At 46.3% G+C, this 71,158-nt stretch overlaps 3 protein-coding genes across 5 annotated transcripts in view; all 3 read left to right on the plus strand.

The window, feature by feature from the left end:
* Positions 1–3,683: 3,683 nt before the first annotated feature.
* On the plus strand, positions 3,684–14,161 carry LOC122449326 (2-acylglycerol O-acyltransferase 2-like). The gene is made up of 5 exons (XM_043480847.1): positions 3,684–3,950; positions 8,769–8,944; positions 11,841–11,938; positions 12,474–12,673; positions 13,934–14,161. The coding sequence occupies exons 1-5, from the start codon at positions 3,716–3,718 to the stop codon at positions 14,086–14,088; spliced, it is 864 nt and encodes a 287-aa protein (XP_043336782.1). The 5' UTR covers positions 3,684–3,715; the 3' UTR covers positions 14,089–14,161.
* A 7,913-nt stretch (positions 14,162–22,074) lies between these two features.
* LOC122449554 (2-acylglycerol O-acyltransferase 2-like) lies at positions 22,075–35,000 on the plus strand. 3 transcript variants are annotated; one of them, XM_043481266.1, is made up of 7 exons: positions 22,075–22,232; positions 26,661–26,839; positions 30,986–31,190; positions 31,506–31,680; positions 32,682–32,881; positions 34,135–34,302; positions 34,673–35,000. In XM_043481266.1, the coding sequence occupies exons 1-6, from the start codon at positions 22,142–22,144 to the stop codon at positions 34,287–34,289; spliced, it is 1,005 nt and encodes a 334-aa protein (XP_043337201.1). In that variant the 5' UTR covers positions 22,075–22,141; the 3' UTR covers positions 34,290–34,302; positions 34,673–35,000. The 3 variants fall into 3 exon arrangements, with proteins under 3 accessions (XP_043337201.1, XP_043337200.1, XP_043337202.1); XM_043481265.1 differs by having other exon boundaries at positions 34,135–35,000; XM_043481267.1 differs by having other exon boundaries at positions 30,986–31,088; positions 34,135–35,000.
* A 31,463-nt stretch (positions 35,001–66,463) lies between these two features.
* The window catches only part of LOC122449327 (2-acylglycerol O-acyltransferase 2-like), a 16,650-nt gene continuing 11,955 nt past the window's right edge, over positions 66,464–71,158 (plus strand). Inside the window, exon 1 of the mRNA XM_043480848.1 lies at positions 66,464–66,554. Coding sequence (XP_043336783.1) covers positions 66,464–66,554 — 91 coding nt within the window. The remainder of the gene's footprint in view (positions 66,555–71,158) is intronic.

Genomic DNA, 71,158 nt, shown 5'->3' on the forward strand with positions numbered 1-71,158 from the left:
AATTTTTGGTAGAATTCAGCTGTGAAGCCATCTGGTCCTGGGCTTTTGTTTGCTGGAAGATTTCTGATTACAGTTTCAATTTCCTTGCTTGTGATGGGTCTGTTAAGATCTTCTATTTCTTCCTGGTTCAGTTTTGGAAAGTTATACTTTTCTAAGAATTTTTCCATTTCTTCTAAGTTGTCTATTTTATTGGCATAGAGCTGCTGGTAGTAGTCTCTTATGATCCTTTGTATTTCAGTGTTGTCTGTTGTGATCTCTCCATTTTCATTTCTAATTTTGTTGATTTGGTTCTTCTCCCTTTGTTCTTGATGAGTCTGGCTAGCAGTTTGTCAATTTTATTTATCGTTTCAAAAAACCAGCTTTTAGCTTTGTTGATTTTTGCTATGGTCTCTTTTGTTTCTTTTGCATTTAATTCTGCTCTAATTTTTAAGACTTCTTTCCTTCTACTAACCCTGGGGTTCTTCATTTCTTCCTTCTCTAGTTGCTTTAGGTATAGAGTTAGGTTATTTATTTGACTTTTTTCTTGTTTCTTGAGGTTAGCCTGTATTGCTATGAACCTTCCCCTTAGCACTGCTTTTACAGTGTCCCATAGGTATTGGACTGTTGTGTTTTCATTTTCATTCATTTCTATACATATTTTGATTTTTTCTATGATTTGTTGGTTATTCAGAAGCATGGTATTTAGCCTCCATATGTTGGAATTTTTAATAGTTTTTTTTCCCTGTAATTGAGATCTAATCTCACTGCATTGTGGTCAGAAAAGATGACTGGAATGATTTCAATTTTTTTGAATTTACCAAGGCTGATTTATGGCCCAGGATGTGATCTATTCTGGAGAAGGTCCCGTGTGCACTTGAGAAAAAGGTGAAATTGATTGTTTTGGGGTGAAATGTCCTATAGATATCAATTGGGTCTAGCTGGTCCATTGTGTCATTCAAAGTTTGTGTTTCCTTGTTAATTTTCTGTTTAGTTGATCTATCCATAGGTGTGAGTGGGGTATTAAAGTCTCCCACTATTATTGTGTTATTGTTAATTTCCCCTTTCATACTTGTTAGCATTTGCCTTATATATTGTGGTGCTCCTTTGTTGGGTGCATGTATATTTATAATTGTTATATCTTCTTCTTGGATTGATCCTTTGATCATTATGTAGTGTCCTTCTTTGTCTCTTTTCACAGCCTTTATTTTAAAGCCTATTTTATCTGATATGAGTATTGTGACTCCTGCTTTCTTTTGGTCTCCATTTGCATGAAATATTTTTTCCCAGACCTTCACTTTCAGTCTGTATGTGACTGTTGTTTCGAGGTGGGTCTCTCATAGACAGCATATTATAGGGGTCTTGCTTTTATATCCATTCAGCCAGTCTTTGTCTTTTGGTTGGGGCATTCAACCCATTTACATTTAAGTTAATTATTGATAACTATGGTCCTGTCGCCATCATTTCACTTTCATTAAGAGGCTCCTTAGTTCTTCTTCACTTTCAGCCATAAGGGTGGTGTCATCTACATATTTGAGGTTATTGATATTTCTCTCGGCAATCTCGATTCCAGCTTGTGCTTCATCTAGCCCGGGAATTCTCATGATGTACCCTGCATATAAGTTAATTGAGCAAGATGACAATATATAGCCTTGCTGTACTCCTGTCCTGATTTGGAACCAGTCTGTTGTTCCATGTCCAATTCTAACTGTTGCTTTTTGACATGCATACAGATTTCTCAGAAGGCAGGTCAGGTGGTCAGTATTCCCATCTCATTAAGAAATTTCCACAATTTGTTGTGATCCACATGGTCTAAGGCTTTGGCATAATCAATAAAGCAGAAGTAGATGTTTTTTTGGAATTGACTTTCTTTTTTGATGATCCAATGGATGTTGGGAATTTGATCTCTTGTTTCCTCTGCTCTTTCTAAATCTAGCTTAAACATCTGGAAGTTCACAGTGCACAGTTCAGGTACTGTTGAAGCCTAATTGGAGAATTTTGAGTATTACTTTGAAAGTGTGTTAAATGCGTGCAATTTGTGGTTGTTTGAACATTCTTTGGCATTGCCTTTCTGTGGGATTGGAATGAAAACTGACTTTCCCAGTCCTGTGGCCACTGCTTTGATTGTAGTGATGCTTCCTAAGGCCCACTTGACTTTTTATTCCAGGATGTTGGCTCTAGGTGAGTGATCATACCACTGTGGTTATGTGGGTCATGAAGATCTTTTTTGGATAGTTCTTCCGTGTTTTCTTGCCACTTCTTCTTAATATTTTCTGCTTCTGTTAGGTCTATACCCCAGCAAATAAAATGTCTGACTACACAGAGAACCAGAGAAGATATGTATCTGGACACGGCATTTATTCTGGTCTAAGTCTACAGTTTTGTGCAAAGGCCTGGCACTACTGCTCCTTAGCTTGTACAATCACATACCCAGCAGTCCCTCTGGCTTATGAGTCTGTGGGAGGAATAAGGGCACAGGGACAGGGACCAGTGAGAACTTTGTCATCACAGTCCGTCGAAGTGGCTGGCTGTGGTGGTGGAAAGCAGCTTTCCATCACAAGAGACATTTAAATCAATAAAGAGTAGAGCATGAACTTGATGAAATGATATTGAATGACTTGTAAACATTTTCAAGTGTACTCACTACCATTAGGAAAGCACTGTAACCACAGTGAAATTTCCAAGGCACCTGGGCCATCAGCCATGAAAGGCAGCGTCATAAGCACTGGATGACCAGAATATCCCTGTGTGACCACTTTGGAAAGCTCTGTGGCTATGTGGAGACTGTATCAAGGGCAGGTGAGGGGAAGTCAAGTTCAGTTTTAGACAGGCTGTGATGGAGGTGTCTAGCCGACTAACAGAGAGGATGTCAAGTACCCACCTACGTAGTCAAATCTGGAGTTTGTGGGGAAGTCAGGGCTAGGGATACATTTTAGAAGTGTTCTTCCTGTAGACAGACTCCATGACCATGAGCCTGGAGGAGGTCTCTGCGGGAGGTGGGTGGGGGGAGCGTGGAGAGAAGAAGGAAGGTCCAAGGACTGAGGGGACAGAAGGGCCCTGAAACACTTAGCCTGGTGAAGAATAAGAGCCACCACGGAGACCCAGAGGTAGATGGAGGGGCAGGAGGGAAACCAGGAGAGTGTCGTGTCCAGAGATCAAATGGTTTCAAGGAGGAGAGAAGAAACAGTTGTGTCTGAGGCTGCTGAGAGGTCAAAATGAGAGCTGAGAATTGGTCACTGTATTCAGCAGTGTGGAGGACAGTGGTGAACTTGTCAAGGGCAGTTCCATAGAACAGTGGCATCTGAAGTCTGGAAAGGGGAGGACAGAATGGAGGAGAAGGCATGGAAATCAGACTGCTCTTCCCTGAGTTTTGCTGTCCAGGCAAACTGAGGAAAAGGCAGCCAGATAGAGGAGATAGATAGTGGGGTCTAGAGATATTTATATGGGAGCTCGAACTTCTTATTTGTAAAGGGGAACCATGGTCCTGGCAGGTGAATGGAGACAATTACTGCAGCCAAATAGTTGAGTAAGTGTAAAGAGGGCAGGATTGCCCTATACTCGCTGCTTTATTTGCCAAGTAATGGGCAAGATTTGAGCAAAGGTGATCTGGCAGATAATGTATTGTCTGAAGTGGCCACTGCACTTGTCTTCCTCTGTAGTAAGTTTAGTCCAGGCAAGTTGATTTTAAATATTTCACCTAGGATACTGTTCCCTGCCAGGGTAGATGCAATGAGGCTCTATGGCTGGCTGGACACCAATCACCCTCCCACCCCCCCACCCCACCCACAAATACTTAACAAGCTCTGGCAGCAACAAAACCAAGCAGGTGTCTCAGACCACACTGGAGCTCAGAGAAGCCTCCAGAGGAAGCAGAGGAATCAGCATGGTGGAGTTTGCACCTTTGTTTTTGCCACTGGAACGCAGGCTGCAGGTCTTCGCAGTCCTGCAGTTGATCTTCTCTTACTTGGCCCTGGGTAAGGAAAGCTGAGATGGATTTGGGAGGCCATGGGCACCTGCCACTTCAGGTGCACATGGTGCATTGAAGGGGGAAAGGTACAGGTCCTAAGGTGGATGCTGAACCTAGTTTCTGGGGATAATCTGGGCTGAGGGACATCTTGCTCACGTGGCCTTGGGGGAGCTTTTCCAGCATGAGTGTGTGTCTGACTGTCAATGCCCCAGCAACCCATCCTGGGACCTCAAGTGTCCAGAGGCGGACAAAGAGGCAAGTAACCTTGGGCCTGGAGATAGAAGGAGAGCAGCTGAGAAAGGGCATCCAGCCGCTCTGATGCAAGGAACAGTAGCTTTTACCTTGTCCCTTATCTCAAAGACAAAGGGGATCCCCAGGAGGGTTTTAGGTAAAGGAGTGACAAGTCCAATCTGTGGGTGACAAACTATAATTTACGGGTCTTCTGTGTTGGTGTGTTGGGGAAGAAAGATGATGGGGAGCAGTTGTTAGCAAATCAGATTTGGGTCTGCCTCTGGGAACACAGTAAAGCTCCTATACTGACATTGGGTTGTGGTGAAAGATAGTGCAGGCTTTATTGCAGGGGCCAAGGAAGGAGTCCAGGGAACTTAGGCTCAAAATGACTGGGATCTCTTAGATTACCAGGGAACAGTGTCTAGAGACTGGGTGAGGTAGAGATGCTGGGTGCATGACCAGCCCCTAGAGAATCATCTGATTGCTTGGTGGTCAGGTAACTTGGAGTCACCATCATCAACTTTCTGGTATCCTCTGGTCTGAGTCTATGGGCTGGTGAGCAACTTCTTCCACCTATTGGGAGTTTAGTGTCTGCAAAACTGCTCTGTGATGAGTCTCAATATTATCTATAGTTCTTGGGAACAAACTAAAATTGTTTAAATTTATGGAATGATTAAAGTGTTATTTATTTTCTTGCTTGACTGTTTTCTTTCTATGTTTATGTTTCTGTTAATAATTTTATTTTTGAAATTTGGTGAAGGCTTAGGCAGCTGAAGATTTACTACAAATAAGGGGCAGGCAGAGGACATGAGGGATCTTCCCCAGGAAGGCTATATAGATCTGGATAAATTACAAGGTCTCAGTCTATAACAGGGGTCACCATGTAGACCCATGAGTGAAAACCAGCCCCCTGATTGTTTTTGTGTTTGTACAGCCCATGAGTGAAGTATGGTTTTTTCATTTTAAATGTTTGCATTTTAAATGATTCTCTGCCTATGCAATATCCTCCAAGTTGCCTCTTGAAACAGTGGCCTCAGTGTCTGAAATACTTAAAATTTGGCTTGAAAAAGATTACTTACTCTTGACTAGGGAGGCTGGCAGTGGGTGGAGAGAAGGGGCTCTTTTCCTAAGATATTAAGAGATGAATCTACAAAACAGAATGTACAGGCCTTCAGGAAAGTAAGTTTTCCCAGGAGGCCAGTAAACATTGCACATATACTGAACAGATGGTACATGATGGCCTAGTGCAGTTGTTTGAGGATGAGCGAAGATGTGGCCTGAAAGGTCAACAAGGACGTGTTACTGAGGACTCAGGCTCCAGCAACAAATACTTCCCAGTGGGTTACTTGTTTAATGTGTTTCTTTCCTCGTCTCTGTAATTGACACACTCACGCAGGAAGGTAGTTCTGTTCAGTCACTCAGTCGTGTCCTACTATTTGTGACTCCATGGACTTCAGCAGGCCAGGCCTTCCTGTCCATCACCAACTCCCGAAGTTTACTCAAACTCTTGTCCATTGAGTCGGTGATGCCATCCAACTATCTCATCCTCTATTGCCCCCTTCTCCTCCCTCCTTCAATCTTTCCCATCATCAGGGTCTTTTCCAGTGAGTCAGTTCTTCGCATCATGTGGCCAAAGTATTGGAGTTTCAGCTTCAACACCAGTCCTTCCAATGAATATTGAGGACTGATTTCCTTTAGGATGGACTGGTTGGATCTCCTTGCAGTCTAAGGGACTCTTAAAAGTCTTCTCCAACACCGCAGTTTAAAGGCATCAATTCTTTGGGGCTCAGATTTCTTTATAATCCAACTCTCACATCCATATATGACTACTGGAAAAACTATAGCCTATACTAGATGAACCTTTGTTGGCAAAGTAATGTCTCTGCTTTTAACTTGCTGTCTAGCTTGATCTTAACTTTCCTTACAAGAAATAAGCATCTTTTAATTTGATGGCTGCAGTTACCATCTACAGTGATTTTAGAGCCCCCCAAACTAAAGCCATCCACTGTTTCCCCATCTATTTGCCATGAAATGATGGGACCAGATGCTATGACCTTAGTTTTCTGAATGTTGAGCTTTAAGTCAACTTTTTCACTCTCCTCTTTCACTTTCATCAAGAAGCTCTTTAGTTCTTCACTTTCTGCCTTCAGGGTGGTGTTATCTGCATATCTGAGGTTAAAGAGGGAGTGATGGAGATAAGAGAGTGAGGGAGATGTTTAGATGGGGAAGTCTCTGATCAAGTAGAAATGCCCACAGTTTTACATTCTTTTTTCAGACTGAAAAACAAATGCATGCTATTTTAACACATGGAAACAAAATGTGTGTTCTAAAAGTCGTAGACTTTCCCCAAATCCTACCCTACAACGAACCCCTATTAACAAATGGTTTTATTCTCTCAACCTGGAAGGAAGATGGAGCAGGACGGTAAGCTCCTTTCAAATAGCTGGTGTTGTTCTCATCTGCATCTCCATCTCCTAGAAGAGTTAGTGTTGATAAATGCTTGTTGAATGAATGAATGTTGGGAGCTTGATATGGACATAATGGTAGAATTGAAAGCACCTCTCATGCTACTAGCTTTCTGTATGAGGTTAGCTAACCTGAATACCCTCTCTGGGTCTCGGTAAAGTGGGATCTTACATCCTTCCTTCTTGGTGTTATGAGGGGAAAGCCGGCGTTTCCTTTCTTAGGGACTGCAAATATACCCAAGTTTGGATTTTGCCTGCTGACAGTCGTTAAAGGAGACGCCAGAGTGAGGGAGGTGTTTAGATGGGGGAGTTCTTTCAGATCAAGTAGAAATGCCCACATATTAAAATTCTTTTTTCTGACTGAAAAACAAATACATGCTATTTAACACATCGAAACAAAATGTGTTCTGAAAGTCAAAGATTTCCTCCAAATCCTACCCCACAATGAACCACTATTAAAAACTGGTTTTATTCTCTCCACCTGGATGGAAGTTCTAGTTTCATGGGTACAGAGGTTCAGTTTATGAAGATGCAAAGAGTTCTGAGATGAAGGCTGGTATTGTTTCCACAACAATGTGAATTAATTTAATGCTGCCAAATTGACAGTCAAAAATCATTTTGAGTATATGTCCAGGAGGAGGATTACTGGGTCCTATTGTATTCTAATAGTTTTATAAGAAATCTCCATACTGTTCTCCATAAGGCCTCTGTCATGAGCTCATAGTTTGAAAAGATACAGTCTCCCGAATGTTCATAACAGCACATTTACAATAGCTAGGACATGGAAGCCACCTAAATATCCATTAGAGTAAAGCATAAAGAAGATTCAGTAATACAGGCAATGGAATATTACTCAGTCATAAAAAGGAACATATAAAAACGCCATTTACAATAACATGTGTGGACCTAGCCATTGTCAAACTGAGTGAAGATAGCCAAAGAAAGAAAAAATATTACGTGATATCACTTATATGCAGAATCAAAAAAGAGGTACAGATGTACTTATTTACAAAACAAAAGTAGGAAAAACCTATGGTTACCAGGGGATAAGGGGGAAGGATTAAATGGGAAATTTGGATTGACAAATAACACTACTGTGTATATAATAGATAACGATAAGAACCTGCTATATAGCACAGGGATCTCTACTCAATGCTCTGTGATGATCTGTATAGGAAAGGAATTAAGAAAAAAAAAACAGAGTCGATATGTGTATGAGTTTAACAGGTCTACTTTCCTACACAACTGAAACTCATACAACATGTATAAGAACTATACTGTAATGAAAACTTAAAAAAAACAAAACCAAGGTGTCATTTCGATGACTCGTGTGTGTTAAACATATTTTACTATCGTTAAAATTGAAAAGACAAAAGTGCTCCAAACACAACTCTGAAGCCAGCACCAGGAGGGCAGGAATTCCTGTCCGTTGTCCACGGCTGCAGTTGCACAACACCAGCGCCTGACACGCTGTAGGTGCTCTGCAGGAAGCGAGCCTCTGGGAGCCCCAGCCTACTTGGATTTATGCATTTTGCTTCTGTTCAGACTGGGCTTCCCCTGTGCCTCAGCACTAAAGAAACTGCCTGCAATGCAGGAGCCACAGGAGATGTGGGTTTGATCCCTGGGTCTGGAAGATTCCCTAGAGGAGAGCATGGAAACTGACTCCAGGATTTTTGCTTGGAGAATCCCATGAACAGTGGAGCCCGGAGGGCTACAGTCCACAGGGCAAAGAGTCCTGTGGAAGTGGGCCAGGTAGAAGGAATACCTTTTCTCTGGGGTTCTAAAGAATGGATACCAGAAAGAGTTCATCCTGTCACATCTCCATCAGGCATTTATCGAGCATCTGGTGAATACAGACAGAAAAGAAAGTGGAGGGGGAAGACCCAAATGAGTAAGCAATTTGGTGCAATGGGAAACTGCAAACTGAAATTTGAAATTAGGCCAACTGGTTTCAAATCCAGGCTTTCACTGTGACATTAGTGGTGTTGACTGCATTCTCTCCTCCTTGATGCCTTGGGAAGCTGGTCTCTTCCTTCTAGGGTGAGGGCTGGACTAGACAGTGCTGCTAGAGCTGGGTATATGGGGAGAGCTCGTTCCTTCATACCTCTAAAAACTGCTTTGCTTCTCAGATTTGATCTGCTGCATAGTCTTCATTGACCTCCTTTTCGCAAAATGGAAGATCAGTATCCTGTATGTGATCTGGTGGTACCTGGATCGAGACACACCATGGCAAGGGGGCAGGCAGAGTGCTTTCCTAAGGCGCAGGACCATATGGAAGTACATGAAGGACTATTTCCCCATCTCGGTGAGTATGGGGCTGACTAGGGAATGGTCAGGATAATAGTCCCCACGTGTCCATGGGGATGTCTGACCCTGTGTGCAGTGAGCAGAATACTGGGCCAGGAGCAGAAGACAGGATTCTACCACTATTAGGGGAAGAATCAGCTTCTGTCTGACTATGGTTGTCCAACTTCAGTGAGGTGAGACCACTGTGACAAGTGATGTATGAACAGGATTTGAGGAACCCATCAGGCTATGTAGTGCAGCGCACTTATGTATCTTACAGGTGTAAATCCCTCAACCGTCTAAGTTTGGGTGAAGGAATCTGTAATGAAAACAAGATTTTCGAGCTGTGGTTGACACTTTATCAGATGATGATACTGATACCCTGAGAAGTAGGAAGATGTGAGCAAGGATATAGAGCAGGTTCTTTTACTGCTTTAAAGTGTGTGCATTAGCTTGAGGTTAGAAACAAAGCAGAGAGCCCTCAGGATGTTTCCTGCCCATGTGTGTTTGATATGTTGTGTGTCCTTGGACAGAGATTTGCTCATTCTGAATCTCAGTTTCCCCAGGGATCCACTAAACAGTCTAATTCCTCCTGTTCTGCCTATCTCTTAATCTCTGATCCCTGGCTCATGGTATCTCATGTCCATTTTGTACACTGGATCCTGGACCCAAGGATCACTTCTTAGGGATTCAGGCCCCTGAATTTCAGTGAACTGACTTTTGCTCCATTCTGAATCCCAGACAGGCTAAACCCTTGGATGTAAGCAGTTGTGATGGTTGATTATCTAGTGGGGTTAGGAAGAGGAAGGCAATGAGGACATAGAGAGAAGCCAGACAGGGACAGGTGGCCCTCTCTGGACACAGGATACAAAAGTGTATATGGTGTCACTTCTGGGAGTGGACATCATAGGTTCTAATACGGGTCTGCAACGTGCCAGTGGTATGACCTTAGGTGAGTTACACATGCTATATGAGCTTCACTTTCTTCATGTGTAAAGTGGAGATGCTGCCACATACATCACTGGGTTGTGCGGATTCCATGAGATATCAGGTGATCCTGGGGCTTCTGAGGACAGCATCTGTCTCGCCTGTCACCCCTGGAACTGCTGTCGTTTGTACATCCGGCAGAAAAACTCTGCCGAGAGTCCCTGGGCCTGTCTTATCTATGTCTGTTCTGTCTCTCCTGTAGCCAGGTATCTCCTCCAGAGGATTTCCCAAATAAGACACTGTTGACTTTGTGGGAAAGTGAACCTGATTTGCCGAGACTTCATGAGCAGAGTGTTCAGGACTGTAGGCCCCTGCAGGGCTTGGCAACAACAGCTGCAGATGGTGGGCAGTACCACTGAACAGCCAGCAGAGGGAGGGATGACTTGCACTTTCACCACCCGGTCCTGGACTATCCCTCTGTCCTGGACTGAGGCCTGCAGGAGGCGCTGTGGCTTACAGTTTCTGGACTCTTGTCACCTCCCAGGACAACTTCCAAGTTATCCACTCAACTTAACAGAGCAGGCCCTGCAGGGATCTTTGGTTGGTAGTGGATAGGGGGTTCAGGGAGTCTCTACTGTCTACTGAAAAGATGTGCACAAGCTTAAAGATGTCAGGTGTGTTATTCTGAGGACTGTATTCAGAGATAGCCTCTCAGAAATTTCTGAGGAGCTGCTCTAAAAGGGAAGGGAGAAGTCAGTACTTATGGGGCTTTGTTGCAAAACACAAAACAAAACAAAACAACCCATGTAGCTAAACATCAAAAGATTACTGCCAGTGAAAAAGCAGATATCTCCAGTTAAGGATTTTCATGTTTTTCTACATATGGGAAGATACAAAATCTGGGCTCACTGCAATATTTCCTGTGATGTGCATGCTCACTCTCTACGACCAGTATCCTATTTTTCTCCATCCTGAATTCCTTTCAAGGCCCATTGTCAGTTGCAGCAACAGTTTCTGCTGGCTTGAAGGCAAGCAAGCAACATTCCTTGTCCTAAAAACTCTGCTCGGGCTACTCCACATCACGTCTTTATTCTGTGATTCTACCAGCTAGGGCCTAATGATAGAGTTTCTAGAGAGCTTAGGAGACTACTTCTGAGCACTGGAGCTTTCTAAATGCACCCAGTGGGCTTCCCACAGAGGTAACATTGGAGAATCAGGCAGTGTTTCCCCGAGGACAATTGAGTCCCTCTCATCCTGAAGATCAGTTCAGAAGCTGGGTTTCTGTGTAAGATTTCATTGTCCAGGAAAGCAGTGTCTACCCAGGCCAAGGCCTGAGCAGGGGTGCATTGCTGCGGGCAGGCTGTGACCTGGTATCAGGAAGTGTTGCAGACTTGACAGGACACCTCCCTGACCCCTCTCCACCCACACCTGCAGGCATCACTAGAGAATTGATGCCCCTGCTCCCAACCTCTACCTTCAGCACCCTGGGGTCTCTTACACTGAGTCACAGGGACTCAGGGATCCAGCTCTTTACCCAGGATGGAACTCCAGATGCCACAAAACTTGGTAAGAGGCTCACTCCCTCCTGTGCTGGCTCCTTCCTTCTAGACAGGCTCTGCCCGGAGGAAGGTGTCCCTTCATATAGGACATTGGCTTATCTCCAGACTTCTTCCCAGGAGTCCTACCTCTGCCTTGGGCAGGGATCTTCCTTCCCTGGCAGGGGGCATTGGCCTCATCCATTCGTGGGTCTGTTCTCTCCCTCTTCATTCCATAGTCTCCCAGAGCATCTCTTCTGCTCCATGGTTGCACTAGGGACAGGACCCTCAGACAGGCCATCTCTCATCACAGGACACTCACATGGGGTGTGATAGCACTTGGGCCCAGGAGACACATAGAGGAGGTCAGCACAGAAACACAACAGGGAGACCGGAGTGGGGGTGGGGTGTAAGTAGGTGCAGCCCCGGTTCACCAGATTGCTGTCCCTACAGCTGGTGAAGACCGCTGAGCTGGACCCCTCCCGGAACCACCTCACTGGCTTCCACCCTCATGGGGTCCTCGCCACTGGAGCTTTCACCAACTACCTAAGGAAGACAACCTGAGCTGCCCTCCTGTAGAGGACTGTAAGGAAGTGAAACTAACACACTCCTCTGCCTGAGGCTCGCCATTCTATTAGGCATTTGCAAGGATCAAAATGTCTTCTCAGTTTGTTTCCTCACCTATATCCCAATCTATGATCCATAAAGAACTTGGCAACCTGGCCCTTCAGGATGGTTATTTGGAGAAACTAGCCTGCCGTCTTCTTGGTCATCCACTCCGAATAAAGTCCTTTCCTCGTCCCAACACTTCATCTCAGACTCAGCGGCCTATCTTGTGGCAAGCAGAGAGAGCATGGACTCAGAAAAAGTCCGAGTGCCAGTCATTGGCCCTGAGAAGAGCCATGACCCACTTGAAGTTATAAAGGAAGGCCGTGGCAGGTCTGTGAGACACCCGAGGTCTTCTACTTTTGTCCCAGGGCTCTGTCCTCTGCTCCAGTTCCTGATCACTAGGTCCTTTCAGGAGGCTAGGGGACCAGCTTGTGCCTTCTTGCCCCTCCACATGCCCTCTCTCCTGTCTCCCTCTAGGGCAGCTCTGGTGCTGATCTTCTCCTTTGGGGAAAATGACACATATGACCAGGTTGAGAACTCTCGGGGTTCCTGGTTGCAGTGGTTCCAGGACCGACTTCACAAGAGCACTAGAGGCTCCATCCCTCTCTTCTATGGCCGTGGAGTCTTCCAGTACAGCTCTGGTCTTATGCCCTACCACCAACCCATCACCACTGTGGGTGAGCCTAGACCCAGGCTGGGAAGGGGAGGTGTTACAGAGTAAGAGGCCTGGGCTTGTGCTGCAAGGGGAAATGGCTCAGTACACCCTTGACATTGTGGAGGACACTTTCTGGTGTGTGAAACAGACACACAGGTAAGCAACCCGGTGAAAGGCAGTCTAGAATGAGAAGAGTAACAGGGACACAAAGGTCAGTAGCCACTACTAATTACTGAGACACTGCAGTGTGTCAGACACTGTGTTGAGTCCTCACATGCAGCAGCTTATTTTTCCCAACTTGTGAATAGGACTCTCATCCCCATTTTATTGATTGCAAACCTAGATCCACAGAGAGATCACCCAGCATTCCAAGAGGTCACCCTGCCTTTGGTAACAAGGTTGAGGTTTGATAAGAGTATTTGCCTTTTTATTATGCAAGACAACGAGGGTTTAATTCTGACCACAGGGTCCAATGACAGTAACTGGCGAAGGTGGATACAAGACCATGGCAGCTCTGTTAGATCCCTGTGTAAAGTAGCAATCAGCAGTCTCTGAAGGAGAGCTGAAGGGATTTCCTTGTAAATAATGGACTTGGGCTTTAGTCCATAGACTTAGCACTGTCTTTCGACTATTGGCTCTCTTCTTGAATTTCAACTAGGTTCTAGTGGGAGAACTAAGAGAGCTGTTCATCTCCACTCACCCAGTCATTTCTTAGTGGAATACAGGCAAGGCCCTCTACCAAACTTTGTTTGCATTATGTGGTAATATTCTAATGAATGTTCACAGTGCTGCTGCCTCAGGGACATTCCCAAGAGAAGAAGACATGTCAGCTGCTGTCTGATCCACCTCTTCCCACAGACACAGTCTCTTCCAATCATGGCCTCTGAGACTCCAGATCCAACTTTCCCTAAGGCTAAGAGCCCATCCCCAGGGCTTATACCCTGGTACTGATTTTTTCCTGGCTATGTGACCTTGAACAAGTTATTTAACCTTCCCGGGTCTCATTTCCTCAGCTGCAGAACAGGAATAATACCAGGCTATATCCTCATAGGATTGTTAGGATAACATAAGAAATAATGCATGCATACCTGCTGGCTGTGCTGTTGATATACAGACTCTTGTAGTTGAGGTAACATCTTAGAATCTATGGTGCAAAATAGAATGGAAAGGGACGGATTTAGAGTGCTTACCCGCTGAGAGGATCATTGTAGTAGAAACAACAAGGTCCCTATGCATTCAGTGGTTCCTGCTCTGAGCCAGCACGCACCTCTGTGTCTTGCAGTGGGGAAGCCCGTCGAGGTGCAGAAGACACCACTTCCCTCCCAGGAGGAGGTGGACAGGTTTCACCAGCGCTACATGAAAGAGCTGGAAAATCTCTTCGAAGCCCACAAGCTCAAGTACAATGTCCCCAGAGACCAACACTTGGAGATCTGCTGAAAGCCACCCAGAGGAGGGGCTCCTCCAAAATGCAGAGCTGGCATAAGGGGTGGATGGCGGGATGTGCTGTGATCCCAGAAGGCTTCCTGGAGGTGGAACACATCTCCAGAGCCTTCCCTGACTCCTGCAGCTCTACCCCATGTCAGGCCCCAGGTCACCGCTGGCTCCTGGGAGGGGAGACCAGACTCTGGCATCAGTGATTTCCTCTCCAGCTGTGCCTCCTCTGTAATGGGTCCTCTTCAAGTCTGCCCACCTGAGAAATGGGAGAGAGGTTGGGAGAGAATGATGTCTGTGTCTGTGTCCTTTGTGATCCTGTCACTCAATAAGCAGGACAAAGAGCAGCTCCAGTGAGCAGGTTTTTCTTCCTCTGCCTTCAGTGACAGCACAGAAGCCACCAGCAAGTCCAAGGATTTCTCCTACAAGCTCCTCCAGTAAGACCTCCAGATTCAACCAGGCATCTTTGAGTTTCTGAGTCGTCTGAGGCCCAGGCTGGCAGCCAGAGAGGCCCATGAGGTGGGGAAGGAGACTTCAGCTCTCTCACTGGCTAAATGACCATGAGCATACCTATTCACCCTTCTTCGGAGTCTCTGTTTTCCTGAGTGACTAAGGTGATCTCTGCCCTCAGCTCTGATGTCACATAAGTTGAGAGCTCCACGAGAAAGCCCCTACTCATCCTTTGTAACTTCAGCCCTGAGCTTGACACAAAAGGGAGGTTCATCAATGTCAGTTTATCAATGGAAGGATTCTGTTTCAACCTTCTTCTCTTCTTCCACCATACCTCCCAACTGGGAACACTGATCAAAGCCTCCCATTCAATCCCAGCCTGGCCCTGCAGCCCTGCGGCCACGTTTCCCCTTCCCACATGGTGGATCCAGTGGGCCACAGAAGAGCATATTGCCTCTTCCTCCCTGACCAGTCAGCTCCAAATTACCACCTCTGCCCTGTTTTGTGGGAGACAAGGGGGAGGCTATGTACAGACACAGGGCAGACCAGGAAGAGAAAGAACATGAGGAGTGAATGGTTCTGTGTTTCTGCAAGCAGAGAAGACGAGGATATGCCTCTGATGAGAGGTATTCTGGGCCGCTGGTCAGCGACACACATCATAAGGGAGGGGACAGGATGGGAGCATAGGGCCAGTACTGTGAGTCCTAACAGCTTTGTGTGAAAATAGCTTTCCTTCCAGCAGAAACTAACAACACCAATAACTATGAGTGTGGGCCATCTCAAGGAGGTGAATATGCATCCAAGCCTGACCGAAACCTTATCATGGACCACGTGCAAGTCACATCCCCTCAAAACCTCCGTTTTGTTATCAGAGGAACAAGCATCACAATGTGCACCTCAAATCTTAGGGGTGGAATAGATTTAATGAAATAATGAACCATTTGGCATCTTGTGAGGAAGGGTGGGAAAGTGAAAGTCACTCAGGCATGTCCAACTCTTTCAGACCCATGGCCTGTAGCCTGTCAGATTCCTCTATCCATGAACTTCTCCAGGCCAGAATACTGGAGTGGGTAGCTGTTCCTTCTCCAGGGGATCTTACCAACCCAGGGATTGAACTCAGATCTCCTGTATTGCAGGTGTATTCTTTACCATCTGAGCCACAAGGGAATGTTGGTAGGTTGGTGTAATTAGATATCAGGTCAAGTATATACTCCACATCTCATGATGGCCTGTTCTGACCTGATCAGGTGGGTGCTATCAGTTCCTAAGAGAAGTGGGTATCAAGAGCAACAGGTTTGAGATGGCGAGTGACAGTTTCCACGAGGGAAGACCGAGGAGGTGGCAGGTTACCATGAAAGCAAGGCAAGATTTGCCAAGGAGATAAATTCCTGCCCACTGCAATTTCCCTTTCTTGGGTAAGAAACCACTGCAGACCTTAGTGTCTGAAGGCAGCATGGAGTTATTATGCCTTCACTTTTCTGGGTAGCTGGGTGGTTCTTCTATGAATTCCTGCTCTCACCGACCGTGTTCTGCGACTTGCTGATCTTTTTCCTTGGACACCTTATCTCCTCAAATTGGCCAATGAATGTCACCTCCTTTGCCATATCACATCTACACCCCTCCTCAATTCCAATATTCTGCCCTCCCAACTCACTCTCCTGATCACAGTCAGTGAATCAATTTGTGGGCTCACTTGGGGTGACCGGCCATGAGCATTAATGGATGAGTGGTCAACTATGTACCCTGGGCATTGGGAGCAACTAAGGCTTCCCACTCAGTTCATTCATGAGGAGGCAGCCAACCTGTTCTAGTGTGGGGGAACCAGAGCCTTGATTTGGGCTGGAGGACCCACTCTCAAGCTCACTCACAAAGCTTCTGTTAGAAGATCAGTGCCCTACTTGTGGGCTTGTCAATTACCTGGTAGTTGCCACTCACCAGACTTCTCCAGAGCAAGCCAGTCATGAAGGAGAGACAGAGGGTGAGAAAGAGAGTGTTAGAGAGCAGCAGACACCTTCTACTACCTAACCTCTGAGGCATGTGGCATCAATTCTACCTTACTCTCTCAGTTGGATTCGAGTCCCTAAGTCCAATTCACACTCCATAGGACGATGTGACACCTGGAGGTGATGTCACTGGAGGCATCTTGCCAGCATTACCACAGTGATAGCCCATGAGCCCTCAGAGACTAGACTAGGCAACTCTAATGGTGTGGGTGCTGCTGGAAGCAGTCTCCTGGGAGAACAAAGGCTGAGGTGTCCACACAGCAGAGCCCTATGTGGGGCAAAGTTGTGAGCACAGGTCAGAGGTAGGAATCATGGTTGTGATCCCAGGCCTGGCTGGGACGCAGTACAAGGTGAGAATCAGACTTAGGGCTCCTGGATGGGGGGTGGGGGATGGGGAGAGACTGGCAGGGCCAGAGGGAAGGAGATTCCCTCATTCACCACAACTTTGAGCTGCACGAAAAGGAAGCAGAGAGCGTGAACTCGGAGGGTGCTGCCTAGTGAGGAACTGCAATTGTTTTATCCCCACTGGCTATTATGTGAACAAAGATGTGCTTTAATGTGTTAAGCACTGACTGTGGTATGTTTCCTATGCAGTCGGCATCCCCATGGATACAGAGAGCCAGGAGCTGCACAACAAGGGTCCAATACTACACAGCGCCTGCTACCTGACAGCCCTCTGTGTCCCCAGCCTGCCCGAAGGGACTTGCCGTCAGAGGAAGATCTCCCACCAACATGCAGGCTGACTCTGACAGTCCATGGCACACAGGAGCTGTCAGGTGGAGACTCAGAGGCCCTCAGGGTTGGCAGAGCTGGAGTCTCCTCCTGAAATCAGGCAGCTGGTGACCTGGAACAAGTTCTCAGTCATCATGACCCACAGGGGACAAAGGACCTGCTGGGGTCTAACCTGGTGACACTCGTGGATGGTAATGACATGATAGTTGACAGTGGATCTGTCAGCACAGATCCGTCTGCAATCACGTGGGCTGGTCAAGCCTCACCTTCTCCTGTGGAATGAACTTTGCTAGGGTCAGGAGATAAGAGAGGTGGGAGCGTGGGAGCTGTGAGAGAGCCAAGGCAGAGAGGAGGGAGCGGTCAGAGCACAGCTGGATGAGATTTCCTGGTAAGATTCAGGGTGAAAGTGAGGATTAGGAAACATGAGGCTAAGGTTTAGGCCTTTGGGAAGCAAACATCTATGGAGATGGGAGTGGGCAGTGTAGACAGGGTTCCTGAGAAACACTGCCTTGTGTCTGGGAGACTACGGTCCTGTCCAAGGGTTAGGAATTCATCATCAGGTAGGGAGGAGGCCTCCAAGGTACTTGAGTTGAAGCGAGTCATGGAACAGATAGGAGGACAGTGGATACCTGAGGATGGACTGAGCATCTGTCTTAGTGACCCCACAGCAGGGCAGAGTCAGCTGCCTGAGCAACTTGCTAGTGAGCACCTACTACGTGCTGGGCTCTGGGTGGATGCTCCAGGTGTAGTATCTCAATGTAACTAACAGTGACCTCCTCATAGAGGTTAGGTTCATAACAGAGGTAAGGACCTTTCGAGAATTCTGGTCCCATGATGAAACCTGTCTGCCCAGGTGTCCTGCTTTCACCTTGCCTTCTGTGTCCTCAATCTTGGCAGAATAATACTCTGAAAACACCAATGGCATCAACTGGTTATACGCCCCCACACACTTGACCCACCGGCTGGCTAAATGTCCCCTCACAACACTTATTCCCTCCCATCTTCATCTAAAAATTGTTCATCCAAAACTGAGGGTCCAATTAATGCCAGCTCTTCCTCATCTGTTCTTTTTATAAATGCTTGGAAATGGTTTTAAAAGACCTGAGAGGGTTTGTATCAATCATCAGCTAAGTATGGACTTTTTTTAGATTCCATATCTTCTTCTCACTCCCTACCAGAGAGCTGACCTGAGTGTTTCCTTCTTCTACAAGTTGAACTTGTGCCACGTCTGTCAAGTTATATCCCTAGCCAGAGCTAGATGGAAATAGATGGGCAGGAAGATTCCTTCTCTCATGAGGGGCCCTGAATATTAACAAGAACAGCATCAAGCACTGGTCTTATCAGTAAATATCAGTGCTGCAGGATTAAAAGGGCCACCTCCCTCTCAAGGTGGTAAAAATGTCAGACGTTCTTATTGTAGTTACCCTCGATTAGTGGGCCTCCTTTGTGGCTCAGCTGGTAAAGAATCCACCTGCAATGTGGGAGACCTGGGTTCAATCCCTGGGTTGGGAAGATCCCCTGGAGACAAGAAAGGCTACCCACTCCAGTATTCTGGCCTGGAGAAGTTCATAGACTGTATAGAGTCCACACTATTGAGCTACTTTCACTTCACATGAATAGTGGGAAATATTACCTCAATATGTCATGTTAAAGGTTGATATTTTTGTAATATTTCTTTTTTCTTACCTACCATGATGTTATTTATTTTTAATTGCTTTTGATGTTTTGGCAGTAAGTCTTGTCCAACTCTTTGCGATCCCATGAAGTGTAACCCATCAGGCTCCTTGTCTATGGGATTTCACAGGCAAAAATACTGATCTTAGTTGCCATTTCCTTCTCCAGGGGATCTTCCTAACCAAATGTTGATCCCTCATCTCCTGCATTAGCAGGCAGATTCTTTACCACTGAGATACCAAAGAGGACCATCCATTTGCAAAATACAATATAAATTACCAAAGATGAAGAAAACAAAAGCTCAAATCCAGTTTTTATTTGTTAGTTTCATACACATAGAAGTGTTTTGCCACATTGCTCTAAGGTTTCTGAGCAGTTACTCTCCAACCCTGTAGTTACCTTGTCAGGTACCAGTAACAGGAAGGTGTGGACAAGGCAGGTCCTCAGACCACACAGGAACCACACTACCCAGGACATAGGTTGCTCCATGGCTGCTTACTTGTAAGGGGGATGTGAGGTGAAGGGCACAGAACGCCGTAGATGGCTGAGCACTGTACATGGGTCAGTAGGGGCCCCTATCTAATCCCCTGATACCCAGTAGCATGAGGAGCTCTGGGAAGGGAAGGACTTGTCTAAAGTCACACAGTTGGGAGGTGGCCAATACAAGACTGGTCTCAGCTCTCATCCATGGCTCTTCCAACCTGTCTTGAGGGAGGACCCTGGAAAAGGACTGCTAGATGCACCTTCAAGAAGGCGGGGTGGTCCCAGCTTCAGAGTTTCCTGCACAGGAGAAACTGATCCTAAGACAGATCAGGTGGAATGTCAGCTTTGGCCACTTTAGCCCCATATAGGACTTCTTTGAGAACCTGTTTTGGTTCAATGTTTCGCTCTGCCTAATTTCACTGTCTTCTTTGATTACAAGTTTTCCAATAGGAAGAATGCAATGAATGGTCTGGTTTTCCCATCTCTTTAAGAAATTTCCACAGTTTGATGTCATCCACAGTCAAAGGTTTTGGCATAGTCAATAAAGCAGAAGTAGATGTTTTTCTGGAACTGGCTTTCTTTTTCGATGATCCAACGGATGTTGGCAATTTGATCTCTGGTTCCTCTGCCTTTTCTATTTCCAGCTTGAACGTCTGGAAGTTCACAGTTAATGTACTGCTGAAGCCTGGGTTGGAGAATTTTGAGTATTACTTTGAGAGCATTTGAGTTGAGTGAAATTGTGTGGTTGTTTGAACATTCTTTGGACTTGCCTTACTCCGGGATTGGAATGAAATCTGCCTTTTCCAGTCCTGTGGCCATGGCTGTTTCTTCCAAATTTGCTGGCAGATTGAGTGTAGCACTTTTACAGTATCATCTTGTATGATTTGAAAAAGCTCAGCTGGAATTCCATCATATTCACTAGCTTTGTTCGTAGTGATGCTTTCCAAGGCCCAGGATACTAGGTGTGTGATCACAGCATCAAGGTTATCTGGGTCATGAAGATCTTTTTTGTACAGTTCATCTTTGTTTTCTGGCCACTTCTTCTTAATGTCTTCTGCTTCTGTTAGGTCCATACCTTTTCTGTCCTTTATAGTGCCCATCTTTGATGAAATGATATCACTCTACACCCCAGCAAATAAGATGTCTGACTACACAGAGAGCCGGAGAAGATATGTGTCTGCACACGGCGTATATGCTGGTCTAAGTCTACATTGGTGCTACAGTTTTGTGCAAGGCCTGGCACTACTGCTCCTTAGCTTGTGCCATCAGATACCCAGCAGTCCCTCTGGCTTATGAGTCTGTGGAAGGAATAAGGGCACAGGGACTGGAACCAGCAAAAACATTGTCATCACAGCCTGTCAAAGTGGCTGGCTGTGGTGGTGGAAAGCAGCTTTCCATCGCAAGAGGCGTTTAAATCAACAAAAGAATAGAGCATGAACTTGATGAAATGATATTGAATGACTTGTAAACAACTTCAAGTATACTCACTACCATTAGGAAAGCACAGTAACTACAGTGACATTTCCAACCCACCTGGGCCATCAGCCATGAAAGGCAGTGTCATAAGCACTGGATGACCAGGATATTCCTTGTGTGATCACTTTGGAAAGCTCTGTGGCTATGTGTAGACTGTAGCATGGGCAGGTGAGGGGAAGTCAAGTTCAGTTTTAGACAGGCTGTGTTGTAGGTGCCAAGCAGGCTGTGAGCGAGGATGTCAAGTATCCACCTACATAGTCAAATCTGGAGCTTGTGGCGAAGTCAGGGCTAGAGATACAGTTTGGAAGTGATCGTCCTGTGGACAGGCTCCAAGGCCATGAGCCTGGAGGAGGTCTCTGAGAGCGGGAGGGTGGAGAGAAGAAGGAAGGTCCAAGGACTGAGGGGACAGAAGGGCCCTGGAACACTTAGCCTGGTGAAGAATAAGAGCCAGCACGGAGACCCAGAGGTAGACGGAGGGGCAGGAGGGAAACCAGGAGAGTGTGGTGTCCACAGATCAAGTGGTTTCAGGGAGGAGGGAGGAAAGAGTTGTGTCTGAGGCTGCTGAGAGGCCAAAATGAGAGCTGAGAATTGGTCACTGTATTCAGCAGTGTGGAGGCCAGTGGTGAACTTGTCAAGGGCAGTTCCATGGAACAGTGGCATCTGAAGTCTGGAAAGGGGAGGACAGAATGGAGGAGAGTGCATGGGAATCAGACCGCTCTTCCCTGAGTTTTGTTGTCCAGGCAAACTGAGGAAAAGGCAGCCTGATGGAGGAGATAGTTAGTGGGGCCTAGAGATATTTGCATGGGAGCAGGTACTTCTTATTTGTAAAGGGGGATCGTGGACCTGGCAGGTGAAAGGAAACAATAGGGCCGCCAAATAGTTGAGTAAGTGTAAAGACGGCAGGATTGCCCTATACTTGCTGCTTTATTTGCCAAGTAATGGGCAAGATTTGAGCAAAGGTGATCTGGCAGATAATGTATTGCCTGTAGAGTCCACTGCACTTGTCTTCCTCTGTAGTAAGATTAGTTCAGGCCAGGGGATTATAAATATTTCACCTAGGATACTGTTCCCTGCCAGGGTAGATGCAATGGGGCTCTATGGCTGGCTGGACACCAATCACCCTCCCACCCCCCCACCCCATCCACAAATACTTAACAAGCTCTGGCAGCAACAAAACCAAGCAGGTGTCTCAGACCACACTGGAGCTCAGAGAAGCCTCCAGAGGAAGCAGAGGAACCAGCATGGTGGAGTTTGCACCTTTGTTTGTGCCACTGGAACGCAGGCTGCAGACCTTCGCAGTCCTGCAGTTGATCTTCTCTTACTTGGCCCTGCGTAAGGAAAGCTGAGATGGATTTGGGAGGCCATGGGCACCTGCCACTTCAGGTGCACATGGTGCATTGATGGGGAAAGATACAGGTCCTAAGGTGGATGCTGAACCTAGTTTCTGGGGATCACTTGGAATGAGGGACATCTTGTTCACATGGCCTTGGGGGAGAGCTTTGCCATCAGGAACTGTCTGACTGTCCATGCCCACCTCAGCCCAGCCTGGGAACTGGGAGTATCCAGAGGAGGACAGAGAATCACCTAACCTCAAGCCTGAAATTAGAAGGAGGGCAGCTGAGAAAACGCTCCGGACACTCTGATGCCAGGAACAGTAGGTTATACCTTGGCCCTTATCTCAAGGGCAAAGGGGATCCCCAGGAGGGTTTTAGGTATTGGAGTGAGAAGGTCTAATCCATTGGAGACAAGCTGTAATTTATGGATCTTCTGTGTTGAGGTGTTGGGGGAGACAGTTGACGGGGAGCAGTTGTTAGCAAATCAGATTTGGGTCTGCTTGTGGGAACAGGGTAAAGTGCCTAAACTGACAGTGGGTTGTGGTGAAAGAAAGTGTAGGCTTTATTACAGGGGCCAAGCAAGGAGTCCAGAGAGTTAAGCCTCAAAATGCATGAAACCTATTTTGATTACCTAGGAACAGTGTCTAGAGACTAAATGAGGTAGAGATTCTGGGTGCATGAACAGCTCCTAGAGAATCGTCTGATTGCTTGGTGGTGAGGTAACTGGGAATCACCATCATTAACCTTTTGGTTTCCCCTGGTCTGAGGTTTATGGGCTGGTCAGCAGCTACTTCTACCTGCTGGGGGTTCAGTATTTGCAAAACTGCTCAATGATGAGTCTCAACATTATCTATGGCTCTTGGGAACAAACTAAAATTCTTTGAATTTGTGGAATGGTTAAACTGTTATTTATTTTCTTGATTGGGACTGTTTTCTTTCTGTGTTTGTGATTTCTGTTAATAATTTTATTTTTGAAATTTGGGGAAGGCTTTGGAAGCTGAAGATTTTCTACAAATAAGAAGCAGGCAGAGGACATGAGGGATCTTTCCCAGGAAGGCTGCATAGGTCCTGCTCAATCACAAGGTCACAATCGACATCAGCTGTCACCTCATAGACCCATGACTGAAATCTAGGCCCCTGATTGTTTCTGTGTTTGTACAGCCCATGAGCGAAGTATGGTTTTGGCACTTTAAATGATTTTGTGCCTGTGCAATATCCTCCAAGTTGTCTCTTGAGCCCCAGTGTTGAAATGCTTACAATTTGGCTCTTTGAAAGATTACTTAGCCTGGTCTAAGGAGGCTGGCAGTGGGTGGAGAGAAGGGGCTCTTTTCCAAAGATATTAGGAGATGAATCTACAAGGCAAAATGTACAGGCCTTCAGGTAAGTTAAGTTTTCCCAGGAAGCCAGTAAATGCTGCACATACAGTGAAGAGATGGTTCATGCTAGCCTGGTGCAGTTGTTTGAGGAGGGGCAAAGATGTGGCCAGAAAGATCCACCGGAACATGTTATTGAGGAGTCAGGCTCCAGCAACAAATACTTTCCAGTGGGTTATTTGTTTAATCTGTTTCTTTCCACTTTTTTAATTCACACACTCACGCAGGAAGATAAGATCCTTTCAGATAGTTGGTCTTATTCTCATCTGCATCTCCATCTGCTAGAAGAGTTAATGTCGAATAATGTTTTGTGAATGAATGTTGGGAGCATGATATGGACATAATAGTAGAACTGAAACCAGCACTTATGCTACTAGCTTTCTGTATGAAGTTAGCTAACATGAATACCCTCTGTGGGTCTCAGTAAAGTAGGATTTTACATCTTACCTTCTTGGTGTTATGAGGGGTTTCCTTTCTTTAGGGGCTGAAATTGTACACAAGTTAGATTTTTCCTGCTGACAGCACTGAAAGGAGAGGTCAGAGTGAGGGAGATGTTTAGATCGGGGAGTTCTTTCTGATCAAGTAGAAATGCCCACATTTTGAAATTCTTTTTTCTGACTGAAAAACAAATACATGCTACTTTAACACACCAAAACAAAATGTGTTCTAAGAGCCAAAGATTTCCTCCAAATCCTACCCCACAATGAACCACTATTAAAAACTTGGTTTTATTCTCTCGACCTGGATGGAAGTTCTAATTTTGTGTGTGTAGGGAGGTTCAGTTCAGGAAGATGAAAAGAGTTCTGAGATGAATGCTGGTATAGTTACAAAACAATGTGAATTAGTTTAACTATACCAAATTGACTCTCAAAAATCATTTCCACTATATGACCAGGAGGGGAGTTGCTGGGTCCTATTGCATTCTGATATTTTGTAAGAAATCTCCATACTGTTCTTCAAAAGGCCTCTGTCATGAGCCCATCATTTGGAAAGATACAATCTCCCCAATGTTCATAATAGCGCATTTACAATAGCTAGGACATGGAAGCCAACTAAACATCCATTAGAGTAATGCGTAAAGAAGATGCAGTAATATAGGCAATGGAATATTACTCAGTCATAAAAAGGAACAATTTAACGCCATTTTCAGCAACATGTACGAACCTAGAGATTGTCAAACTGAGAGAAGATAGTCAAAGAAAGACAATATCACGTGATATCATTACTATGCAGAATCAAAAACGAGGTATATGAGTACTTATTTACAAAACAGAAGTAGAAAAAAACCTATCGTTAACAGGGGATAGTTGCGAAGGATAAATTGGTAGATTTGAATTCACAACACTACTCTCTATATAATAGATAACAATAAGAATCTTCTGTAAAGCAGTGGAATCTCTACTAACTACTCTGTAATGATCTGTATAGGAAAGGAATTAAAAAAAAAAACCAGAATCAATATGCGTATGAGTTTAACAGGTTTACTTTCCTATACAACTGAAACTGATACCACATGTAAATGAACTATACTCTAAAGAAAACTTAAACAAAAAATACCTAAGAGTCATTTCGATGACTGGTATACAGTAAACATATTTTACCATTGTTAAAATTGAAAGGACAAAACAAAGTGCTCCAAACACAACTCTGAAGCCAGCACCAGGAGGGCAGGAATTCCTGTCTGTTGTTCACGGCTTAACCACCAGCATCTGGCATGTGGTAGGTGCTATGCAGAAAGCGAGCCTCTCTGAGCCCCAGCCTACTTTGATTTATAACTTTTGCTATTATTCAGACTGGGCTTCGTCAGTGCCTTGGCACTAAAGAAACTGCCTGCAATGCAGGAGCCACAGGAGATGCAGGTTTGATCTCTGGGTCTGGAAGATCCCCTAGAGGAGAGCATGGAAACTAACTCCAGTATTCTTGCCTGGAGAATCCCATGAACAGTGGAGCCTGGAGGGCTACAGTCCACAGGGTTGCAAAGAGTCAGACGCCACTGAAGCAACTTAGCACCCACACATGCACTATTCAGACTGGGTCAGAAGTCCACTCCTCCAGGAAGTCGGACTGGAATCACAGTCCGGGTTTACCCTACTTTCAGCTAGACTACAGGTAGGGGATGAACTTCTTTATGAGTGTGAGCAAAGGGCGATGAGTGGAGGGCATGGAACGTAGAGGAATCAATATTTTGTAACAGTGAGGCTCAATTATCATCAGATTAAAGACAGCCCCAAAGACCACCTGACCCTGAGTCAAAACCAGGATTAGCCTGAGACAGGACTCAGAATCATAAGTCTGGGAGGAATTGCTCACTGGGGCTGTCTCTAGCCCTGCTGCAGTCCTGATGAACGGACCAGGCATGAGGTGTCCTCTTCCTCCCTCCTTCCTTCAGCGGGACAGGGCCTGGCAGCAACGGAAAGAGCTCAGCAAAAGCTAGAGCTCAGGGCGTTGTATCAACTGAGCCACTTAGTGTAGCCGGAACATGAGGTGCATGTGGCGACTGAGACCGGAGCAAGAGGGGGTTTGGGCCACCAGTGGGGAGCTTGAGATCAGGCTGAGCTGCTTGAGCTGAGCCTCAAAGTTATAAGAAATCATGGGGGCCTTTAACTAGAGGGGAAATGCGGTGGGATGTATCTATGGAAAGATGGGCTGGGAGTAGATAGGATCTGGGCTGAATAGAAAGAATAGCTTTTCTCTGGGGTTCTAAAGAATGGATACCAGAAAGAGTTCATCCCATCACACCTCCATCAGGCCTTTATTGAGCATCTGGTAAATACAGACAGAAAAGGAGGAGGAGGGGGAAGACCCAAATGAGTAAGCAATCTGGTGCAGTGGGAAAACGCGAGTTTGAAATTAGGCCAACTGGTTTCAAATCCAGGCTCTCAGTGTGACACTGGTGTTGTTGACAGCATTCTCTCCTCCTCCAGACCTTGGGAAGCTGGTCACTTTCTCCCAGGAGGAGGGCTGAGATGGACAGTGCTGCTAGAGCTGGGTCAACAGGGAGAGCTCGTTCCTTCATACCTCTGACCACTAATGGTTCCTGCTTCCCTTCTCAGACTTGATCTGCTGGGTAGTCTTCATCGGCCTCCTGTTCACAAGATTCTGGTTGATCAGTATCCTGTATGTGATCTGGTGGTACGTGGATCGAGACACGCCACGGCAGGGGGGCAGGCAGAGTGCTTTCATAAGGCACTGGACCATATGGAAGTACACGAAGGACTATTTCCCCATCTCGGTGAGTATGGGGCTGACTAGGGAATGGTCTGGACCATAGACCCCATTTGTCCATGGGGATGTTTGACCCTGTGTGCAGTCAGCAGATTACTGGGCCGGGAGCAGGAGACAGGCTTCTACCACTATTAGGGGAAGAATCAGCTTTTGTCTGACTATGGTTGTCCAACTTCAGTGAGGTGAGGCCACTATGACAACGGATGTATGAACAGGATTTGAGGAACCCACTTGGCCATGTTGTGCAGCACACTTATGTATCTTACAGGTGGAAATCCCTCAACAGTCTAAGTTTGGAGTGTAGGAATCCATGATGAAAACAAGATTTTTAGAGCATCTGGCTGACACTTTATCAGATGATGATACTGATAGCCTGAGAGGGAAGAAGACATGAGCAAGGACATAGAGCAGGTTCTTTTACTGCTTTTAAAGTATGTGCATTGGCTCTGAGAATAGACACAGAGCAGAGAGCCCTCAGGATGTATCCAGCCCCTGTGTGTTTGCTTCGTTGTGTCCTTGGACAGAGCTTTGCTCACTCTGAATCTCAGTTTCCCCAGAGATCCACTAAACAGTCCCATTCCTCCTCTTCTGCCTATCTCTTAATCTCGGATCTCTGGCTCATGGTACCTCATGTCCATTTTGCACACTGGACCCTGGACCAAGGATCAGTCCTTAGGGATGCAGGACCCTGAATTTTAGCGAAGTGACTTTTGCTCCATTCTGAATCTCAGACAGGCTAAACCCCTGGATGTAAGCAGTTGTGATGGTTGATTATCTAGTTGGGATTGGAAGAGGAAGGGAATGAGGACACAGAGAGATGCCAGACAGGGACAGGTGGCCCTCACTGGACACAGGAGACAAGAATGTATATGGTGTCATCTCTGGGAGTGGAAACCACAGGTTCTAAAAGGGGTCTGGAAATGCCCGTGTATAACCTTAGGTGAGTTACACGTGCTCTATGAGCTTCAGTTGTTTCATGTGTAAAGGGGAGGAAACGCTTCCACAGGAATCATTGGGTTGCGTGGATTCCATGAGACATCAGGCGATCCTGGGGCTCTAAGGACAGCACCTGGCTCTCCTGTGACCCCTGGAACTGCTGTCATTTGTACATCAGGCAGAAAAAGTCTGCTGAGCGTCTCTGTGCCGGTCTTATCTGTCTCTTTTCTGTTTGTCCTATAGCCAAGTATCTCCCCCAGAGGATTTCTCACATAGGACACTATTGACATGGTGGGAAGCACATTTGCAGAAATTTCAGGAGCAGTGTTCGGGATTATAGGCCACTGCAGTCCTGGGGCAACAGCAGCTGCAGACGGCGGGCAGTTCCACCGAGCGGCCAGCAGAGGGAGCGATGACATGCACTTTCACCTCCCTTTCCTGGACTGAGGCCTGCAGGAGGTGCTGCGGCTCCCAGATTCTGGACTCTTGTCACTTCCCAGGGCAACTTCTAAGTCATTCACACACCTTAGCAGAGCAGGCCCTGCAGGGATCTTTGGTTGTCAGTGGATCGTGGAGTCAGGGAGTCTCTGCTATCTAGTGAAAACGAGTGTACAACCTTAGAGTTGTCAGGTGTTTTGTTCTGAGGCCTTACTGAGGACTGTATTCAGAGATAGCCTCTCAGAAATCTCTGAGGAGCTGTTCTAAAAGGGAAGGGAGAAGTCAGTATTTATGGGGCTTTGTTGGAAAAAACAAAAGAAAATGAAACAACCCACGTAGCTAAACGTCAAAAGATTCAGTTCAGTTCAGTTCATCGCTCCGTCATGTCTGACTCTGTGAGCCAATGAATCGCAGCATGCCAGGCCTCCCTGTCCATCACCAACTCCCAGAGTTTACTCAAACTCATGTCCATAGAGTCGGTGATGCCATCCAACCATCTCATCCTCTGTCATCCCCATTTCCTCCTGCCCCCAATCCCTCCCAGCATCAGGGTCTTTTCCAATTAGTCAACTCTTTGCATGAGGTGGCCAAAGTTTTGGAGTTTCAGCTTCAGCATCAGTCCTTCCAATGAACACCCAGGACTGATCTCCTTTAGGGTGGACTGGTTGGATCTCCTTGCAGTTCAAGGGACTCTCAAGAGTCTTTTCCAACACCACAGTTCAAAAGCATCAATTCTTCAGGGCTCAGCTTTCTTCACAGTCCAACTCTCACATCCATACTTGACCACTGGATAAACCATATCCCTGATTAGACAGACCATTGTTGGCAAAGTAATGTCTCTGCTTTTGAATATGCTATCTAGGTTGGTCATAACTTTCCTTCCAAGGAGTAAGCGTCTTTTAATTTCATGGCTGCAATTACCATCTGCAGTGATTTTGGAGCCCCCCAAAATAAAGTCTGACACTGTTTCCACTGTTTCCCCATCTATTTCCTGTGAAGTGATGGGACCAGATGCCATGATCTTAGTTTTCTGAATGTTGAGGTTTAAGCCAACTTTTTCACTCTCCTCTTTCACTTTCATCAAGAGGCTTTCTAGTTCCTCTTCACTCTCTGCCATAAGGGTGGTGTCATCTGCATATCTGAGGTTATTGATATTTCTCCCGGCAATCTTGATTCCAGTTTGTTCTTCTTTCAGCCCAGCGTTTCTCATGATGTACTCTGCATGGAAGTTAAATAAGCAGGGTGACAATATACAGCCTTGACGGACTCCTTTTCCTATGTGGAACCAGTCTGTTGGTCCATGTCCAGTTCTAACTGTTGCTTCCTGACCTGCATATAGGTTTCTCAAGAGGCAGGACAGGTGGTCTGGTATTCCCATCTCTTTCAGAATTTTCCACAGTTTATTGGGATCCACAGAGTCAAAGGCTTTGGCATAGTCAATAAAGCAGAAATAGATGTTTTTCTGGAACTCTCTTGCTTTTTCAATGATCCAGTGGATGTTGGCAATTTGATCTCTGGTTCCTCTGTCTTTTCTAAAACCAGCTTGAACATCTGGAAGTTGCCGGTTCACGTATTGCTGAAGTCTGGCTTGGAGAATTTTGAGCATTACTTTACTAGCATGTGAGATGAGTGCAATTGTGCGGTAGTTTGAGCATTCTTTGGGATTGCCTTTCTTTGGGATTTTCATGTTTTTCTACATATTGGGAGATACAAAATCTGGGCTCACTTCAATTATTCCTGTGATGTGTATGCTCCCTCTCTGTGACCAGTATCCTATTATCTTCCATCCTGAATTCCTTTCAAGGCCCATTGTGAGTTGCAGCTACAGTGGTGGCTGACTTGAAGGCAGGCAGGCAACATTCCTTGTCCTAGCAACTCTGCTGGGGTACTCCACTCACAGTCCTTTGTGCTGTGATTCTGTGAGCTAGCGCCTAATGGTAAAGTTTCTAGGGAATTTAGGAGACTACTTCTGAGCACTGGAGCATCTTAATGCACACTATGGGCATCCTAAAGAGGTAATGGTGGAGAACCAGGCAGTGTTTCCCCGAGGAAATTGATTCCCCCTCATCCTGTGATCAGTTCAGGAGCTGAGTTTCTGTGTAAGATTTCATATCCAGGAACAGTAGTGTCTCCACAGGCCAAGCCCTGACAGGGGTGCAGTGCTGCGGGCAGGCTGTGACCTGGTGTCAGGAAGTGCTGCAGGCTTGACAGGACACCTCCCTGACCCCTCACCACCCACACCTGCAGGCTTCACTAGAGACCGCATGGTCCTCCTCCCAACCTCTACCTTCAGCACCCTGGGGTCTCTTACAGTGAGTCACAGGGACTCGGGCTTCCAGCTCTTTACCTGGGACAGAACTCCAGATGCCACAAAACTTGGTGAGAGGCTCACTCCCTCCTGTGCTGGCTCCTTCATTTTGGTAGGGCTCTGCTTGGGAGAAGGTCTGCCTTCATATAGCACATGGCTTGTCTCGTGTCTTCTTCTCAGAAGTCCTACCTCTGCATTGCGCAGGGTTCTTCCTTTCCAGGCAGGCGGCACTGGCATCATCCATTTGTGATACTGTGTTCTCCGTCTTCATCCCAGTCTCCCTGAGTATCTACTCTACTTCATTCTTTCACTGGGGAAAAGATCCTCAGACAGGCAGTCTCATCACAGGACACTCACATGTGGAGTGGTAGCACGTGGGCTCAGGGGACACATGGAAGAGGTCAGTACAGAAACTGAGCAGGGAGGCAGCAGTGGGGGTTGCCCCGATTCACCAGATTGCTGTCCCTACAGCTGGTCAAGACTGCCGAGCTGGACCCCTCCCGAAACTACGTCGCTGGCTTCCACCCTCATGGGGTCCTCGCCACCGGAGCGTTTATCAATCTGTGCACAGATGGTACAGGCTTCTCCTTAGTTTTCCCAGGCATCCGCTCACATCTGATGATGATGCACTGGTGTTTCTGGGCCCCTGTCTACAGGGATTACATCATGTGTGCGGGTGAGTCCTTCCACTCTTTCTATCCCAGGACTATGGGGGCTGAAGACATGAGGAGGGATTTTTAATGAGGATGGCCAATTGATCTGACTTCTTCCAAGTGAATGTGTACTGGACAAGGAGATGAGTCCCAAAAAGCATTTCCCATAGCTCTGTGCTCAGTGATGAACTTGGCAGGGGTGTTGGGAAAAGGGGTAGTGCTCAGTGCCTGTCATCAGGGTCCTCCCAGCTGGGAAGTGGGGGACAGCCCAAGTCACATACTCCTGAACCATGCTTGCCGCCTTCACACTGTACGTGACCACCTTCCTCTCTCCCCAGGGCTGGTCTCATCAGACAAGGAGAGTGCTACTCACATTCTGAGCAGGAAAGGAGGCGGCAATCTGCTGTCCATCGTTGTTGGGGGTGTCCAGGAGTCACTGAATGCCAGGCCTGGAGCCTACAAGCTGGTGCTGCGGAACCGCAAGGGCTTCATCAGGCTCGCCCTGACGCACGGGTATTGGGGAGAGGGCTCTGGGTTCAACTGGAGATTGGCAAGGAATGTAGTTTGGAGGGAAGACGGTAGAGCCAAATGCAGATCCTATTTTGGCAGGCAGAGTCTCCATTCATTAACAATGAAGATTGTATGTTGGTGATAGATGCACTGTCTCAGGCCCACATACCCAGAGAAGATTCTGGAAGGAAGATTTTGTGACTAAAGAGATTAAGTCTCAAAGGTCATATTGCTATAAAACTATTCTCTTATCTTTAAATATCTGTGAAGAATACAAAGCTAGCTGGAGGAGATTTTCCCAGAAAGTCTGCAGATGTTTTTTTAATTTGGAGGACTCTCAGCCGTATTCTGGTTTGCCTGTATGATCCTGTGACTGAAAAGGTTTAATCTTGAATTTGTGCTGGACCTGCTTCTGTGACTTTAACCCTCATCTTGCAGCTTTTGTTACCGTGGAAACACATAATGGGCTGCCTAAGGAAGACAACCGGAGCTGCCCTCCTGTAGAGTACTGTAAAGAAGTGAAAATACACATTCTCCTGCCTGAGCATCCCCATTCATTGGGACATTTGCAAGGATCAAATAATCTTTTCAGTTTGTTTCCTCACCTATATCCCAATCTATGATCCATAAAGAACTTGGCATCCTGCCCCTATATGATGGTTATTTGGATGCACTAGCATGCCATCTTCTTGGTCAGCCACTCTGAATAGTCCCTTCCTCATCCCAACACTTCCTCTCAGATTCACTGGCTTATCTGTGGCAAGCAGAGCGAGCATGGACTCATCACAATCGAGTGCCAAGTCTTGGCCCTGAGAAGCGCCATGACCTGCCTGAAATTATAAAACAAGACCGTGGCAGTTCTGGGAGACACCCGAGGCCTCCTACTTTTGGTCCAGGTCCTGTCCTCTGCTCCAGTTCCTGCTCACTAGCTCCCTTCAGGAGGCTAGAGGACTAGCTTGTGTCTTCTTGCCCCTCTACATGCCCTCTCTCCTGTCTCCGTCTAGGGCAGATCTGGTGCCAATCTTCTCCTTTGGGGAGAATGACATATATGACCAGGTTGAGAACTCTCGGGGTTCCTGGTTGCGGTGGTTTCAGGACCGACTTCACAAGAGCATTAGAGGTTCCATCCCTCTCTTCTATGGCCGTGGAGTCTTCCAGTACAGCTTTGGTCTTATGCCCTACCGCCGACCCATCACCACTGTGGGTGAGCCTGGACCCGGGCTGGGAGGGAAAGGGCTATAGAGTAAGAGGCCTGGGCTTGTGCTGCAAGGAGACCTGGACATAGAGCAGTATACCCCTGACTTTGTGGAGCACACTTCCTGGTGTGTAAAAGAGACACAGGCAAGTAACCCTATGAAAGGCCGTCTAGAATGAGAAGAGTAACAGGGGCAGACCGGCCAGTAGCCACTACTGATTACTGTGCCCCTGCTTGTGTCAAGCACTGCACTGGCTCCTTACATGCAATGGCTTAGTTTTCCCAACAACTTGTGAGGAGGTACTCTCACACCCATTTTATTGACTGCAAACACAGACCCACAGAACGTAAAGCAATTCCAAGAGACACCCTGCCCTTGGTCACAAAGTTGAGGTTTGATGAGGGTATTTGGCTTTTTATTATGCAAGACAAGGAGGGTATAATTCTGATCACAGAATATAATGACAGTAATTGGAGAAGGTGGATACATGACCATTCCAGGTCTGTTAGAATTGTGTGTAAAGTAGAAATCAGCAGGCTTTGAAGGAGAGCCAGAAGGATTTCCTTGTAAATAATGGGCATGGGCTTTAGTCCATAGACTTAGCACCATCTTTCAGCTATTAGCTTACTTTTTGAATTCCAACTAGATTCCAAGGCAGTACTAATAGAGCTGTTCATCTCTACTCACCCAGGCAGTTCTTAGTTGAACACAGACAACCCCCTCTATCAAACTTTGTTTGCACTGTGTGGTGCATTTCTTGAATGTTTATAGTGCTGCTACCTCCAGGCCATTCCCAAGAAAGACAACAGGGCAGCTGCTTTCTGATCCACCTCCTCCCACAGACACAGGCTCTTCCAATCATGGCATCTGAGAATCCCAGATTCACCTTTCCCTGAAGCTAAGTGCACATCCCAAGGGCTCACTCCCTGGTACTGATTTTTCCTGGCCATGTGACCTTGAACAAGCTATTTAACCATCCTGGGCCTCATTTCCTCAGCAGTCAAACAGGAATAATACCAGGTTATATCCTCGTAGGATTGTCAGGATAACATAAGAGATAATGCATGCAACTGTCCTGGCTGTATTGTTGATATATCAGAATCTTGAATTTGACCTAACATCTTAGTAACACAAAAGAGAATTGAAAGGGAGGGAGTTACAGTGCTTACCTGCTCAGATGACCATTGCAGTGGGAACACCAAGGTCCCTGCACCTTCATAGTTTCCGGCTCTGAGCCACCACTCACCTCTGTGTCTTGCAGTGGGGAAGCCCATTGAGGTGCAGAAGATACCGCATCCCTCCCAGGAGGAGGTAGACAAGCTTCACCGGCGCTACATGAAGGAGCTGGAAAATCTCTTCGAAGCCCACAAGCTCAAGTACAACGTCCCCAGAGACCAACACTTGGAGATCTGCTGAGCACCTCCCCAGAGTAGGGGCTCCTCCAAAAGGCAGGGCTGGCATTAGGGAGGATGGCGGGAGATGTTGTGATCCCAGAAGGCTTCCTGGAGGTGTCTGTTTAACACATCTCCAGAGCTTTCACTGACTTCTGAAGCTCCACCCCATACCAGGCCTTGGGTTACAGCTGGCTCCTGGGAGAGGAGACCAGACTCTGGCATCAGTGATTTGCTCTCCTGCTGTGCCTCCTCTGTACTGGGTCCTCTTCATGTCTGCCCACCTGAGAAATGGGAGAGATGCTGGGAGAGAATGATGTCTGTGTCTGTGTCCTTTGTGACCCTGTCACTCAACGAGCAGGAGAAAGACCAGCTCCAGTGAGCAGGTTTTCCTTCCTCTGCCTTCAGTGACAGCACAGAAGCCACCAGCAAGTGCACGGCTCTTTCCTACAAGCTCCTGCATCCTTCCTATCCCAGCTCCTCCCTCCCAGAGCTGGAGAGGAAGGCCAGGCCACAACCTCCTGATTCGTCCAGGCACCTTTGAGTTTCTGATCGTCTGAGGCCCGGGCTGGCAGCCAGAGGGGCCCACGAGGTGGGGAAGGAGAATTCAGCTCTGTCATTGGCTAAATGACCATGCACAGTCCTCTTCACCCTTCCTCTGAGTCTCTGTTTTCCTGGTTGAATAAAGTGACCTCTCATCTCAGCTCTGATGTCACATGAGTTGAGAGCTCCATGAGATAGCCCCTACTCATTTGTTGTAACTTCAGCCCTGAGCTTGACACAAAAGGGAGCTCCATCAATGCCAGTTTATCAATGAAAGGATTCTATTTCAGGCTTCTTCTTTCCTTCCACCCTACTCCCCAGCTGGGAACACTGATCAAAGCCTCGCATTTAATCCCAGCCTGGCCCTGCAGCCCTGCTGCCATGTTTCCCCTTCCCACATGGTGGATCCAATGATCCAGAGAATGGCATGTTTCCTCTTCCTCCCTGACCAGTCAGCTCCAAATTACCAGCTCTGCCCTGTTCTGTGGGAGAGAAGGGAGAGGCTATGTGCAGATACAGGGCGGCCCAGGAAGAGAAGGAACATGAGGAGTGCATGGTCCTGTGTGTCTGCAAGCAGGCAGGGCAAGGACATGCCTCTGATAAGAGATAGAGGGGACAGGATGGGAGCAAAGGGTCCGTACTCTGAGCCGTACATGCATGTGGGAAAATAGCTTTTCTTCCAACAGATGCTAGCAACACCAATAACCATGAATGTGGGTCATCTCAAGAATGTACATATGCGTCCAAGCCTGACCTAACCCTTAGCATTTGCCATGCGCAAGTCACATCCTTTCCAAACCTCACTTTTGTTCTCAGAGAAAAAAGCATTACAATGTGCACCTTGAATGTTAGGAGTGGAATGGATTTAATAAAATAATTAACCATTCTACATCCTGTGAGGAATGGTGGGAAAGTGAAAGTCTCTAAGTCCTGTCCAACTCATTGTGACCCCTCCCCAGTGACTACAGCCGGCCAGACTCCTCTGTCCATGGACTTCTCGAGACCAGAATACTGGGGTGGGTAGCTGTTCCTTCCCTAAGGGATCTTACCAACCTAGGGATTGAACTCAGGTCTCCACACACTGGTGGGTTGTTTACCATCAGAACCAGAAGGGAATGTTGGTGGGCAGGTATGATTATAAGTCAGGTTGTATATGTACCCAGCATTTCATGATAGCCTGTTCTGACCTGATCAAGTGGGTGCTATAGGTTCCCAAGAGAAGAGGGAATCAAGGGCAATAGGTTTGAGATGGGGCATGATGGTTTCCACCAGGGAAGACCAAGGAGGTGGCAGGTGGGCCCGACCATGAAGGCAAGGCATGATTTGCCAAGGAGATAGATTTCTGCCCACTGCAATTTTCCATTCTTGGGTAATAAACCACTGCAGACCTTAGTGTCTGAAGGCAGCATGGAGTTACTATGCCTTCACTTTTCTGGGTAGCTGGGTGGTTCTTCTATGAGCTCCTGCTCCCTCACCTACTGTGTTCTGGGACCTGCTGATCTCTTTCCTTGGTCACCGTGTCTCCTGAAATTGGTCAATGAATGTCACCTCCTTTGTCACATCAGCTCCACACGCCCCCTCAATCCCAATCCCCTTCCCTCCCAACTCACTGTCCTGATCACAGTCAGTGAATCAATTTGTGGGCTTGATTGGGGTGACTGGCCATGAGTATTAATGGATGAGTGGTCAACTATGTACCCTGGGCACTGGGAGCAACTGAGGCTTCCCACTCAGTTCATTCATGAGGAGGAAGCCAACGTGTTCCAGTGTGGGGGGGAACAAGAGCTGGAGAAGACCCACTCTCAAGCTCACTCACAAAGCTTCTGGCAGAAGACTTCAGAGCCTTGCTTGTGGGCTTGTCAATTACCTGGTAGTTGCCACTCATCAGACTTCTCCAGAGCAAGCCAGTCACAAAGGAGACAGAAGGTGAGAAAGGGAGAGTTAGAGAGCAGCAGACACCTTCTACTACCTAACCTCTGAGGTACTTGGCATCAATTCTACCTTATTGTCTCAGTTGGAATCGAGTCCCTAAGTCCAATTCACACTCCATAGGAGGATGTGACACCTGGAGGTGACATCACTGGAGGCATCTTGCCATCATTACCACAGAGATAGCCCATGAGCCCTCAGAGACGAGACTAGGCAACTCCAATGCTATGTGTGCTGCTGGAGGCAGTCTGCCTGGAGGACAACGCTGAGATGTCCACACAGCAGAGCCCTATGTGGGGCAAAGTTGTGAGCACAGGTCAGAGGTAGGAATCACATTTGGGATTGCAGGCCTGGTTGGGATGCAATACAAGGTGACAATCAGACTTAGGGCACCTGGATGGGGGGTGGGGGATGGGGAGAGACTGGCAGGGCCAGAGGGAAGGAGATCCCCTCATTCACCACAACTTGAGTTGCACGAAAAGGAAGCAGAGAGCGTGAACTCGTGGACTCGGAGAGTGCTGCCTAGTGAGGAACTGCAATAGTTATATCTGCACTGGCTATTATGTGAACAAAGATGTGCTTTAATGTGTTAAGCACTGATCATGGGATGTTTGTTATGCAGTCGGCATCCCCATGGATACAGAGAGCCAGGAGCTGCACAACAAGGGTCCAATACTACACAGAGCCTGCTGCCTGACAGCCCTCTGTGTCCCCAGCCTGCCCGAAGGGACTTGCCCTCAGAGGAAGATCTCCCGCCAACACACAGGCTGACTCAGACAGTCCATGGAGCACAGGAGCTGTCAGGTGGAGACTCAGAGGCCCTCAGGGTTGGCAGAGCTGGAGTCTCCTCCTGAAATCAGGCAGCTGGTGACCTGGAACAAGTTCTAAGGCATCACGACCCACAGGGGAAAATGTACCTGCTGGGGTCTATTCTGGTGACACTCCTGGTTGGTAATGAAGTGTCAGTTGACAAGGGGTCTGTGAGCAACCATGTGGACTGGCCAAGCCTCACCCTCTCATGTGGAATGGACTTTTCTAGGGTAAGGAAATGGGAGAAGTCAGAGGTAGAAGTTTTGAGAGCAAAGTCAGAGAGGAGGGAGCGATCAGAGCACATGTGGTTGAGACTTCGTCTAAGTGTCAAGGTCAAGGTGAGGTTTAAGAAACAGGAGGCCAAGGTTTGGGCCTGTGTGCAGCAAACTTCTATGGAGATGGAAGTGGACAGTTCAGACAGGGTCCCTGAGAATTACTGCCTGCTGTTTGTAGCACTACTCTCCAGTTCAAGGGTTAGGAATTCATCCCCAGGAGGCCTCAGAGGTGCTTGAGCTGGAGTGAGTCATGGACCAGATAGAAGGGCAGTGGATGCCTCAGGAAGGACTGAGCCTCTGTCTTAGTGACCCCACAGCAGGGCAGAGTCAGCTACCTGAGCAACTTGCTAGTGAGCGCCTACTATGTGCTGGGCTCTGGGTGGATGCTACACATGCAGTATCTCAGTGTAACTAACAGTGACCTCCACATACAGATGAGGTTCATATCAGAAGTTAAAGACATTTTTAGAATCCTGGTCCCATTATGAAACTTGTCTGCCCAGGAGTCCTGCTCTCACCTTGCCTACTGTGTTCTCAATCTTTGGAAAACTGTATATTGAAAACACCAGTGGCGTCAGCTAGGTACACACTCCCATCTACATGACACTATCTGCTGGCCGCATGTCCCCTCACAATAGTTATTCTCTCCCATCTTCACCTATAAACAATTCATCCATAACTGAGGGTCCAATCAATGCTAGCTCTTCCTCATCCTTTCTGTTTATAAATGCTTGGAAATGGCTTTAAAAGACCTGAGCCAGTTTGTGTCAAGCACCAACTAGGTATGGAATTTTCTTAGACTCCATATCTTTCTCTCACTCCCTACCAGAGAACTAACCTGAATGTTTCTTTCTTCTACAAGTTGAACTTGTGCCATGTCTGTCAAGTTATATCCCTAGTGAGAGAATGAATAGAATCAGATGGGCAAGAAGTTTCCTTCTCTCAACTATTTTATGAGGGGCCCTGAATAGAACAAGAATAGCATCAAACCCTGGTTTTATCATTAAATATCAACGATGAAGAATTAAAAGGGACATCTCCCTGAAAAGGTGTTTAAAATGTTAGAAATTCTTGTTCGAATTACCCTAGATTAGTGGGAACTATTACCTCAATATCTTATGTTAAAGGTCCAGATTTTTGTATTATTTCTTTTTTCTAATCTACCATGGACTAAACTATTTTTAATTTTTGTTTTAGTTGTTGTTTTGGCGCTAACTTGTGTCTAACTCTTTGTGATCCCACGAATTATGGCCCACCATCCTCATCTGTCTATGGCATTTCCCAGGCAAAACTACTGAACTCGGTTGCTATTTCCTTATCCAGGGGATCTTCCCGACCTAGCGTCGATCCCGTGTCTTCTGTATTGGCAGGCGGATTCTTTACCACAGAGCCACCAGGGAAACCCATCCATTTGAAACTACAATATAATTTACCCAAGAAATGAAGAAAACAAAGGCAAGCCATTTAAATCCAGTTTTTAATTATTAGTTTCAATACACATAGAACTACTGTACCACATTTCTCTATGGTTTCTAAGCAGTTACTCTTCATCTCTGTACTTACCTGGTCAGGAACCAGTAACAGGCAGCTCGTGGGCAGGGCAGGTCCTCAGACCACACAGGAGCAGCACTGCCCCGTGACGAGCGATGCTGCCTGGTTGTTGGCCTGTAAAGGTTGTTGTGAGGTGAGGGACGCAGAATCCCTGGTGGACTGCTGAGCACTGTACATGGGTCGGTCAGGGCCATCATCTTAGACCCTGATACCTGGTAGGATGAGGGGCTCTGGGAAGGGAAGTGTCTGAAGTCACACAGCTGGCAAGCCACCAACGCAGGACTGGCCTCATCTCTCATCAGGTCTCTTTCAATCTGCCTTGAGGGAGGACCCTGGAAAATACCTCCCAGATGCACCTTCAAGAAAGAGGGGTGGTCCCAGTTGCAGAGCTGCCTGCACAGGGTCAGCTGATGCTGAGACAAATCCAGGTGGGATGTCAGCCTCGGTCACTTTAGCCCAAATCAGGACCATTCTGATGGGCCACTTCGGTTCACCTTTGCTCTCTGCACAATTCCACTGTCTTCCTTCCTCATAAATTTTCCAATAGGAGGAAATGCAATGAATGTTCACCATTTATATGAACATTTGCATGTTCACCATTTGTGATGAGGAAATAGAAATCAATACCTTGACCTGATATCATTCTACACACCAGCAAATAAGATGTCTCACTACACAGAGAGCCAGAGAAGAGATGTATCTGTGGACACTGCATATATTCCATGCAGAGTCTACATGGGTACTACAGTTTTGTGCAAAAGCCTGGCACTACTGCTCTTTAGCTTCTGCAATCACATACCCAGCAGTCCCTCTGGCTTATGAGTCTGTGGGAGGAATATGGGCACAGGGACAAGGACCAGAGAGAATGTTGTCATCAAAGTCCATCAAAGTGGCTGGCTGTGGTGGTGGAAAGCAGCTTTCCATTGCAAGAGACATTTAAATCACAAAAGAGTAGAGCATGAACTTGTGATAAAATGATATTCAACTGACTTGTAAATATTTTCAAGAATACTCACCTCCATTAGGAAAGCACTGTAACCTCAGTGAAATTTCCAAGACACCTAGGCGATCAACCATGAAAGGCAGAGTCCTAAGCACTGGACTACCGAGATATTCCCTGTGTGACCACTTTGGAAAGCTCTGTGGCTATGTGGAGACTGTAGCATGGGCAGGTGAGGGGAAGTCAAGTTCAGTTTTAGACGGGCTGTGATGGAGGTGCCAAGCAGGCTGTGAGGGAGGTAGTCAAGTACCCACCTACATAGTCAAGTCTGGAGCAAAGAGGGAGGTCAGGGCTAGAGATACAGTTTGGAAGTGCTCTTCCTGTAGACAGACTCCAAGGCCATGAGCCTGGATTAGGTCTCTATGGGAGAGAGTGTAGAGTGAAGAGTGTTCCAAGGACTGAGGGGACAGAGGGGTCCTGAAACACTTATTCTGATGAAGGGTAAGAACCACCATGGAGATCCAAGGGCAGCCAGAGGGGCAGGAGGGAAACCAGGACAGTGTGGTGTCCACAGACCAAGTGACTTCAAGAAGAGGGAGGGAACAGCTGTGACTGAGGCTGCTGAAAGTTCAAGACCAGAGCTGAGAAATGACCACTAGATTTAGCAGTTTGGAAACCACTGGTGAAGTTGTCAAGGGCAGTTCCATGGAACAGTGGCATCTGAAGTCTAGAGGAGGACAGAAGGCAGGGGAGGGTGTGGAAATCAGACGGCTCTTCCATGAGTTGTGCTGTCCAGGCAAACTGAGGAAAAGGGCAGGAGATGGAGGAGATGGTGGGGCCTGAGATATTCATATGGCAGCTGGTACTTCTTATTTGTAAAGGGGAGCCATGAACCTGGTAGGTGAAAGGAGACTATCACTTAACCAAGTAGGTGAGTAGCTGGGAAGAGGGCAAGATTGCCCTATACTTGCTGCTTCACTTGCCAAGTAATGGGCAAAATTTGAGCAAAGGTGATCTGGTAGATAATCTATTGCCTGAAGAGTCCATTGCACTTCTCTATCTCTGTAATAAGTTAATCCAGGTCAGGTGAGTTAAAAGATTTCACCTAGAATACTGGCCTCTGCCAGGGTAGGTGCAATGAGATTCTAGAGCTGGCTGAACATGCCACAAAAACACTCCAGCCCTGACAAATGCTTAGCAATCTCGGGCAGCAACAAAAACCAGCAGGTGTCAGACCACACTGGAGCTCAGAGAAGCCTCCAGAGGAAGCAGAGGAATCAGCATGGTGGAGTTTGCACCTTTTTTTGTGCCACTGGAATGCAGGCTGCAGACCTTCACAGTCATGCAATTGATCTCTTACTTGGCCCTGCATAAGGAAAGCTGAGATGGATTTGGGAGGCCATGGGCACCTGCCACTTCAGGTGCACATGGTGCATTGATGGGGAAAGATACAGGTCCTAAGGTGGATGCTCAGCTCAGTGCCTGGGGATCACCTTGGGTGAGGGACATCTTGCTCACATGGTCTCGGGGAAACTTTGCCAATAGAAGTGTGTGTCTGACTGTCATGCTCACCTCAGCCCAGCCTGGTCCCTGGGAGTGTCCAGAGGAGGACAGAGAGGCAAGTAACCTTGGGTCTGGAGCTAGAAGGAGGGCAGCTGAGAAAAGGCATCTGGACCCTCTGATACCAGGAACAGTAGGTTGTACCTTGTCCCTTATCTCAAGGGCAAAGGGGATCCCCAGGAGGGCTTTAGGTACAGGAGTGACAAGGTCCAATCTGTGGGTACAAGCTGTAATTTAGAGATCTTCTGTGTTGGGGTGTTGGAGGAGACAGATGATGGGGAGCAATTGTTAGCAAGTCAGATTTGGGTCTGCTTTTGGGAACACAGTAAAGCCCCTAACTGACAGTGGCTTGTGGTGAAACAAACTGCAGGCTTTATTGCAGGGGCCAAGGAAGGAGTCCAGGGAACTAAGGCTCAAAATGCCTGAAACTCCTTTGGTTACCAGGGAACGGTGTCTAGAGACTGGGTAAGGTAGAGATACTGGATGCATGGTCAGCTCCTAGAGAATCGTCTGATTACTTGGTGGTGAGGTAACTTGGAGCCACCGTCATCAACCTTTGGTTTCCCCTTATCTGAGGTCTATGGGCTGGTGAGCAGCTTCGTCCACCTGCTGGGGGTTCAGTATCTGCAAAACCTCTCAAAGATGAGTGTCAATATTATCTTTGGCTCTCAGGAAGAAACTAAAAGTCTTTGAATTTGTGGAAATGTTAAACTCTTGCTTCTTTTTCTTGCTTGACTGTTTTCCTTTCTTTCTGTGTTTATAATTTCTCTTTATAATTTTATTTTTGAAATTTGGTGAAGGCTTAGGAAGCTGAAGATTTTCTACAAATAAGAGGCAGGCAGAGGACATGAGGGATCTTTCCCAGGAGGGCCGCATAGGTCCTGCTTGATTACAAGGTCACAATCTACAAAGGGGGTCAACTTGTAGACTCATGGGCCAAAACCAGCCCCCTGATTGTTTCTGTATTTGTACAGACCGTGAGTGAAGAATGGTTTTTACATTTTAAATAATGTGTGCCTATGCAATATACTCCTCTTGAGCCCAAATGTCTGAAAGATTTACAATTCAAAAAGGATTACTTACTTCTGGTCAAGTGAGACTGGCAGTGGTTGGAGAGAAGGGGCTCTTCTCCAATGATAGTAGGAGATGAGTCTACAGGGCAGAATGCACAGGCTGTCATGAAAGTAAGGGTTTCCAGGGGGTCAGTGAACACTGCAAAGGTAGTGGACAGCTGGTTCATGCTGGACATAGAGCAGGTGATTAGGGAGGGATGAAGAAGTGGCCAGGAAGGTCCCTGAAGAGTGGCCTCTCACTGAAGACTCAGGTCCCAGAAAAAACACTTTCCAGTGGGTTACTTGTTTAATCTGTTTCTTTCCTCTTCTCTATAATTCACAAACTCACGCAGAAGGTAAGCTTCTTTCAAATAGTTGGTCTTGTTCTCATCTGCATCTCCATCTCCTAGAAGAGTTGATGTTGATAAATGTTTGTTGAATGAATAAATGTTGGAGGCATAATATGGACATGATATAGAGTTGAAGCCACCACTCATCCTACTAGTTTTCTATGTGAGTTTATCCAATCTGGATATCTTCTCTGGTAGTAAAGTGAAATATTATATTTTTTCCTTCTTGGTGTTATGAGGGGCAAGAAGGGGTTTCCTTTCTTCAGGAACTGAGAAACACACCCAAGTTAAGATTTAGCCTGCTGACAGTAGCTAAAGTGTGAGCCCAGATTGAGGAAGATGTTTAAATGTGACTTGTTCTATTTAAACTAGTCTGTCATAGCCAGCGCGCTTTTGCATGGTCTGTCGAAGCCGGCGTGGCATAACTACGAACAAAGCTAGTGGATGTGATAAAATTCCAGTTGAGCTATTTCAAATCCTGAAAGATGATGCTGTGAAAGTGCTGCACTCAATATGCCAGCAAATTTGGATAACTCAGCAGTGGGCACAGGACTGAAAAAGGTCAGTTTTCACTCCAATCCCTAAGAAAGGCAATCCCAAAGAATGCTCAAACTACGACACAATTGCACTCATCTCACACGCTAGTAAAGTAATGCTCAAAATTCTCCAAGCCAGGCTTCAGCAATACGTGAACCGGGAACTTCCAGCTGTTCAAGCTGGTTTTAGAAAAGACAGAGGAACCAGAGATCAAATTGCCAACATCCGCTGGATCATTGAAAAAGCAAGAGAGTTCCAGAAAAACATCTATTTCTGCTTTATTGACTACACGAAAGCCTTCGACTGTGTGGATCACAATAAACTGTGGAAAATTCTGAAAGAGATGGGAATACCAGACCACGTGATCTGCCTCTCGAGAAACCTGTATCAGGTCTGGAAGCAACAGTTAGAACTGGACATGAGACAACAGACTGGTTCCAAATAGGAAAAGGAGTACATCGAGGCTGTATGTTGTCACCCTGCTTATTTAACTTATATGCAGAGTACATCATGAGAAACGCTGGGCTAAGAAGCACAAGCTGGAATCAAGATTGCCGGGAGAAATATCAATAACCTCAGATATGCAGATGACAGCACCCTTATGGCAAAAAGTGAAGAGGAACTAAAGAGCCTGTTGATGAAAGTGAAAGAGGAGAGTGAAAAAGTTGGCTTAAAGCTCAACATTCAGAAAACTAAGATCATGGCATCTGGTCCCATTACATCATGGGAAATAGATGGGGAAAGAGTGGAAACAGTGTCAGACTTTATTTTTTTGGGCTCCAAAATCACTGCAGATGGTGATTACAGCCATGAAATTAAAAGATGCTTACTCCTTGGAAGGAAAGTTATGACCAACCTAGATAGCATATTAAAAAGCAGAGACATTACATTGCCAACAAAGATCTGTCTAATCAAGGCTATGGTTTTCCAGTGGTCATGTATGGATGTGAGAGTTGGATTGTGAAGAAAGCTGAGCGCCAAAAAATTGATGCTTTTGAGCTATGGTGTTGGAAAAGACTCTTCAGAGTCCCTTGGACTGCAAGGAGATCCAACCAGTCTATCCTAAAGGAGATCAGTCCTGGGTGTTCATTGGAAGGACTGATGCTGAAGCTGAAACTCCAATACTTTGGCCACCTCATGTGAAGAGTTGATTCATTGGAAAAGACCCTGATGCTGGGAGGGATTGGTGGCCAGAGGAGAAGGGGACAAGAGTGGATGAGATGGCTGGATGGCATCACTGACTCGATGGACATGAGTTTGAGTAAACTCCGGGAGTTGGTGATGGACAGGGAGGCCAGGCATGCTGCGATTCATGGGGTCGCAGAGTCGGACACCACTGAGCGACTGAACTGAACTGAACTGAGTTCTATTTGATCAAGTGGAAATGCCAGTATTTTTAAATTTTTTATTTCTGACTAAAAAACAAATACATGCTATTTTAACACATCCAAACAAAATGTGTGTTCTGAAAGTGAAAGACTTCCACCAAATCCTACCTTACAAGTAACTGCTATTAACACCTTGGTTTTATTCTCTCGACCTGGATGGTAGTTTCTGTTTGGTGAGTACAGAGGTTCAGTTTAGGAAGATGAAAAGAGTTCTGAGATACAGGCTGGTATAGTTACACCACAGTGTGAATTAATTTAATGCTGCCAAAATGTCTTTCAAAAATCATTTCGAGTATATGCCCAGTAGTGGGATTGCTGGGTCCTATGGTTGCTCTAGTTTAGTTTTACAAGGAATTTCCACACTGTTCTCCATAAGGCCTCTCTCAGGAGCCCATAATTTGAAAAGATACAAGCACCCCAATGTTCATAACAGCACATTTTCAATAGCTAGGACATGGAAGCCACCTAAATATCCATTAGAGTAATGGATATAGAAGATGTGGTATTATGATAATGGAATATTACTCAGTTATAAAAAAGGAACAAATTAATGCCATTTTTAGTAACATGTATGGACCATGATATTGTCAAACTGAGTGAAGATAGTCAAAGAAAGACAAATATCACATGATGTCGCATATATGCACAATCGAAAAAAGGTGGTACTAATGTACTTATTTACAAAACAGAAGTAGAAAACAAAAACTTACAGTTACCAGGGGCTAAGGGAGAAGGATAAATTGGGAGATTTGGATGGGCAAATAACACTATTGTATATACTTTGGCCACCTGATGCGAAGAGCTGACTCATTGGAAAAGACCCTGATGTTGGGAAAGATTGAGGGCAGGAGGAGAAGGGGACGACAGAGGATGGGGTGGTTGGGTGGTATCATCGACTCAATGGACATGGATTTGGGTGGACTCTGGGAGTTGGTGATGGACAGGGAGGCCTGGCGTGCTGTGGTTTATGGGGTCGCAAAGAGTCGGACATGACTGAGCGACTGAACTGAACTGAATTGATATACAATAGCTGACAATAAGAACCTGCTGTATAGCACAGGGATCTCTACTAAGTGCTCTCTAAAGATCTATATAGGAAAAGAATTAAGAAACAAATCAGAGTGGATATACTTATTTGTATAACAGATTTACCTCTCTATACACCTGAAACTAACACAACATTGTAAATGAACTATACTCGAAGGAAACTTTAAAACAATACTAAAATACCCAAGAGTCATTTTGATGACAAGTATTTTGTTAAAGATATATTACCACCATAAAAATTGAAATGACAAAGCAAAGTGCCCCAAACACAACCCTGAATTCAACACCACGCGGGCAGGAATTCGTCTGTTATTCACAGCTGTACCAAGCCCCTGGCATGTTGTAGGTGCTCTGTAGAAACTGGGCCTCTGTGAGCCCTAACCTACTTTGGCTTATGCATTTTACAACTATTCAGACTGGGCTTCCCCAGTCACTCAGCTATAAGAATCTACCTGCAATTCAGGAGCCATAAGAGATGTGGGTTTGATCCCTGGGTTGGGAACATACCCTAGAGGAGGGCATGGCAACTCATTCCAGTATTCTTGTCTGGAGAATCCCATGGACAGAGGAGCCTGGCTGACTATAGCCCACACGGCTGCAGAGTCAGACACAACTGAAGCAACTTAACACCCACACATGCACTATTCAGACTGGGTCAAAGGCCCCTTCTCCAGGAGTCGGCTATGAATGACAGGCCCGGTTTACCCTACTTTCAAATAGACTACAGGTGGAGGATGAACTTCTTTAAGAGTATAAGCACAGGGTGTTGAGTGGAGGGAATAGAATGGAGAGGATACAATATTCTCTAATGGTGAGCTCCATTGGCATCAGATTAAAGACAGACCATCAGACCACCTGACCCAGAGTCAAAGCAGGGATTAGTCTGTGAAAGGGACTCAGAATCAAGTCTGGGAGGAATTGCTCACTGGGGCTGTCTCTAGCCCTGCTGCAGTCCTGATGAACGGACCAGGCATGAGGTGTCCTCTTCCTCCCTCCTTCCTTCAGCAGGACAGGGCCTGGCAGCAACGGAAAGAGCTCAGCAAAAGCTAGAGTTCAGGGCGTTGTATCAACTGAGCCACTTAGTGTAGCCGGACAATGAGGTGCATGTGGTGAGTGAGCCTGGAACAAGAGAGGTTTTGGGCCACCAGTGGGGAGCTTGAGCTCAGGCTGAGCTGCTTGAGTTGAGCCTCAAAGTTATAGGAAGTCATGGGGGGACTTTAACTAAAGAGGGAGTGTGGTGGGATTTATCTATGGAAGGATGGGCTGGAGGTAGACAGGAAATGGTCTGGGTAGAAAGAATAGCTTTTCTCTGGGGTTCTAAAGAATAGATACCAGAAAGAGTTCATCCTGTCACAACTCCATCAGGCATTTATTGAGCACCTGGTGAATACAGACAGAGAGGGAGGTGGAGGGGGAAGACATAAGTGAGTAAGCAATCTGGTGCAGTGGGAAAATGCGAGTTTGAAATTAGGCCAACTTGTTTCAAATCCAGGCTGGTGGTGTTGCCTGCATTCGCTCCTCTGTGAAGCCTTGGGAAGCTGATCTCTTCCTTCTGGGGTGAGGGCTGGACTGGACAGTGCTGCTAGTGCTGAGTAGATGAGGATAGCTCATTCCTTCATATCTCTTACCACTGAAGGTTTCTGCTTCCCTTCCCAGACCTTATCTGCTATGTAGTTTTCACTGGCCTCCTGTTCATAAGATTCTGGATGATCAGTATCCTGTATGTGATCTGGTGGTACCTGGATCGAGACATGCCATGGCAGCAGGGCAGGCAGAGTGCTTTCATAAAATGCTGGGCCATATGGTAGTGCACGAAGGACTATTTCCCCATCTCAGTGAGTGTGGGGCTGGCTAGGGAGTGGTCAGGACCATAGTCCCCATGAGTCTATGGAGAAGTGTGACCCTGTGTGCAGTGTGCAGAATATTGGGCTGGGAGGCAGGAGACAGGTTTCTACCACTCTGTGGTCAGTGGAAGAGTCAACTTCTGTCTGGCTACAGTTCTCCAACTTCAGTGAGGTTGGAGAGTGAGGCCACTATGGGGGCTTGATGAAAAAAAAAAAAACAGGACTTGAGGAACCCCATAGGCCATGAAATGCAGAACAATTATGTATCTTATAGGTGCAAATCTGTAAGGAATTTACAGATTTTACAGTGGGGTGAAGGAATCTGTAATGAAAACAAGATTTTCTGAGAGCATCTAGCTGACACTTTATTAGATGATGATAGTGATACCCTAAGAGGAAAGAAAGTGTGATCAAGGACATAGAGCAAGGTCTTTTATTGATTTTAAAGTGTGTGCATTAGCTCTGAGGTTAGAATCAGAACAGAGAGCTCTCAGAATGTATCCTGCCCCAAGGTGCTGCGGCTCACAGATTCTGGACTCTTGTCACCTCCCAGGAGAACTTCAAGACATCCACAAACCTTTACAGAGCAGGCCCTGCAGGGATCTTAGGATGGCAGTGAATAGGGGGCCAGGGAGTCTCTGCTGTCTACTGAAAATAAGTACACAACCTAAAAGCTATCAGGAGTTTTGTTCTGACACATTGCTGAGTACTGTAGGCAGGAGATAGCCTCTCAGGAATCTCTGAGGAGGTGTTCTAGAAGGTAAAATGGGATGAGTCAGGACTTATGGGATTTTGAGGGGGGAATGAAAAACAAAAACATGTAGTTAAACATCATAAGATTACTGCCAGTCAAAAAGCAGACATCTCCAATTAATGATTTTCATGTTTTTCTACACATGGGGAGATAAAAAGCTGGGCTCATTGCAATTCTTCCTTTGATGTGCATCCTTGCTCTCTGTGACCAATAACCTGTTTTCCTCCATCTTGGGTTCCTTTGAAGGCCCATTGTCAGCAGGAGCTATAGTGGCTGCTGGCTTGAAGGCAGGCGAGCAACATTCCTTGTTCGAACAACTCTGCGGGGCCTACTCCACATCACAAGCATTTGCACTGTGACTCTATGAGCTACTACCTAGTGATAGAGTTTCTAGCAAAAGTAGGAGTCTACTTCTGAGCACTGAAGTTTTCTAAATGCACCCTATAGACTTCCTAAAAGCTAATGGTGGAAAATCAGGATATTCCCAAGGACAACTGCTTCCCCCTCATGCTGAAGATCTGTCCAGGAGCTGGGTCTCTGTGTAAGATATCATTATACAGGAACAACAGTGTCTACACAGACCAAGGACTGAGCAGGGGAAGAAGTGCTGTGGACAGGCTGTGACCTCACATCAGGAAGTCCTACAGACTTGGCACAACAGCTCCCTGACCTCACATCAGGAAGTCCTACAGACTTGGCACAACAGCTCCCTGGCCCCTCTCCACCCACACCTGTGGGCATCACTAGAGACTTCATGCCCCTCCTCCCAGCCCCTACCTTCAGCACCCTGGGGTCTCTTACACTGAGTCACAGTGACTCAGGGGTCCAGCCCTCCACCTGGGACAGAACTCCAGCTGCCACAGTCCTTGGAGAGATGCTCACTCCCTCCTGCACTGGCTCCTTCATTCTGGGTGGGCTCTGCCTGGAACAGGGTCTCCCTTCATGTAGGACAGGGGCTTGGCCCCTGTCACCCTCCCAGGAGTCCCACCTCTGCCTTGGGCAGGGGGCCTGCCTTCCCTGGTGGGCTGTATCAGCTTCATCCATTCATGGGTCTGTTCTCTCCCTCTTCCTCTGTCTCCCAGAGCATCTCCTCTGCTCCAGGCCTGCCCTGGGGACAAGGATCCTCAGATAGGCTTTATCTAATCTCAGGACACTCACATGGGGGTTTATAGCACTTGGGCTCAGGGGACACAGAAGAGGTCCACACAGAAAATCAGCAGGTGGACCAACAGTGAAACAAGGTGCAGCCCTGAATACCAGGTTGCTGTTTCTTCAGCTGGTCTAGACTGCCCACCTGGACCCTTCCTGGAGCTACCTCGCTGGCTTCCACTCTCATGGGGTCCTCGTCACTGGAACTTTTACCACCCTGTACACGGAGGTCACGGGCTTCTCCTCAGCTTTCCCAGGCATCCACTCACATCTGATGCTGCACTGGTGTTTCTGGGCCCCTGTCTATAGGGATTACATCATGTCAGGGGGTGAGTCCTGCCACTCTTTCTATCCCAGGATGATGAGGGTAGAAGTCATGAGGAAGGGTTTTAATGAAGGTGGCCAATTGTTCTGTACTTCTTTCAAGTGAATGTGTAGTAGACAAGGAGATGAGACCCAAAGAAGCATTTCCCATAGCTCTGTGCTTAGTGATGAGCTCGGTGGGAGAATTGGGAAAAGGGAGTTCCCTGCCAACAGGGAACTCCCCGCTGGAGAGTGGGGTAGAGCCCAGGCAACATACTCCTGAACCATGCTTGCCCTTCACACTGTACGTGACCAGAGAAAAAGACCATGAAAGAAAAACTACATATGCCTTTCTGGTGGCAGCAATTAAAGGAAGAGAGCAGCCTGGCCCAAGTCATACCAGACGGGGACTTAAGAAACCCTCCCCCCCGACCCTGGACCCTGCTTCTGATGCAACCAGTTGGGACACTGGGCAAAGGCATGCCCGAACCTGTGGCCCCCACAAAATCATGCCCAACCTGTGGTCAGTGGGGACACTGGAAGATGGACTGTCCCCAGGGATGCCCTGGGACCCCTGGGGAGGTCCCCACCTCCCAGACCTGGAGAGTGGAATGTCCACAGGGATGCCTTGGCACCCCTGGAGAGATCCCCACTTCTCCCCAAAACCCCAGCCCAACCCTACGAAAGTTGTTCCAATGACAGGGCCCAGGTTCCAGCCCCCTGGCCTATTTCTTAGACATGAGCTCGGAACTTAGGGTAGATGGGGTAGAGGCCAGAAAAAGACCTCCTTCACAGTAGACACTGGAGCTGCTTTCTCTCTCTTAACTTCCTACTCTGGCCCAACTCAAGACTCAGAACTCACAATCAAGGGTCTCTGAAGTTCCCTTAAGACCAAAAATCAGCCCTCCATTACTCTGTCAATTTGGAAAATCGATCCTCATATGCTCATTCCTCATAATGTCTCCCTGATCCCTTTTGTGCTCAGTCTGGTCGTTAGGCTGATTGTTGCCCCTCCTTGCCTGAAAAAAGGTAACCCACTTCCATTGAGGTTGAAGGAGTCTGTGGGCCTAGAAAAGAAAACAACAGTCTCAAAGGCCCTTGCTGAATCATCTAACTTCGGAGAAAACAAAACAGAACTTTAGGTCCTGCCCTGATGCTCCAGGTCGGTTGTATCTATCTGGAACTTATCACCCCCTGTCCAGAAACCTTCTGCCCCCTACACCTGCCCAGAAGACTTATCACCCCCTGCCCAACTACAAATGCCATCTCAACTAAAGAATACCCAAAACATCCCACCTGATTAACATTTCCCTTATCACTTCTACAAACCTCCCTATAAATATGAGGCCTCCCTGATCCCTCTCCATGCTCAGCCTGGTCCTTAGGCCGACTGTCGCCCCTCCTTGCCTGAATTAAGGTAACCTACTTCTGTTGAGGTCGTCTTTCCTTTTCTGCCTCAGCCAGAGCTATACCTTACATTCTTGGTGCCGAAACCCCGGAGGGGGCGAGGCACTCGTCTCACTCTCTCTCACTCTCTCACTCTCCCTCCCTCTCATTGTTTTCCCTTTTCCCAGAGTCTGGGAGCATAAACACCCACGGAGCTCACTTTTATGCCAGGGCTCATAAGTTCCCCTCGGGGACGCCTAGTGCCTTCATGATCGGTGCAAGCCTTGTGCTAAGGCTTTATTGGTGCTTTGCATAACCCCAGGCCTTGGCTCTACCCACTTTACCTCTCTCTCTATCTCTCTGACGACCTCTGGAATAGGGAACTCTTGCCATTCAACTGCTCTACATGCAACACACCTCTCAAGCAGGCCCCTAGATTAAGGTAAGATCCAGACTGTCTTCTAGAGGCGCCTTAGAACTCAGTCCTCTCTGGGTCCCAGGGACCCCCAGTCTAGGACCACTCTGTAGGTGACAGTGGGGGATGCTCCACCTAACACAGAGCTCTCTTCTCATAACTCCTATTGCGACTATGAATAGGAGCCTCTGCTTGCCTCCAATAGGCTTCAATAGGAGCCTCTGCTTGCCTTTCAACTATGGGGTCTGGCCAATCTGTCCCAAAATATTCCCCTCTGACCTGTGTTCTCAAAAATCTCAAATCGCTCTTACTCACTGCACTCAAAGCTAACCACTTAAAACAACTCTGTATACAGATCTGGCCTCAATACCAATTTGACAATCAAGACCGCTGGCCTGAAGTCGGCACATTTGACTTTAACATTCTTCAAAATCTCACCGACTTCCTTAAACGGAATGGCAAGTGGTCGGAGGTCGCATATGCCCAAGCCTTTTGGGCCCTTCGGAGCAGGCTCTCCTGTGCAAGGCCTGCTCCACCCACGAGGTCTTTTTATGCACCTTGCCTCCCAAGCAAAAGGGCTCTTCTTCAACTAACTGCAGACCGCAACCTTCCTGCATCCCTGGAGTTCGACCCCACAGATGAGCCCCCTCCCTACCCGCCACCCCAGCAACCCTCTCCTTCCCCTTCATCCAACTCACCTACTGACCCTGAAACCTCTCCTGAGTCCCCCTCGACCCTGATACCCCATCTACCCGACTCCCCCTCTCTCCTTCCCTCCCCCACTGCCACATGGTCACATAACCAACACATGTTTCCCCTGAGACAGGTGGCAGAACCAGAGGGCCCACCCGAGTCCATGTGCCATTTTCATTGTCGGACATGAGCCAGACAGAAGAAAACTTAGGATCATTTTCTGAAAATCCTACCAGATACAGAAAGACTTCAGGAGACTCTCCCAGGCCTATAACCTCACATGGAGTGATGTCTATTATATCCTAAATGCCACTCTTACCCCAGATGAAAAAGACCATATCTGGCAAGCGGCAAAAGCCCATGCCAATCACTTACCTAAACAAGACAAGGATAGCCCAATTGCTGATGAGGTGATACCTCAGTTAGATCCCCACTGGATTTACCAGCCTGGTATCAGGAGACTCAATCACATGATTACCTGCATTCTAGAAGGAATGAAGAAAAATACTCATATCTATGTCAATTATGATAAAGTCAGAGAAATCACCCAAGGGGCAGACGAAAATCCAGCCTTATTCTTGGCACACCTCATAGAGGCAGTCCAGAAGTATACTAACCTAGATATCACCACCCTTGCTGGGTTACTCTACCTTCGTGGTCAATTCATCAGCCAGTCCACCCCTGACATCAGACGCAAGCTTTGACAACTACAGTAGGGCCCTGAGGCCCCCCAAAGAGACCTTCAAGAAGTAGCCTTCAAGGTGTTCAATAATAGAGAGGAGGAGGCTAAGAGAGAAAAAGACCGTGAGAGAAAAGCTAAATATGCCTTTTTGGCAGCAGCAATTAAGGAAAGAGATCAGCCTGGCCCAAGTCATCCCAGAATGGAGCTTAAGACTGCCCCACCCCCACCCCCTGCCCCAGACCCTGCTTCCGATGCAACCAATTGGGACACTGGGCAAAGGCATGCCTGAACCCGCAGCCACCGACAAAAATATGCCCAACTTGTGGTCAATGGGGACACTAGGAGATGGACTGTCCCCAGGGAGGCCCTGGCACCTCTGGGGAGATCCCCACTTCTCCCCAGAAGCCCAGCCCAACCCTACAAGAGTTGTTCCAATGACGGGGCCTGGGTTCCAGCCCCCTGGCCTGTGTCCTGAACACGAGCTCAGAACTTAGGGTAGACGGGGTAGTGGCCAAAAAAAAAAAAAAGACCTCTTTTATAGTAGACACTGGAGCCGCTTTCTCTCTCTTAACTTCCTACTCTGGCCCAACTCAAGACTCAGAACTCACAATCAAGGGGGTCTTTGGAGTTCCCCTAAGGCCAAAAATCAGCCCTCCATTACTCTGTCAATTTGGAAAATCAATCCTCATATGCTCATTCCTCATAATGTCTCAGTGCCTGATGGCACTCCTAGGGAGAGATTTGTTATCCAAATTGGGGGTCTTTATTACCACACCACACCTCGATACAGTCTCTATATTCTGCATGCAGATGGCACCCGGACAGTCCCAATCCCTCACCCCTGACCTTCCGTTGGATCTACCCGCCTTAGACCTCCAAGTCTGGGACACTGATCACCCATCCATAGCCAAACATCATCCCCCAGTTCACATTACCCTAAAAGATCCCTTGACTATAATCACCCAACAACAGTACTCTCTCACCCTGGAGGCCCACAAGGGACTTAAGCCTATCATAGACCATCTTCTTCAAGCCTCTATCCTAATTCCTACCCATTCACCACACAACACCCCTATTCTGGAAGTAAGGAAGGGACGAAACTCTTGGAGACTGGTCCAGGATCTGTGAAAAATCAATGAGGCCATCACATTGACATTCCCAGTAGTTCCTAACCCTTACACCCTTCTGTCTGCCATACCCCCAACTGCAACCCACTTCATGGTATTAGATCTCAAAGACGCCTTTTTCATCATCCCCCTCCACCCCGTCTCCCAACCCCTTTTTGCCTTCACCTGGCAAGACCGTGAGACTCATGGTTCCCAACAACTAACATGGACAGTTCTCCCCCAGGGGTTCAGAGACAGTCCCCACTTTTTGGACAGGCTTTACAAAAGGAACTATAGACACTCAACCTAGCCCTGAGTCACCTCCTCCAATATGTGGAAGACCTCCTCCTTTGTAGCTCAACCCGAAAACTCTGCCTCCAACATACTGCCAAACTCCTTGGGGCCCTGGGATCCTGGGGTTATCAGGTATCCCAATCTAAGGCCCAAATAGCCCAGACAAACATCACCTACCTGGGGCTCTCCATATCCCATCAACCAAGAACTATTTCCCTAGATAGAATCCAGATGTTAATTAACCGTCCACTTCCAAAAATGAAAAGGGAACTCTTGTCTATCCTCGGCCTCCTAAATTTTTTCCGTATCTGGATCCCTAACGTCTCCTCATTGCAAAGCCACTCTATGAGGCAACTAAGGGATATCTGGATGAGCCCCTTTTTAATCCCTTCTTGCTGGCCAATCCTCTTTGCCAGCTTACCCAGAGCCTCCTCCTAATGCCAACTCTCCACCTGCCAGATCACACCAGACCATTCTTTCTCTTTGCCCATTCCAACCAAGGACAGGCCCTGGGACTTCTATGTCAGTGGGCCAGAGACACCTGGGCTCCCATAGCCTATCTATCAAAACAGCTTCACATGGTGACCAAGGGGTGGCCTCCCTGTATACAGGCCATGGGTGCTATCGCAGCCCTCATACCTGAAGCAAATAAACTCTCTAGGCATGCCCCTTAAACAGTCTGTTCTCCACACACCTTCTGAGACTTACTATCACATCAGGCTTTCCTCTCCCTTCCCCCTTCCAGGGTACAGGTCCTACATGCCTTTCTCCTTGACCCTCCGCTCTCATTCTCCCCCTGCTCTCCCCTTAAACCTGCCACCTTATTACCCATGTCTTCTACAAAAGACTCCCTCCTACATAGTTGCAGCCTAACAGTAGATCTTACCCAAAACCCCTTCCAACATATAACAGATCAGCCCATCCTAGACCCAGACACCCTACACTTGTTTGTTGATGGCAGCTCTCAAAAATCCCCACTCTTTGTGGCAGGATATGCCATCATCCATTGGGACCTTCATTACAATCACAGAACCCAGATAACTGAGGCTTCACCTCTGCCTCCTTATACCACCTGCCAACACACAAAACTGAAAGCTCTCACCAGAGCTTTAACTCTGGCTAAACTAGTCAAGCCTCCCATTTAATCCCAACCTGGCCCTGCTGACATGTTTCCCCTTCCCAGATGGTGGATCAGATGGGCCAGAGAATGGTAAGTTACCTCTTCCTCCCTGACCTGTTGGCTCCAACTTACCACCTCTGCCCTATTCTGTGGGAGACAATGGGAAGCCTGTGTATAGACACAGGAAACCATCCAGAGAAGGAGCATAAGGATTGAATGGGCCTATGTGTCTGCAAGCAGGGCAGGCAGGGACATGCCTTTGATGAGAGGTATTCTAGCCCACTAGTCAACGACATGCATATGTGAGGGGACAGGATGGGAGGATAGGGCCAGTTTATTGAGCCCTTACACCTGGTGTGGGAAAATAATTTTTCTTACAACAGAAACTAACAACTCCAGTAACTATGAATGAGGGCCATCTCAAGAATGTAAATACGCACCCAAGCCTGGCCTAGCTCTTTTCAGTGACTGTTGGGGTCCTTTAATGGACCAGAACCTGGTGGTCTTGAGTTGATGATAAGAAAGCGAAAGAAGGAAAGAGGCTAATATTCCCTGGGTTATGCAGCCCGCCTTCGCGCTCCAGATAATCAGCCAGAATTAGAGAGATAGAAGGAGAGAGAGAGAGAGAGAAAGAAAGAAAGACATGGGGACCCAACCTCTGATGCAACAAGAGTGTTTTATTCAACATAGTGTGGGAATACATACTGTCTTACAAGGTAGCTTTTTTTCAGCAAAGATAAAGATCAAAAGTCCAGACTTAAAAATTATCAAGGAAACATAAGGCAATCCATATCAAAGAGAGAGGGTTGTACATAATCACTTTTACCGTATGGTTCATAAAAAGGAAGAGGGTAGTAAATAGTTACTTATCACATAGGGAGAAACTAATGAAGGAAATGCATGCATTCCTCAGTCCCAGGAACAGCGTGCCACTCCTCTAAATTCCTGAATATTCAAGAATTAATAAGGAACAGAGGATTCATGACAGATCCAAAACAGCACACAGGAAGCCTCCTGTTAAGTGCTACCTGACAAGTGACCATGTGCAAGTCACACCCCCTCCAAACCTCTGTTTTGTTATCAGAGAAACAAGCATCACAATGTGTACCTCGAATCTTAGGAGTAGAATAGAGTTAATGAGATATTTAACCATTCTACATCTTGTGAGGAGTGGTGGGAAAGTGAAGTCACTCAGTTGTGTCCAACTCTTTGGGACCCCATGATTCAAGCCTGCCAGGCTCCTCTGTCCATGGACTTCTCCAGGCCGGAATACTGGAGTGGGTAAGCTGTTCCATTCTCCAGGGGATCTTATCAACCCAGGGATTGAACTGAGGTGCCCTGCATTGCAGGTGGATTCTTTACCGTCTGAGCCAACAGGGAACGTTGGGGGCAGGTGTAATTAGAAGTAAGGTCATATATGTGCCCAACATCTCATGATGGCCTGTTCTGACCTGATCAGGTGGGTGTTATTCTTTCCCAAGGGAGGCGAAAATTAAGAGCAGGAGGCTTGAAATGGAGAGTGATGATTTCCACTAGGGAAGAAGGAGGAGGTAAGAGGTGGGTGGGGCCATGAAGGAAGGGCAAGACTTGCCAAGGAGATAAATTCCCACCCACTGCAATTTTCCAGTGTTTGGTAATGAAGCACTTCAGACCTTAGTGTCTGAAGGCAGCAAGAAGTTATTATGTCCTCACTTTTATGGGTGGCTCGGTGGTTCTTCTATGAGTTTCTCCTCTCTCACATACCATGTCTTGGGACTTGCTGATTTCTTTCCTTGGATGCCTTATCTCCTCAATTTGGTAAATCAAGTTCACCTCATTTGTCAAGTAAGCTCCTCACTACCCTGTCAGTCCCGATCTCCTGCTCTCCAAACTAACTGTCCTGATCACAGTCAGTTACTCCTGTTGTGGGCTAACTTGGGGTAGAAAGACCATGAGCATTAATGGATGAGTAATCAACTATATGCCTTGGGGACTGAGAGCAACTGAAGCTTCCTACTCAGTTCATTCATGAGGAACCAGCCGACCTGTTCTAGTGTGGGGGGACAAGAGCCTTGATTTGGGCTGGAGGACCCACTCTCAAGCTCACTCACAAAGCTTCTGGCAGAAGCCTTCAGAGCCCTGCTTGTGGGCTTGTCAATTACCCGGTAGTTGCCACTCATCAGATTTCTCCAGAGCAAGCCAGTCATGAAGGACAGCAAGAGAGACAGAGAGAGAGATGGAGAGAGAGCGAGCCATACACCTCTACTACTTAACCTCTGAGTCACTTGGAGTCAATTCTATCTTATTCTCTCAGTTGGATGCAAGTCCATAAGTCCAAGCCATACTCAATAGGAGGATGTGACACCTGGAGGTGATTTCACTGGAGACACCTTGTCAGCATTACCACAGCAACAGCCCATGAGCCCTCAGAAATTAAACTAGGCAACTTCAATGCTGTGGATGCTGCAGGAGGCAATCTGCCTGGAGGACACAGGCTGAGATGCCCACACATCAGGGTCCCAGGTAGGGCAAGGTGTGAGCCCAGATCAGAGGTGGGAATCATGGTTGTGAGCCCAGGATTGGCTGGGATGCGGTAGAAGGTGATCATCAGACTGAGGGCACCTGGATGGGGATGGGGGATGGGGAAAGACTAACTGGGCCAGAGGGAAAGGGATCTCCCACATCATTGCAAACTTGGAGCCATACAAGGATGGAGCAGAGAGCCTGATCTCAGGGTGTTGTACCTACAGAGGTACTCAAATAGTTATACCTGCACTGCACTTTGTGTGAACAAAGATGTTCTTTTATGTTTTAAGCATGGATATCTGGAAGTTTGTTAGAGTCAACCTCCCCAAGGATACAGAGAGCCAGGAGCTTCAAGGGTCCGATACTACACAGCCCCTGCTACCTGATACCCTCTCAGTGAACTCAGCCTTCCTGAGGAGCCTTGTCTTGTTGGAAGATCTCCCACCAACACACAGGCTGACTCAGACAGCCTGAGGAACACAGATGTTGTCAGCTGTTGTAGAGAGGTGCAGAGGCTCTCAGGGTTGGGAAGAGCTAGAGTCTCTTCCTGAAATCAGGCTGCCCTTTGACCTGAAACAAGTTCTCAGCCAACATTAACCACAGGGGACAAAGGGCACATTGGTGCCCAACCTGGTGACACTGTGGGAAGATGACAACTGGGACAAAGGACAAGCAGCACAGGTCTCTAGCAGCCATGTGGCCCAACACAGCCTCACCATCTCAGGAGGACTGGGCTTTCCTAGGCATCAGGAGGAGGCAGAGGTGGGAGCATGGGAGATGCTGATGGAACAAAGGCAGAGAGGAAGGAGAGGGCAGAGCACATGTAGGTGAGACTTCCTGGTGAGGGTCAGGGTCAAGGTGAGGTCTAAGGAACAAGAGGCTGAGGTTTAGGCCTTTGTGCAGCAAAGTTCTATTGAGATAGAGGGGGATCAGGGCAGACGGGGTCCCTGAGGATGCCTGGCCTTCTGTCTGGTGGGCTACTGTCCAGTTCAGGGGTTAGGAATTGACCACCCCCCACCCCAAGTAGGGAGGAGGCCTTGGAGGTGCTTGAGCTGGAGCGGGTCATGGACCAGATGGAGGGGCAGTGGATGCCTCAGGCTGGACTGAGCATCTGTCTTAGTGACCCCACAGCAGGGCAGAGTCAGCTCCCTGAGCCGCTATCTAAGAACCTGCTACTTGCTGGGCTCTGGGTGGAGGCTACACACACAGTATCTCAATGTAACTGACAGTGACCTCCTCATACAGATGCGGTTCGTATCTAGAATCCTGGTCCCAGTGTGAAAGCTGCCTGTCCAGGCGTCCTGTTCTCACCTTGCCTACTGTGGCCTCAAACTCAGGAGAGTTGTTCACTGAAAACAGCAGTGGCACCAGCTGTGGCCACGGACTCCCAACACCGCCTGCATTGTGTGCCCGCGCAGCTCTCTTTCCCTCCCGTCTTCGCCTATAACAGCTTCATCCGTAAATGAGGGTACAACCAATGCCGGCTCTTCCTTATCCCTTCTGTTTGTAAATGCCTGGGAATGGATTTAAAGACCTGAGAAGGTTTGTGTCAATCACAGACTAAGTTTGGACTTTTCTTAGATTTATGTCTTCCCCTCACTCTCTGCCAGAGAGCTAACCCGAGTGTTTCCTTCTTCAAGTTGAACAGGTGCCACATAAGTCATGTTATATCCCCAGTGAGAGAATTAATAGAAATATTAAAGGAAATATTAAAGGAAAATTCCTTTTCTCAGCTATTTTAAAAGAAGCCCTGAATAGAACAAAACATCAAGCCCTGGTCTTATCAGTAAATATCAGTCATGAAAGATCAAAAGGGCCACCTCCCTGAAATAGTGTTAAATGTCTGATGATCTTGTTGGAGTTGCCCAAGATTAGTGGGCGTATCACCTCAATATGTTGTGGTACAGGTCCAGATTTTTGTATTATTTCCTTTTTCTAACCAACCATGGACTTTTCTTTGTTGTTATTTAGTCACTAAGTCATGTCCAATTCTTTGCAATCCCATGAAGTGTCGCCCACCAGACTCCTCTGTCCATGGGATTCCCCAGGCCAAAATACTGAACTCGGTTGCCATTTCCTTCTCCAGGGAATATTCCTGACCAAGGGATCAATCTCATGTCTTCTGTATTGGCAAGTGGAATCTTTACCACTGAACCATCAGGAAGCCCACCTATTTGTAAAATACAATATGAATTGCCCGGAAATGAAGGAAACAAAGACAACAAGTTCAGTCCAGTTTTATTTTTTTTTATTTTTTTTTTCAGTTTTAAATTATTAGTCTAATTACACCTAGAAAGACTGTCATGCTCTAAGGTTTCTGAGCAGTTACTTTCCAACTCTGTACTTACCTTGTGAGGAACCAGTAACAGGCACTTGGTGGACACAGGCAGGTCCTCAGACCACACAGGAGCTGCACTGCCCCAGGATGTAGGCTGCTGCCTGGTTGTTGGCCTGTAAGAAGGTTGTGAGGTGAGGGGCACAGAACCCCCCATGGACTGCTGAGTGCTGTACACTAGGGGTTACTAGGGGCTGTCATCTTAGCCCCTGATACCTGGTAGGATGAGGGGCTCTGGGAAGGGAAGGACTTATCTGAAGTTAAGAAAGTTAAGTTAGCTGGAAAGTGGTCAGTGCAGGACTGGCCTCAGCTCTCATCAGGGCTCTTCCAATCTGCCTTGAGGGAGAACCTTAGGAAATGACTCTCAGATGCACCTTCAAGAAAAGAGGGGTGGTCCGAGCTGCAGAGCTGCCTGCACAGGGGCAACTGATCCTAAGATAGATCCAGGTGGGATGTCAGCCTCGGCCACTTTAGCCCAATTCAGGACCACTCTGATGGGTCATTTTGGTTCAACTTCTTTCTCTGCCCAATTCCATTCTCTTCCCTCCTTTTAAAGCTTTTCACAGAGAGGAAATGCCATGAATGAAGCCATGTTCATCATGATGAGGAAATAGAAATCAAGACCAGACCTAATATCACTTTACTTGCCATCAATAAGATGTCTGACCATACCAAGGGCCAGAATGAAGTGAAGTGAAGTTGCTCAGTCGTGTCTGACCCTTTGAGACCCTATAGCCTGTAGCCTAGAAGGCTCCTCTGTACATGGAATTTTCCAGGCAAAAGTACTGGAGTGGGTTGCCATTTCCTTCTCCAGGGGATCTTCCTGACCCAGGGATCGAACCCAGGTCTCCCACATTGCAGGCAGATGCTTTACTGTCTGAGCCACCAGGGGAGCCCAGGGAAGGGCCAGAGACGATACTGCAAATATTCTGGGAAAAGTATAAATTGGTGCTACAGTTTTGTGACAAAGCCTGGTACTACTGTTCTCAAGCTTATGCAAGCACCTACAATCCCTTGGGTTTTTGAGTCTGTGGGATGAATAAGGGCACAGGGACAGGGACCTGTGAGAATACTGTCATCAGAATCCATCAAAGTGACTGACTGTGGGGGTGGATATCAGATTTCCAATGCAAGAGATATTTAAATCATCCAAAGAGTAGAGTATGAACTTAGATGATATGATATTCAAATAACTTATAAACATTTTCAAATATATTCAAACTCCATTAGGAAAGCAGTGTGCCACAATGAATTTTCCAAGGCACGTAGGCGACCAACCATGAAAGACAGAGTCCTAAGCACTGGATGACCCAGATATTCCCTGTGTGATCACTTTGGAAAGCTCTGTGGCTATGTAGAGACTGTAGCACGGACAGGAGAGGGGAAGTCAAGTTCAGTTTTAGACTGGCTGTGACGGAGGTGCCAAGCAGGCTTTGAAGGAGGTTGTCAAGTACCCACCTACATAGTCAAGTCTGGAACCCAAGAGGAGGTCAGGCTGGAGATGCAGTTTGGAAGTGTTCATTCTGTAGACAGACTCCAAGGCCATGAGCCTGGAAAAGGTCTTTGTGGGAGAGATGGCAGAGAGAATAGGGAAGGTCCAGGGGTTGAGGGGACAGGAGGGCCCTCAAACACTTAGCCTGGTGAAGGATAAGAGCCACCGTGGAGACCCAGGGGCAGCCAGAGGGGCAGGAGGGATACCAGGAGAGTGTGGTGTCCACAGGTGATGTGGTTTCAATGATGAGGGAGGGGCAATTGTGTTTGAGTCTGCAGAGAGGTCAAGATGAGAGCTGAGAATTGACCATGGATTCAGCAGCATGGAGGTCACTGGTCAACTTGTCAAGGGCAGTTCCATGAAACAGTGGCATCTAAAGTCTGGAAGCGGGAGGACAGAATGGGAGGGGAGGATATGGAAATCAGATGGCTCTTCCATGAGTTGTGCTGTCCAGGCAAACTAAGGTACAGGACAGGAGATGGAGGAGGTGGTGGGGCAGAGAGATATTTAAATGGGAGCTGGTACTGCATATTTCTCCTTTCTCCTGGGTCCTGATGCACACAAGGTTTTGTTTGTGCCCTGCAAGAGTCTGTTTCCCAGTCCTATGTAAGTTCTGCTGGCTCTATGGTGGGGTTAATGGTGACTTTCTCCAAGAGGGCTTATGCCAAACCCTGAGATAAAGAGACAGAGCCAAAGCAAAAACAACACCCAATTGTGGATGTGTCTGGTGATGGAAGTAAAGTCTGATGCTGTAAGAGCACTATTTCATAGGAACTTGGAATGCTAGGTCCATGAATCAAGGCAAATTGGAAGTGGTCAAACAGGAGATGGCAAGAGTGAACATTGACATTTTAGGAATCAGTGAACTAAAATAGACTGGAATGGGTGAATTTAACTCAGATGACCATTATATCTACTGCTGTGGGCAAGAATCCCTTAGAAGAAATGGAGTAGCCATCATAGTCAACAAAGGAGTCCAAAATGCAGGACTTGTATGCAATCTCAAAAGTGACAGAATGACCTCTGTTCATTTCCAAGGCAAAGCATTCATTGTCACAGTAATCCAAGTCTATGCCCCAACCGGTAAGGCTGAAGAAGTTGAAGTTGAATGGTTCTATGAAGACCTACAAGACCTTCTGGAACTAACACCCCAAAAAGATGTCCTTTTCATTATAGGGGACTAGAATGCAAAAGCAGGAAGTCAAGAAACACCTGAAGTAACAGGCAAATTTGGCCTTGGAGTACAGAATGAAGCAGGGCAAAGGCTAATAAAGTTTTGCCAAGAGAACACAGTGGTCATAGCAAACATCCTCTTCCAACAACACAAGAGAAGACTCTACACATGGACATCACCAGATGGACAATACTGATATCAGATTGATTATATTCTTTGCAGTCAAAGATAGAGAAGCTCTACAATCAGCAAAAACAAGACTGGGAGCTATCTGGGGCTCAGATCATGAACTCCTTATTGCCAAATTCAGCCTCAAATTGAAGAAAGTAGGGAAAACCACTAGACCATTCAGGTATGACCTAAATCAAATCCCTTACAATTATGCAATGGAAGTGACAAATAGATTCAAGGGATTAGATCTGATAGACAGAGTGCCTGAAGAACTATGGATAGAGTTTTGGGACATTATACAGGAGGCAGTGATCCTGTACATCCACCCACAAGAAAAGAAATGCAAAAAAGCCAAATGGTTGTCTGAGGAGGTCTTAAAAACAGCTGTGAAAAGAAGAGAAATGAAAGGAGAAAAGGCACAGGAGAAAAGGAAAGATATACCCATCTGAATGCAGAGTTCCAAAGAATAGCAAGGAGAGATAAGAGCCTTCCCTCAGTGATCAATACAAAGAAATAGATTAAAACAATAGAATGGCTGATTCATGTCAATGTATGACAAAACCCACTGAAATGTTGTGAAGTAATTAGCCTCCAACTAATAAAAAAAAAAAGAAAGAAAGAAAATAAATAAATAAATTAATTAATTAAAAAAAAAAACAATAGAATGGGAAAGACAAGAGATCTCTTAAAGAAAATTAGAGATACCAAGGGAACATTTCATGCAAAGCTGGGCACAATAAAGGACAGAAACGGTACGGACCTAATAGAAGCAGAAGATAATAAGAAGAGGTGGCAAGAATACACAGAAGAACTATACAAAAAAGATCTTCATGATCCAGATAATGACGATGGTGTGATCACTCACCAAGAGCCAGACATCCTGGAATGTGAAGTCAAGTGGGCCTTAAGAAGCATCACTATGAACAAAGCTAGTGGAGGTGAAGGTGATGGAATTCCAGTTGAGCTATTTCAAATTCTAAAAGATGATGCTGTGAAAGTGCTGTACTCAATATGTCAACAAATTTGGAAAACTGAGCAGTGGCCACAGGACTGGAAAAGGTCAGTTTTCATTCCAATCCCAAAGAAAGGCAATGCCAAAAAATGCTCAAAGTACTGCACAATTGCACTGATCTCACACACTCAAAGTAATGCCCAAATTTTCCAAGCCAGATTTCAACAGTATGTGAACTGTGAACTTCCAGATATTCAAGTTTGGATTTAGAGAAGGCAGAGGAACCAGAGATCAAATTGCTGACATCTGTTTGATCATCAAAAAACAAGAGAGTTCCAGAAAAACACCTACTTCTGCTTTATTGACTATGCCAAAGCCTTTGACTGCGTGGATCACAACAAACTGGAAAATTCTCCAAGAGATGGGAATACCAGACCTCCTGACCTGCCTTCTGAGAAATCTGTATGCAGGTCAAGAAGCAAAAATTAGAGTTGGACATGGAACAACAGACTGCTTCCAGATTGGGAAAGGAGTACCTCAAGGCTGTATTTAACTTATTTAACTTATATGCAGAGTACATCATGAGAAATGCTGGAGTAGGTGAAGCACAAGCTGGAACTAAGATTTCTGGGAGAAATATCAATAACCTCAGATATACAGATGACACCACCCTTATGGCAGAAAGCAAAGAAGAACTAAAGAGCCTCTTGGTGAAAGTGAAAGAGGAGAGTTAAAAAGTTGGCTTAAAACTCAACATTCAGAAAACTAAGATCATGGCATCTGGTCCCATCACTTCACGGGAAATAGATGGGGAAACAGTGGCAAACTTTATTTTTTTGGGCTCCAAAATCACTGCAGATGGTGACTGCAGCCATGAAATTAAAAGACACTTGCTCCTTGGAAGAAAAGCTATGACCAACCTAGACAGCATATTAAAAAGCAAAGACTTTACTTTGCCAAAAGAGGTCCATCTAGTCAAAGCTTTGGTTTTCCCAGTAGCCATGTATGGATGTGAGGGTTGGACTATAAAGAAAGCTGAGCGCTGAAAAATTGATGCTTTTGAACTGTGGTGTTGGAGAAGACTCTTGAGAGTCCTTTAGACAGCAAGGAGATCCAACCAGTCCATCCTAAAGGAGATCAGTCCTGGGTGTTCATTGGAAGGACTTATGCTGAAGCTGAAACTCCAGTACTTTGGCCACCTGATGTGAAGAGCTGACTCATTTGAAAAGACCCTGATGCTGGAAAGATTGAAGGAGGGAGAAGAAGAAGATGACAGAGGATGAGATGTTTGGATGGCATCATCGACTCAATGCACATGAGTTTCAGTAGGCTCTGGGAGTTGGTGATGGACAGGGAAGCATGGCGTTCTACAGTCCATGGGGTCGCAAAGTGTCAGACACGACTGAGCAACTGAACTGAACTGAACTGAACTGCATATCTATAAAAGGGAACCATGGATTTGACAGGTGAAAGAAGATAATTACTGCAACCAAGTAATACAGTAGGTGAAAAGAGGGCAGGATTGCCGTTTACTTGCTGCTTCACTTGCCAAGTAATGGGCAAGATTTGAGCAAAGGTAATCTGGCAGATGATGTGTTGCCTGAAGAATCCACTGAACTTCTCTTGCTCTGTAACAAGTTTACTCCAGACCAGGTGATTTTGAAGATTTTACCTAAGATACTGCTGGTGGCCAGGTTGGTGCAATGAGACCCTAGAGCTAGACGGACACCCACTCCCAGCTCTCACAAATGCTTAGCGACCTCTGTCAACAACAAAAACTGGCAGGTGTCTCAGACCACAGCCGAGCTCAGAGAAGTCTCTCGAGCAAGCAGAGGAATCAACATGGTTGAGTTTGCACCTTTGTTTGTGCCACTGGAACACAGGCTGCAGACCTTAGCAGTCCTGAAGTGGATCTTCAGTTCCTTGGCCCTGTGTAAAGAAAGCTGAGATGGGACTGGGAGGCCATGGGCACCTGCCACTTCAGGTGCATATAGTGCATTGGTGGCAGAAAGATACAGGTCCCAAGGCTGAACCTAGTGCCTGGGGGTCACCTGGGATGAGGGACATCCTGCTCACATGGCCTTGGGGCTGTTTTGCCATCAGGAGTGTCTCTGACTGTCCATGCCCATCTCACCCAGCCTAGGACCTGGGAGTGTCTGGAGGAGGACAGAGAGTCAACTAACCCTGGGCCTGGAGCTAGAAAGAGGGAAGCTGAGAAAAAGCATCTGGACCCTCTGATGCCAGGAACAGGTGCTTGTCCCTTATCTCAAGGCAAAGGGGATCCCCAAGATGGCCTTAGGAACAGGAGTGACATGGTCCAATCTGTGGGACACAAGCTGTAATTTAGGGATCTTCTGTGTTGGGGTGTTGGGGGAGAGAGATGACAGCGAGCAGTTGTTACCAAATCAAATTTGTTCCTGCTGTGGGAACTCAGTAAAGCCCCTCTACTGACACTGGGTTGTGGTGAAAGAAAGTCCAGGTTTTACTACAGGGTCCAAGCAAGGAGTCCAGAGAGTTAAGGCTCAAAATGCCTGAAACCCCTTTGATTACCAGGGAATGGTATCTAGAGACTGGGTGAGGTAGAGATTCTGGGTGCATGATCAGCTCCTAGAAAATGGTCTGATTTCTGGGTGGTGAGGTAACTTAGAGTCACCATCATCAACTTCCTGGTTTCCCCTGGTCTGAGGTCTATGGGCTGGTGAGCAACTTCCTCCAGCTGCTGGGGGATCAGTATCTGCAAAACCATTCAAATATGAGTCTCAATATGGCTCTTGGGAACAAGCTAACAGTCTTTGAAATTTGTGGAATGGTTAAACTGTTATTTATTTTCTTGCTTGACTGTTTTCTTTTCTTTTTGTCTTTATGATTTCTCTTAATAATATTATTTTTGAAATTTAGTGAAGGCTTAGGAGGGTGAAGATTTTCTACAAATAAGAGGCAGGCAGAGGACATGAGGGATATTTTCCAGGAAGGCTGCATAGGTCCTGCTTGATTACAAGGTTACAACCTATAATAAGGATCACTACATAGACTCATGGGTGAAAACCAGCCCCCTGATTTTTTTTGTATTTACAGTCCATGAGCGAAGAATGGCTTTTACATTTTATATATTTTATTTATTTATTTTTTATAGTTCAATATTTATTTTTTTCCCAATTATCTTTATTAGTTGGAGGCTAATTACTTTACAATATTGTAGTGGCTTTTGCCATACATTGACATGAATCAGCCATGGATTTGCATGTGTTCCCCATCCTGAACCCCCCTCCCACCTCCCTCCCCATCCCATCCCTCTGGGTCATCCCAGTGCACCAGCCCCGAGCACTTGTCTCATGCATCCAACCTGGACTGGCAATCTGTTTCACACTTGATAATATACATGTTTCAATGCAGTTCTCTCAGATCATCCCACCCTCGTCTTCTCTCATAGAGTCCAAAAGTCTGTTCTATACATCTGTGTCTCTTTTTCTGTCTTGCATATAGGGTTATCATAACCATCTTTCTCGAATAGCCAAAGCAATCTTGAGAAAGAAGAATGGAACTGGAGGAATCAACCTGCCTGACTTCAGGCTCTACTACAAAGCCACAGTCATCAAGACAGTATGGTACTGGCACAAAGACAGAAATATAGATCAATGGAACAGAATAGAAAGCCCAGAGATAAATACATGCACCTATGGACACCTTATCTTCAACAAAGGAGGCAAGAATATACAATGGAAAAAAGACAACCTCTTTAACAAGTGGTGCTGGGAAAACTGGTCAACCACTTGTAAAAGAATGAAACTAGAACACTTTCTAACACCATACACAAAAATAAACTCAAAATGGATTAAAGATCTCAATGTAAGACCAGAAACTATAAAACTCCTAGAGGAGAACATAGGCAAAACACTCTCTGACATAAATCACAGCAGGATCCTCTATGACCCACCTCCCAGAATATTGGAAATAAAAGCAAAAATAAACAAATGGGACCTAATGAAACTTAAAAGCTTTTGCACAACAAAGGAAACTATAAGCAATGTGAAAAGACAGCCTTCAAAATGGGAGAAAATAATAGCAAATGAAGAAACAGACAAAGGACTAATCTCAAAAATATACAAACAACTGATGCAGCCAATTCCAGCTCAATTCCAGAAAAATAAATGACCCAATCAAAAAATGGGCCAAAGAACTAAACAGACATTTCTCTAAAGAAGGCATACAGATGGCTAACAAACACATGAAAAGATGCTCAACATCACTCATTATCAGAGAAATGCAAATCAAAACCACAATGAGGTACCATTACACGCCAGTCAGGATGGCTGCTATCCAAAAGTCTACAAGAAATAAATGCTGGAGAGGGTGTGGAGAAAAGGGAACCCTCTTACACTGTTGGTGGGAATGCAAACTAGTACAGCCGCTATGGAGAACAGTGTGGAGATTTCTTAAAAAACTGGAAATAGAACTGCCATATGACCCAGCAATCCCACTTCTGGGCATACACACTGAGGAAACCAGATCTGAAAGAGACACGTGTACCCCAGTGTTCATCGCAGCATGGTTTATAATAGCCAGGACATGGAAGCAACCTAGATGCCCATCAGCAGAGGAATGGATAAGAAAGCTGTGGTACATATACACAATGGAATATTACTCAGCCATTAAAAAGAATACATTTGAATCAGTTCTAATGAGATGGATAAAACTGGAGTGAAGTATGTATATATATATATATATATATATATATATATATATACACACACACACACAGGGTGAAGTATATATATATTACATATATATATATATATATATATATATATATAAAACTGGAGTGAAGTGTATATATATATATATATATATTATACAGAGTAAAGTAAGTCAGAAAGACAAACACCAATACAGTATACTAAGGCTTTTACATTTTAAATGCTTGCATTTTAAATGATTTTGTGTCTATGCAGTATCCTCCAAGTTGCCTCTTGAGCCCCAATATCTGAAATATTTGCAATTCAGCCCCTTTGGAAAGGATTACTTACTTCTGCTCTAGGGAGATTGGGTGTGGGTGGAGAGAAGGGACTCTTTTTCAATGATATTAGGAGATGAGTTTACAGGGCAGAGTGTACAAAATGTCACAAAAGTAAGGGTTTCCAGGGAGCCAGTAAATGCTGCACATATAGTAAATAGATGGTTCATGCTGGGCATAGAGCAGGTGTTTGGGGAGGGGCAAAGAAGTGGCCAGAAAGGTCAACAAGGACCTGTCACTGAAGATTCAGGTCCCAGAAAAAAATACTTTCCAGTGGGTTACTTGTTTAATCTGTTTATTTCCTCTGCTCTGTAATTTACATACTCACACAGGAAGGTAAGCTCCTTTCAAATTGTTGGTCTTGTTCTCATCTGCATCTCCATCTCCTAGAAGAGTTGATGTTGATAAATGTTTGTTTAATGAATGAATGTTGAGAACATGATATGGACATAATAGTTGAATTGAAACCACCACTCATCCTACTAGCTTTCTGTATGAGGTTAGCCAACCTGAATACCCTCTCTGGGTCTTGGCAAAGTGGGGTTTTGCATCTTTTCCTCTTGGTGTTATGAGGGGAAAGAAGGCACTTCCTTTCTTCAGGGACTGAAAATACATCCAAGTTAGGATTTTGCTTGCTGATAGGAATTAAATGGTGAGCCCAGAGTGAGGGAGATGTTTAGATGGGGGTGTTGTTTCTGCTCAAGTAGAAATACCTCCATTTTTAAATTCTCTTTTTCTGACTGAAAAACAAATACATGCTATTTTAACACACTGAAACATAATGTGTGTTCTAAAAGTCAAAGACTTCCCCCAAATCCTACCCTACAAGGAACTGCTATTAACAACTTGGTTCTATTCTCTCGACCAGGATAGTTCTTGTTTCATGGGTACAGAGGTTCAGTTTAGGAAGATGAAAAGAGTTCTAGATAAAGGCTGGTATAGTTACACCACAGTGTGAATTAATTTAATGCCACCAAACTGACTCTCAAAAACCATTTCAAGTATATGCCTAGGAGTGGGAATGCTGGATGGCATGGTTTCTCTATTTTAGTTTTATAAGAAATCTCCACACTTTTCTCCATAAGACCTCTCTCATGAGCCCATAATTTGAAAAGATAGAAGCATCCCAATGTTCATAACAGCACATTTACAATAGCTAGGACATGGAAGCCACCTAAGTATCCATTAGAGTAATGGATAAAGAATATGTGGTAATATAGGTAATGGAATATTACTCAGTCATAAAAAGGGACAAATTAAGGCCATTGTTAGTAACATGTATGGACCTAGAGTTTTCAAAACTGAGTGAAGATACAGCCAAAGAAAGACAAATATCACTTATATGCAGAGTCAAAAAAGAGGTACAATGTACTTATTTACAAAACAGAAGCAGAAAAAAGCCTTATGGTTACCAGGGGATAAGGGGGACAGATGAATTGGGAGATTTTTTTTTTTTTTCAGTACCAATAAGTTTTTATTTATTGTATATTCCCGAGGAAAAGAAAGGGAAGGGAAAAGGGTCAGCG

This window comes from Cervus canadensis, chromosome 11, assembly GCF_019320065.1.
Source record: "Cervus canadensis isolate Bull #8, Minnesota chromosome 11, ASM1932006v1, whole genome shotgun sequence".
NCBI lineage: Eukaryota > Metazoa > Chordata > Mammalia > Artiodactyla > Cervidae > Cervus > Cervus canadensis.

Coding starts and splice junctions, on each gene's coding strand:
- LOC122449554 (XM_043481265.1), top strand. CDS start 22,142: ATGGTGGAGTTTGCACCTTTGTTTGTGCCACTGGAACGCAGGCTGCAG. Junction 22,233..26,660: donor CTTCTCTTACTTGGCCCTGC/GTAAGGAAAGCT, acceptor TTCCCTTCTCAG/ACTTGATCTGCTGGGTAGTC. Junction 26,840..30,985: donor AGGACTATTTCCCCATCTCG/GTGAGTATGGGG, acceptor CTGTCCCTACAG/CTGGTCAAGACTGCCGAGCT.
- LOC122449326 (XM_043480847.1), top strand. CDS start 3,716: ATGGCTGGCTGGACACCAATCACCCTCCCACCCCCCCACCCCACCCAC. Junction 3,951..8,768: donor CTTCTCTTACTTGGCCCTGG/GTAAGGAAAGCT, acceptor TTTGCTTCTCAG/ATTTGATCTGCTGCATAGTC. Junction 11,939..12,473: donor GCTTTCACCAACTACCTAAG/GAAGACAACCTG, acceptor GTCTCCCTCTAG/GGCAGCTCTGGTGCTGATCT.